The 67,153-nt window shown below is 41.0% G+C and overlaps 2 protein-coding genes across 2 annotated transcripts; one reads left to right on the forward strand and one right to left on the reverse strand.

The window, feature by feature from the left end:
* Positions 1 to 13,957: 13,957 nt before the first annotated feature.
* On the forward strand, positions 13,958 to 25,418 carry si:dkey-1k23.3 (heat shock protein beta-1). The gene is made up of 3 exons (XM_020529532.2): positions 13,958 to 14,499; positions 22,667 to 22,730; positions 24,746 to 25,418. Exons 1-3 carry the CDS (start codon positions 14,166 to 14,168, stop codon positions 25,083 to 25,085), a joined length of 738 nt encoding a protein of 245 aa, XP_020385121.2. The 5' UTR covers positions 13,958 to 14,165; the 3' UTR covers positions 25,086 to 25,418.
* Positions 25,419 to 44,844: 19,426 nt separating this feature from the next.
* On the reverse strand, positions 44,845 to 57,759 carry hspb8 (heat shock protein b8). The gene is made up of 3 exons (XM_020525166.2): positions 57,086 to 57,759; positions 55,855 to 55,918; positions 44,845 to 45,306 (listed from the first exon to the last, which is right to left on the reverse strand). Exons 1-3 carry the CDS (start codon positions 57,492 to 57,494, stop codon positions 45,135 to 45,137), a joined length of 645 nt encoding a protein of 214 aa, XP_020380755.1. The 5' UTR covers positions 57,495 to 57,759; the 3' UTR covers positions 44,845 to 45,134.
* Between the last annotated feature and the right edge of the window lie 9,394 nt (positions 57,760 to 67,153).

Consider the following 67,153-nt stretch of genomic DNA (forward strand, 5'->3'; position numbering starts at 1 on the left):
CCAAGGGTCTAGGCCCAAAACGTCAGCCTTCCTGCTCCTATGATGCTGCTTGGCCTGCTGTGTTCATCCAGCTCTACACCTTGTTATCACACAACACAGCCATCTGGATTCAAGCCCTTGCTGTAAGGAACAGTGTCAATACCCCTACTATATTGTTCCCTATAACCATTACATTCCCTTTACCTTCCCCCACCTGAATGGCTTTCTGTGCCACGATGTTGTAGTCAATAGCTCATTCATCTTGCAGCCATCGTTCTCATGCAAACAAGCTGAATAATCTTAGTTTTGTTGGAAAACTGCAAGGCTCAGGCTCCTGCACTCTGGCCCTCTGGGTTCTTATCTGCAATCACACCCTCTTGTCCATGACCACTGGCTAAATCAGATAAATCTTAGGGGTATTACAACCTCAGGGAATAAAGTGTCATGCACCTTCCCCCTAGCTGCTGATGTGCCACCACATCTGCAGAATAACCACCAATTTACTGACTCGAAACTGAAGTTCCTCCAGCTGCAGACACTTACAGCAGATATATTTTCCCTGTATCATACTGCCATCCAAAAGCTCCCACATCCTGGAGTCACAGCACATGACCTGCCCTGCCATCTTTATTGTGTACTTTTAAATTGGTAATTTTAATTAACTTATCATGAATAAACACCATACCCAGACTGGTTAATGCTGCCAGCAAGCATTATTAATAAAGAAATTGTAATTGTTAAATATTGTGGGCAGTTAAGGACTTAAAACAATATATAATATATCAATAATATGCACACACATATGACCTAACAACAGTTATTCATGAATTGATCAACCCATGGCTTTTCTATCACATTCCTGTTTGATTTTTTTTTCTCCAATCGAGTGTATCCAGACCTGCAGCTGGTAATCCTGGGGTCCCGACCCTGGACTTGAATTTATCTATTGCTTCCTGTCTTGAAGCCAAAGTGCTGGGCTCCCAAATCTGGACCTTAGTTTGAGGCGAATAGGACATTCTTGTTGTGAGTTCTGTGGACAAAAGGAACAAAATAACATGCAGATCGGTTTTGATGCAGGACAGGAGGAAGATTATGTGAAGCATAATCCAGAGCAAGAGGCCTGTTTCCGTTGCTGTAAGTGCAATGTAATTAGATATTACTAGGAGAATTCCAGAGTTGAATTGAGTCAATCAAGTGGAAGGATGCCACAAATGGCCTCAGGACCCCTGGACTTGAGTTAAAAAGTATTCTTTTCAGCTGTTGAGTAGATTGGCAGTATTTGAGAATTTTCAGTTGATGATAGCATCATCTAACAAAAGATGGAGGCTAGGAATAAATCCCAGGACTTGTAGACTTTCAGACACATAGTTTGTGTAGAGTTGCAGTAGGTCTAAGTATTCAGAATACACTATGAACTGCAACAGATAAAAATTATTGTTGAATCTTGCACCCATACTACATTTATCTGCAGGTTGTAGCAATCTCTAATATTTAGGGAAACTGTTTCCAGTGTTTGCTGTAATTATTATGTTATTAAAGTTGCAAACCAGCTTTTTAAAATCTCACATTGGCCACACATAATTATTGAGTAGCACAAAGGCACAATGAACTGGCAAATTAATTGTACCATGTTTCTTATCGGTTGTTTTTCAGATTCCACTACAATGTGCAAAATTCTCAACAGTGCATCCATTGCCTTATTACCATCATTTTCTACAATGCCAGCTCATTAGTAATGGAATTTGGAGCATATTGTTCTTTCACTGCACTACATTATTTTTGACCACTTAAGCCCTGAAATATGCATACAAATAATGATAGATTGGTACCTTTGTCCGATTTAGAGGGTCCCCATGTCTCAGAGCGATATATCAGAACAAACTGATAATGCACCAGGCATTATTTTTGCATATTTATAAGGCACAGTACAAGTCATGTGAATATTTAGCAGTGTGGGAGAAATAGAAATCATTGTCTGTTGGGAAACGAATGTGCAAAATGAGAGAAATGTGGATGCATTATTTGACTCCTTGTTTGTCCAGTTTTCTTTGCCTTTCTCCCTCATCTCTACAGCAATTGAATTTCAAGTTTATCAGCATACAGCAGCCTGATCAGCTTTTAGTAAGGACCAAGACAGCAAAAGCTGAAGGGGCAGCACAACTAAGTCTGATCCAGCCCTTGACCATCATCGGCATATCCAAAATAACAGCAGGATTCATGAATAAAGAGAAATCCTGACTTGTCTCAAAAGCCAACATTTCAAATGAAACCACAATCTGGACAATACACATGTGATGTTGTCAGGAGACAGTAAGAGCAGGAAGTCAGAGTCAATAGATGTGAAGCTGGAAAAGCCCAGCAGGTCACACAGTATCTGAGGAGCAGGAATGTCAACGTTTTGGGCTGAAACCCCTTTGTCAGGATGTTGTCCTGTAGTGTTGACAAATATATTTATTTAAATTTGTATGCAGTAAAACAGACTGAATTAACATATTGGGCTCTGACGTCTGGGTCGTTGGTTAAAATCCAACCAAAACTAATGGCATGACTGTCTTCTCTCTTTTGCTGATTATGAGACTATACATGACATAACTTTGGATCTCTCACCCTGAGGTCATCTCACTCCTTGTGATATGGGCTTGCAGCATAGAACTCCGCAAAGTTGGGTACTAGCAGCCCTATATTGTGATTGTTATTTGGATAGCTCAAATAAGTGCCTTGTGCAGATAAGGTCAAAGTGATGTGCTTGGTGAGGTTGCTTCTCTGAGGTTATGGCTGGGTTATAGCTGAAGCATTCCTGTACAACTGGAAACCAAAGCAAAATTGGCAGTGGTTGATTCAAATTGGAAAAGTGTTCCATTTCCCTAGCAGTGACAGATAAGAGAACAGAAAAGAAGAAGAGACTGTAAGTATCTGTTGTAAATTGCAATAGTGGATTCCTATTTGCAATTCTGAGAATGTAATTTAGGTTTGAAATTGTTGTGGGAAAGGTACAAGAATTCACACTGGTTTACAGATCCTATATGGAGAGTAGCCTTTGGTAACTTCAGAATAAACACATAACAGGCTTAACTGAATAAAATGATATTCATATAACCCAGAGGGAGATTACTTGTGATAATACCAAATATAATTTAGTATACTATGATGCTGTAACTTTCCAAATTCACTTCTCAACCTATGCATGAAATGTACATTAGATCTGAAACATAATAGTGAGAAATAACAAAAAATATGATCAGAATTTACATCAGAAAATATTATGAGGTAGTTAAACTGATGAAATGTGCTGCATGTCAAAATATTTTGCTGCTTCTAAATGGCATACACTGTCGGTGAACTCACTAGGGGGTTTTGGAAAAGAAAATAGGAAGAGGTTTAGAATAGGCTGCTTCGTTATCACCCATTTGTTTTCTGGCAGTGGAGCCAGGGTCTCTAAAAGTTAAACTTACTCCATTAGTGTAAAATTTCTCTCCACTCTGTCTATCTCTTGTATATTAAATGGTCAACATACCAAATATCACACTCTAGATGCTATAATCACACTGTGAAAGGAACATAACCTGAAACGTAGAATACTTGCAATTTATTAATTTACTTTCTCAGGAATAAAACCAAGGTTCTGACTCATAGCTAAAAATTCATAGCTGAATTAGGTAGGCATGTGACTTAAATATTTTAATTAAGGTCCCCTCAATCCCTGCCCCATTTCAGATGAGAATAATGACCAATCATTTAAAGGTCCTTTAGAAACCGAGTCAGGTGTAACTTGGAGAGTAAATAGGTACTGGGTTTTAAACATTATTTTGTCTGCCTGTATGATGTAATGGTCAGGCAATAATTACCTCCAGGAAATTACCATTTAAAAGATAGACATGAAAGTGTGACAACAAAAGTAATATTAGATAGACAGGAAAGCAGAACTGACTGGCATGTTATTCAAAGGAATTTGTATTAGTGTGAGGAATGTCACATGTAAGTATGGCAAGTTACAGATGCAAGTTGGAATGTGGGGTTGTGATAGAGCGACTCATGAAGAGATCACATTTCGGGCTACTGTGTAGACTACAAAAGGGATAGAGAAGGGAAAAATACAGTGTTGAGGGGAGTGGGTGATGTGGGGAGTAGTTGGGCATCAGTATTTACCAAGGATAACATTACAGTTTTACAGAACAGCAATATATTAGAAGGTTCAAAGGTTAAACCTATTTGATTAGAGTTAAAGAATAGCAAATGAGCTAATCAGTTAATATCTTACTAAATGTTCACTATGGATCCCCAAATAATGAAAGAGAGAGATAGAGGAAAAAATGTTCAGGCAAATTTCAGAGAAATATAAAAGTAATTGAACACTAGTGTTGTACTTTAATGTAGAATGGGCATTCATAAGGACAAAGAATTCCTAATATGTGAACCCTATTGGTTTGGCTTTCCAGAGTTCCTTTTCAACTGTCAAAAACAAAATACCTCTATTCACAGTCTGTCATTGCTGGTATAAACACCCAGTTCATTACTGTCTCCAAGTTAGCTTGTACATTGTCTTTAAGAGCTCTCGTGTCCTTGCTGTTAAATATTTCAAAAAACTTCTTTCTGAGAGAGATTTGTTTCTTGTCCGATTCTGAAGAAGAGTCATAGGATTCGAAATGTTAATGCTGTTTCTGTCTCCAGTCAGATCCGCTGAGTTTCTCCAGCACTTTCTTTTTGTATTTCAGATCTCTAACATCTACATCAATTTGCGTTTATTTCTTCTCTTTCTGTCTCTTCCTGTTTTCTTTTTGCATCTGTATATGTGTGCTGATGGCCTACTGCCTCCAATTCTCCTTTGGATGTGGCTAATGGCTTCCATGTTTTAATTTCCTTACTGTTGGTACTGCTTGCAAGTAAAGGACTGCCAGGCAACATGCAGCAGAATTTTGTATTATCCAAGAAAAGAATAATTCATCGCTTTACAACAGATGCAAAGTCTTAAAAGTTGTTTTCAAACATTTGTCAGAACAATTACAGATTCCAGTTTTTTCTTTAAGTACAGGTTTTCCTTACTGTGTTGTTTACAGATCAAAAGTTGCCACACTACATCATTAAGTTATAATAATTAGTCATTTGATTTCAAGCAGGAAGGAATAATACTTACAACTATATAAAAAGTAATTAACACAGAACAAACAATTATCTTGTCCAGTTGATCTCTTGAGTTGGAGGTGTAACCCGCTTGGCTGACCTTGTTCCTCCACAATGATGATCAGATCTTGCAGTGTATCTATACACATGTTTAACCATGACATAACATTATATAACATGAAACAGTGACAAATTAGCTTTTCTTATTTATTATGCATTTCGTCTATATGTTAATCTGAGCACAACCTGATAATGTGGATCATTCAAGCTTTTGGTAACCTATATCAATATACTCCTCGCTATAATTTTTGAATTTTTGAATGTCAAATGCCTTTTTCAAATTACCCTTTGCAACTATGTAAGCAATCCTGCCAAGCTGTGATTTATCTTGAGACATTTAGCCTGACTAGTTTGGCCTAGAATTTGTGATTTCTCAATACTTGTTTAATGCTGATGTGTTTACAGTTGCTAGGTCAGTGCACTGAGTATAGGAATTAGGAGGTCATGTTGCAGCTGTACAAGACATTGGTTAGGGCACTTTTAGCATCCCTGCCACAAGAAAGATGTTGTGAAACTTGGAAAGGTTCAGAAAAGATTTACATGGATGTTTTTGGGGTTGGAGGGGTTGAGCTACAGGGAGAGGCTGAATAGACTGGGGCTATTTTCCCTGGAGTGACCTTAGAGAGGTTTATAAAATCATGAAGGGCATGGATAAGTGAATAGTCAAGGTCGTTTCCCCAGGGTAGAAGAGTCCAAAACTCGAGGGCATAGGTTTAAGGTGAGAGGGGAAAGATTTAAAATGAACCTAAGGAGCAACTTTTTCATGCAGAGGGTGATGCGTGTATGGAATGAGCTGCCAGAGGAAGTGATGGAGGCTTGGACAGTTACAACATTAAAAGGCATCTGGATGGGTATATGAATAGGAAGGGTTTAGAGAGATATGGGCCAAATGCTGGCAAATGGGACAAGTTGGACCAAAGCATTTACTTCCATGCTGTGCTTCTCTATGACTCTAAGACGCTAAGTTATTGGTCTGAAATCTTGTTGAGCATCACAAAATTCAGTTTAATGTTCCTAGAATAGCTCAGGAAGCCTGACTGGTGGCATGCATGGGCTAGCTCTAATCTGGGACAGACAGATCTGCAGACTCATCCCTGGTTCTGTTTTTTGTTATATATTCCCAATCAGCTTGTTCAGAGATATTCTTATACTCTTCTGGAGCAGTGGCACTTGAACCTGGGTTTCTTGGTTCAGGGGTAGGATAGTACCTCTGCACCACAAGAGGGCCCTTGGCTCTGCTTTGTAAAGGGTTCAGGTGATGAGTTCCAACTGAGTACCTGTCACCAAAGGAATTTGTGTTCACTAAGCTTCACATGAAGATTAATTAGTAATTCTCCATGGGCCTTGTCAGGGTTATCACATCCGTCCCTCCAATCCGAGGGTTCCCCCTCATTCCTGTGACTATGGGGCCTCCTGTGTCGTTTTGCCTATGGCCCCATTCCTGTTGCTTTCCAGATCTGACGGGGGTGGGGTGGGGGGTTGGGGCTGTATAATAAGTAGATGAACATCTCAAAGAGCCAATGCAGGGGACACATCCTTGGTCGCATGTCCATTCAAACAATTACCTCTGTGGAGAGTTCCTGCCAGAGGTAGGCAACATGTTTTCTTTATTATTGTAATCTTCTCCCCAGTTTTGACCATGTACAATAGTGGTCCTTTTCTTTTCCAAATAGCTCCCAGGATCCCTGGGGAACCTTCACCGAAGTTTCTTCTGTGGACCGTATCTCCTCCTAGTAATTTTTGAGACCAAGGAAAAAATCAGATTCCATTGTATTCTGTTGCATTGGAGCCCCTTTTTATGGCTTTCATCTTCTCTTTGACAGGACCTAATCCGACCTTGCTGACCCTGTACCCGAGATACATTCCCAAATTTACCTGAAACACTCATTTTTTTCCTTTTTAGCTGGACACCAGCCTCAGAAAAAACACCAAAAGACCTCCTCCAAACTCTCCACATGTGCCTCTACAATAGTTCCAGAGATTAAAATGTCATCCAGACAGATTGCCAGTCTGGGCAGCCCTTGGAGGATGTTCTCCATTACCTTTTGAAAGGTGTCACAAGCCAAAGACACCCCAAAGGGCAAGTGAGTGAATTCACGCAGTTCTTTGTGAGTATTTATAGTAATGTACTTCCTGGATGACCCCTCCAAGCTCAGGTGGAGGTAGACATGGCTCGTTCAGTTCAGAAAATATATGAGCCCTAGCCAGCTTTTCATCCAAGTCTTTCATGCAGCATAGTGTGTCTGTCTGAGTGGGAAACCCTGTTGACTGCCAACTCATAATCCCCACAGAGACAGGCTGATTTGTTGGGTTTGACAACTGGGATTACTGGCACGGCCTATTCAGCCTGTTACCAAGGGAACTCATACTCAACAAACTCCACAGTGAGATTAATTAGTGATTCCCCCATGGGCCTTAAAGGTGTTGTCACAATTGCTTATTGTAGTATTTGACCTGGTTGCCACCACTTTGGGTTTGATATGTACATCTCTCAGACGTGAGGCCACTTTCTGTGTCCTACCTTTTTCTGGTCTCACCCTGTGAAGCTTGCTGCCAGAGCTCTACATTAAGGAGCTGTTGCTAGACACAGACCACAGCCAATATAGCAATATACGGCATCAAAAGTTACCCTCTGCCCCAGGCCAGCCAAAATCCAGCAGCTCTCCTCTGCTGTCCCACCATCCCCCATGAGTCACAACCTACTGCAGGAACCCCTGGACCCCTCCACAACCCCAGAGGGATGAGAGGGGTAGTGGAATAGACACTGAGCTCAGCCATGACTGACACCCTATCAGCCAGGAAGTGAAGGAAGAAGGCCAATGCCCCAGAGTCAGTAGAGCAGCCCCTTCAAGCAATGGCTTGAGTAAACCCTGGAGGAGACCCCTCAGCACCACAGCCTCCTGAAAAGATGCAACCAAGCAGCAGGCAAGACATGACCTAATCCTATTGCAAAAAGAACTCCCAGCATGAGCCCTGAGCTCAGGTCCCTCAGGCTCCACTCTCGGAAGGCCCACTAGAGGAAGTACTGTATATAGAGAATTATACTTTATGTTTTTAAATTTATTTTAATTCAACAATTAGTTTATTCACCAATGTCAGAATTGAGCCATTTTAAGCACAGTATTTCAGGTCACACAATGCATGTATTACGTTTTAATGATTAGTTTTCTGTGGAATTTAACTCCAGTTTTAACATTGCTCCTTTGCCTAATGCCAACATACTTAACCTTAGGCATATACCCATCAAACAGATAAACAGACCATGGTGAGAAAAAAAAATCTTGATTGGCTTCAATCTCTCACAAAAAAATGAATTAAAGATGGATTTCTCTGTTTTTAAAACATTTCTGTTTTCTCAAACCACTAAAGACCCTCCTGTTGTTGCACTCCCCCTGCTCCATAACAGCATAACATATGACCCACCTTTTCCAATTCAACCAGCCGCTTATTAAGAGCAAACAAAGAGTTCAAAGATGTAATAAGTTGCAGAAACAACTGCAAGATCAGAAAAAATAGACAACAATGTTCAATACACAACTAAGCAGAAGGCCTCAATTTTACCAGGACTGCCTGGGGTGCACTTTATGAGCAGGCTAGTTCTGAAGTCAGTTTGAAATTCACTCGCATGGGACAGGAAGAAGCCTGAGGTATTTTACCTCCATGAGGACTCATTTGATTGTTGTTTATGGTGCACAGGCTGGAGGCCAGCTCCAATATGGTAACACTGCAAGGTAGTATTCTCAAGTCAAGGCACTTTGGATTGAATGGAACTACTCTAGGCTAGAGATGGCTTTGAACCATAACTGATTAACTAACTTAGGTCAAATCAAAGATCATATCTGGGACTACTCAGGTTCCTGCAGAACATACCAATGTGATGCATGTACCCTCTAAGCCGTCAGAAGAGCTTCTTTTCTGTACAACTTAAAAAGTTGACACATCCCATCCTGGGACAACACAGTGTAGAGCTGGAGGAACACAGCAGGCCAGGCAGCATCACAGGAACAGGAAAATTGACTTTTTGGTTTGGGACGCTTCTTCAGAAATGGGGAGGGTAAAGGGAGCTGGGAAATAAATAGAGAGAGGAGGGATGGGCTTGGAGAAGGTAGGTGGGATGGTGGTAGGTGATTGCAGGTAGGGAATGGTGGGGATTGGTCAGTGGGAAGGGTCAGGCGGATAGTTGGGAGAGAAGATGGACGGGTTGTGTCAGGTCAAGGAGGCGGGGATGAGAGGGAGGGTTGGACTTGAGATGAGGCCGGGGATGGGTAGATTTTAATGTTGGTGAATTCCATGTTTAGGCCATCGGGCTGTAGGCTCCCAAGGCAGAATATGAGGTGCTGCTCCTCCAGTTTGCAGGTGGCGTCGTTGTGACACTGGAGGAGGCCCAGGATGGACATGTCACCTAGGAAGTGGGAGGGGGAGTTAAAATGGTTGGCAATCAGAAGGTGTTGTCGTTTGTCACGTACAGAGTGCAGATGCTCTACAAAACAATCTCTGAGACTATGCTTGATCTCACCGATGTAGAGGAGGCCACATTGGGAGCAGCAGATACAGTAGACCAAGTTGACGGATGTGCAGGTGAACCCCTGTCTGATGTGAAAGGTTTGTTTGGTGCCTTGAATGGAGGTGAGGGGGGAGGTGTAGGGGCAGCTGTAGCACTTCCTGCGTTTGCAGGGAAAGGTGCCAGGGGTGGTGGGGCTAGTGGGGGGTGTGGAGCGGGCGAGGGAGTCGTGGAGAGAGCGGTCCCTATGAAAGGCAGGTAGGGGTGGGGAGGGAAATATCTCTTTGGTGGTGGGGTCGGATTGTAGGTGGCAGAAGTGGCGGAGAATGATACATTGGATACGAAAGTTAGTGGGGTGATACGTGAGGACAAGGGGGACTCTGTCTTTGGTTTTGTTTGGGGGAGGGGGTGTGAGGGCAGAGGTGCGGGAAACACAAGAGATGCGGTTGAGGGCATTTTCGATTACCGGAGAGGGGAGGTTACGGTCCTTGAAATAGGAGGATATCTGGGATGTTTCGGAGTAGAACGCTCCATCTTAGGAGCAGACATGACAGAGGTGGAGGAATTGGGAATAGGGGACGCATTCTTGCAAGAAGGTGGGTGAGAGGAGGTGTAGTCTAGGTAGCTGTGGGAGTCGGTGGGCTTGAAATAGATGTCACTTTCAAGGCAGTTACCAGAAATGGAGACAGAGAGGTCCAGGAAGGACAGGGAGGTATCAGAGATGGTCCAGGTGAATTTGAGATTGGGGTGAAATGTGTTAGTAAAGTTGAACTGTTCCAGCTCCTCGTGGGAGCACAAGGCAGCACCGATACAGTCATCGATGTAGCGGAGGAAGAGGTGGGGGCCCAATGGCTCATGATCCCAGCTGGGGAACACCAGATACAACTCATGCTGTGCCTTGGAGGTCGAGACATAGCAAGCAAGTGGGCAAATTCCTTCAATTACACGCATAATTAACCTCAGTACCACAGTTGCCATAGGAACACCCAACCGAAGACTCATATGATGAGGTTGATTTTCTGAAAAGCACCGAAGGCTTATTGGGGAAGCTGCTGCACATAGATGACTTTGCAAGAATTATCTCTAATTCACTTATGGTGGAAGGCTAAAGTTAACTTTAATCATGCATCCATAATTATTATTTCCAGCCACAGTGAGCTCATGTTGGCTGTTAATCAGTTTAGATCAGCAAGCACTCACATTCGTATTCATTATTCTACATCATCCAGCAATTCATGTTCAATATAACCAACTTCAACAGCACTTTCATGGAAGGTAACTCACATTGACAGTAAGTTTTGGCCCTATGATTTGCCATTAAAAAAAAACTAAGGCAATCTGCCTCTCACCTAATTGTGAGAAACAAGGCTTTATTCCAGATATCATTAGCATTTCACTTTACGGAGACTCCTCAGTATAGGTGAAGCCACGAAGTCTCAACATTATCTCCCCATTCTGTGTGGAAATGATTATGAGTGCAGGGGAAGAAAAATGCTACAGTCATTCTCATGTCTCTGCGTGAGTGAAAAGGTATATCAGTCCTGCGTTTCCGCCACACATGCTGGGTTTCCTGAGTGGCCCAGTTGTCGTGGGATGCAGGATGAGCAATGCAGAGGTCATCAGGTCACGTTCATAGTGCAGCAAGCTGCAATAATTCCTTCAGAGTAGCTATATTTCAAAAGTATTTTGTGTCTGTAAATTGCTTTCAGATAACCCGAGTTAGTGACAGGTAGTAAAAAGTGCAAGGCTTTCTCTAAGTAATTTATGGTACCAGGAAAGATTGGCCATAAAACCTGCCAGGTTGTTGGAGAAGTCCAAGTTAGTTCAGAAATATCCTTTGGGGAAGGGATGGATCATGTCTATAAGTGATTCCAGTACACCAATAAGTGACTGATTGGTATTGCTGAAGGAACAATTGGGATGGGCAATAAATACTGCTTTAGAAGTGTACCCTGATCCACAGAGCAAATGTATTTTCAAAATGTGTGGATGCCAGGTGAGGTGAGAAAGAGGCATGACATGCCGAGGGTAATTTATCTCTACCCTACCATATCTGACGGCTGAAAAAAGAGTGCACAAACAAATATTGTTTCAAGAATATCTTCCCTTACTAGCTGCAAACTACCCGTATCCACCTTGAGTTTCAAGCAGGACTCAAACTGAAAAGCCAACATCCGTTCTTTAAAGGGACAGGAGTTGTATTGTGATATCTGAAATTGGATCCAATGCTTCTATGCCCATTGTAAGGTGTTCATACAATTGCCAGGTACCAATAAGTAGAGTGTGTGCTGCACAGGACCTGACCATTAGCAGTGATGTTGACCACCCTATCTTTACAGGGACCTCTGGACGCTGTTCCAAAAACAGCAGCGAGATATTTTCCTACTGGTTTTTATTGGATTAGGGCAAGAATGAATTCTTCTCTTGGCTTCACAAGACTCACCCATCCTGCTCCCTCAGGCATGTCTCTCCTCCCCCATTTAAGCATTCACTTTTAACTCAGCACCAGGGAGAAGCCAATGTATGTCTCACCCTCTTGATGGTGAGTTGCATTGAATTCTCCAACATTACATAGATAAGGCCCATTCATAAAAATATTGGGAAATTGCAGCTGATGTACTGAAAGTTCTTCATTTGTTCATTCACAAAATGTAGGCACCTCTGGCAAGGTCAGAATTTATTGTCCATCTCCAACTCCCCATGAGAACGTGATGATGAACCATTGGACTAATGATGTGCAAATGCTGAAAGTATTTTTTGTTTTATTGCATGATCAGGTAATCATGTATATTTCATGTGATGGCACCTGTGTGACAACATGCCACGTAACATTCTTGCAGAAAGGTACTAGACCTATCCTTGAATAGCTGCTGCTGTACCTTTAGAACCCAGTAATAAGTCATTAGTTGACCAGCCTGAAAAATGGTAGAACTCAGACAGTACCAAGGTCTATGGTAAAGTTCTAATTAGCTGCTTCATGAATAAATCTCCTGATACATGGTCTCCATAAGTTCCCTGTTTCAGTGTTCATGTTACCAGTGTTAACATAACAGTCAGGGAAATTAGGGATGAATATTAAGGACCGAGTTCGAAAATTTTGAAACAGCAATGATGAAGGAATGGTGACATATTTCTGCCTCAGAATGGTGTGTGCCTTAAAGCAGGACTTGGGGGTGATTTTGTTCTCATGTTTCTGCTGTCCTTGCCCTTTCACTTGGTGGAGGTGCATCTTGTAGGTGTCACACACCCCAGCTATAAAGAACAATGTGAATGTTTAAGGTGGAAGAAGAGGTGACAATTAAACCACTTTGTCATGGATGGTACCAAGCCTTTTGCATGCTGTTGCTGCTGCACACATTCAGACAAATGGACAGTATTCCTTCACACTCCTGACTTGTGCCTTGCAGATGGTGGGAAGTCTATGGTGAGTGGAGGAGGTTGAGTCATGCAATGCAGAATTCCCAGAATCCGACTTGCATTTGCAGCCCAAGTGTAGCTGACAGGAAAGATTTAACAGGCGAAGGAATTTTTTTTCCCTAGAAGTAAAAGCTGAGCAGTGACCTGATAGAACTCTTTAACAGTGTGAAGATATTGATTGGACAGCCATTGAAAAGGTGTTTCAACTTGTGAATCTGAAAGAACAGGCCATAAGTCCAAAATAGTCATTAATGAATCCAAAATAAAATTCAGAAGTCTCATTTGCCCAGAGAGTATTTAGAATTTGTAAATTCTACTCTACCTTGTTGCCAGATATAGTTGAGTTGAATGTGTTAAGAGGATATTAGTTAAGTGCATTTGGGAGAAAGGATGAAAGAATTTGGAGATAGTGTTTGATTAAGCAATGTCGAAGGAGGTTTATGTAGAGCATAAACCCTGACACAGACCAGATGAGCTGAATGGCCTGTTTCTGAACTGTACATAGCTTTTATGTTCACGTAGAAGATAAATCAGAAATTAAGTTCTGAGGTGCTTCGCTGCATTAGCCCCCATTAACAAAGCCGCTCGCAACTTCATTTGGGTTTGGGGGAAAATTTCTCAGAAACACCTCAACAAATAAAATGTAAAACATACCCACAACATCGATGATAGTCACGAGCAAACAGTAAACTGGAGCAAATGAGGAGCCTGCAACAGCATGTTGCAGTTGAGGTTAGAAAAAACTATTCACAGTAAAAGAGTAACATCAACATGGCAGATCTTTGTAATCCTTGCTGTGGAATGCACACTATAAATAAAATCATTAGTGTCTATTTGTCAAGTCTCTATATATAACTCCTGATGTGGTCGCATTGAGCTGATTGCTGGAAAGTTCTGAGCTCCCTGTGCCAGATCAGAGGCACATTTATTTGTGATGAAGTTATGTATGGGGTGCAAGGCGGCTGTATAAATACAGTCAGATACAGGAACATCCCGGTACAAGCTGCTTGCTTTACCTTCAGCTCACTCATTTTGAAGGACACATTTCCTCAGTTTGAAGTGCACATTTTCTCTTCCCGTCCCTTGGGAAATGGCATTCTCCCATCCCTTTTTCCGGAGTCGGTGGGATGCCTTGCGGAGCTGCTATTCTCCCCGGCGGTTATTTGATCAGGACTTTGGGCTCCCTCCTCTCTCTGAAGAGCCGCTGAAGGACTGGATGCAATGGGTAGAGAATCGGCTCAGCCCGAGCCCTTCTGACAGCACAATACCCAGTTACTGCCCATCACCCCTGCAGCGGCAGCTGCCTGGGGGAATGTCCCTGATCCAGCAGACCTTGGGAAACTGGAAAATCAGCCTTGATGTGAGGCATTTCACCCCTGAGGAGCTCCAGGTGAAGATCCAGGAGGGTTACTTAGAGATTTCAGGTATGTAAACTTCTTTTCTTGAAGAGTACCTTCATGCACACACCTTGGGGGAATAATGGGTAAATGGTAGAATGATTCTCATGCTGTTGAATTGCATCCTGAATGTTCCTTCCACGGTCAGCTGGTTGTGGTGTGGAACTTGAAACTGGAGCTTCTGGAACATACATATAGTCACTAGCTCTGAGTCACAAGACCTCCTTAGATATATCAATGACCAGTAATAACTCAACAACCTCTTTCACATCTCGCATTTTAAGCACTCTACTCTTAATAGCCATGCTTTGAGTTACATAAACTTTAAACATTGGAATTCCTTCCCTAAGCATCCTTAGGTCTCTTTGATGAAGCATTTAGTTACATCGTATGTCTTTCTGCAACTTGGTGTCAAGTTTTGTTTGATGATGCACCAGTTTTTTTACTCTAATAGCACTATGTAAATGCAGGTTGTTGTTGTAACCGCAATTATTTGAGAATATTTTGAAACATTTAACATAATCGCATTTTCTCCACTTTAGTTTTCATTGCCTCTTGAAAGCACTGACCTGTGATGGTCTTCTGGTGCCTACCTCAGGATCCAATTGACCATTTTACATAGATGGGCCTGGACAGGGTGACCCGAAATTAGCATTGTACCAGTGAAAGATATGCCACATTGGAATTCACTGCAGAACCAAATTACTCTTGCTCCTTCAGTATAAAGCCATTCATATCGCAGCACACCCTCACATTAATTTGTGTCCACAAAGTGTGGTGTGTTTAAGATTTAAACACGTCTAATCCAACGTTGGAGAATATCAATGCCACGTTATTTCGATAACATTACCAAAATATTAAGATTTAATTAAAAATCAGTTGACAAAGGATAATTGCTCCAAATTATGAAACTATAGAAATGTTGAAATTCCCTGTCCTTCACTGTTTCAAAATTAAGAATCCTTTTAAGTTGTATTCCTGTCTCCAAATTCGTCTCAGATGTACGTCCGGATAAGCATTCATTTACAGATGAAGCATCATATTTCAGATGCTCCTTTGCTTCCGTATTGAACTGAAATGGTCAGATTGCACTATTGTGTTTGAGTGCTCATCACTGAGACACCAGGGAGATAGTGGCACAGTGCAGGATTATGCCAGGATCCATGCGGGGCAGGGGGTGGGGGAGCTATGTTTGGTGAAGATTTGGTGAACATAGCTCCTTTCACTGCTTTCCTTGGTGCACCATTTTCACAGAAACGCTGTGCTTGCCTAACACCGCTACAAAAACAGTACCCAGATGCATGTGAGGAGCAGAAAGGTTTGACTGTGAATTTCACTGCTCAGAATCTCTGTTCGCTGGTGTAAGAGGGCTGGGTTCAGAGGGAAAACTTTGAGCTATTCAGTCTTGGATCACTGCAACTAAAGGGTTACAGGACAAATCATAGAGGCATATACAACAATGACTGCACTTCAAAAGTACATAATGTGCCTTGAGGCACCCAGCTCTCGTAAAAGCATTATATAAATACAAGTCTTTCTTTTTTTTTATAAGATATTAAATGTTACAGAATAGGTAAATCTAGAACATCATTAGGAGATCCATATCAAATTGTAAAAGGCATCAGTGTTCTATAGATATGAGCTGAGATATGAACTGAGAGTTCAGTTTTCATATGATTGAAGAACTAAATTAATATTGTGAAATCAAACATATTGGTAGGTTGCCATTTACCTTTAAGCCTAAGTTTGACAAATTTTTAAATTCTTTGAGGCGATCTGGTGAGAAAGTAGAGTTGGGTCAAGGATAAGTCATGATCTTATCGAAAGGCAGACCAGTTTTGAGGGGTTGTATGGCCTACATCTGCCTTTGTTTCTTATGTACTTCTTTTTTTGTTTACGTGCATTCATGGGATGTGGGCATTGTTGGCTAATTACCCAAATGGCAGTTTCCTTCCCTAAAAGGCAACAGTGAGCCCAATGGGTCTTTCTAACCAGTGACAATGGTCATCATTCAACTCCAGACTTTTTAAACATTGAATTCAAATTTCGCCATCGGTCTTGGCAGGATTTGGATGCACGTGCCAAGAACATTACCTGGATTAATAGTGATAATACCCCTTGGCCACCACTTTCCCCATTTGAATTAACAATAGGATTCGGGGTCACATTCAAACAGACAAAAAGGATAGACATATTAATACTGCATTCTTCACAACCACAGGACTTTCCAAATCATTTTAGAGTCAATTAAGTAATTCTGAGTACAATAAAAGTAAAAATCAAAGTATCAATAAGAATGAATTGAATGATAATATAGAGAGATTCTAGATCTATGAACCAGGATGGTTTTCCTCATCACTGTGTTTTTTGTAATCTCATAGAACCTTTGCTGTTCATGACACAGGGCTATGTGCATTGAAACAATTCAGCTACAAATTGGAACTGTCACATGCAATAATGAATCAAATAAATGGATAAGAACATTTAAATGCTTTCAGGTTTGGTCCACAGTAGGATTTACTAGCATAACATTCAGAATAATTCTTCCCTGCAATTCAAAAGACTTTTACAAGTTCCCATCACCCACGGTGCATGCTCGATCCATTTTTTTCCCTGAAGATTGCAGTCAAAGTCCCACAGCAGAGTAGGAACCCAGTTTGCATGTTTAAGTAATCCCCATCCGTTTTTAGATGAAGCTGTTAAATGGATGTGTAACCCTTGTGTTGTGTTCATGAAGAGATACCCATCCTGATTTTCAATTGCTGGCTGCCATTATTTAAGTTTGAAAACAGGCACCACAAGCTTAAATATTACCCATTCACCTTACTGTCTCAATTCCTGAATTGTGTCCACATGGGTTAGAATGTTATCACTTGCCTTTGGAAACTTATTGCAGTATGTGCCAATCCCATATGGAGAAAAAACATTAAATTATGTGTGTCCCAAAAGATGTAGCCCTTGAAAATACCTTTATATTCACCTATTGCAAGAGACTTATCTCATTGGCACTGTGTTGATCTGCGTTACAAGATACAATAAGCCAAGAACTGATTTTTACGAAATTTTTTGAACAAGGGCAAAATGGTTGCAATCCTCCAGCACCACACCCGAATTTCCACTCTCACTGAATTCAATATCTTTGGAGGCGTCTCATTTGGTCCTTGTTGTCTGATCAACTTGAATTACAGACAGCTTCTTCAGTACTTCCTCCTTATCAATTTTAAATCCTTCAAGTGACTGAGTTTCCTCCTCTGTCACCATTGCCTGGGCAATATCTGGCCCATAGGTAAAAACAGATGAAAACTATTCATTTCATACCTCATTTACTCCTTTTGCTTCTAAGTTTAGATTCCCTTTTTGATCTGTAATAGACTCTACTCCTTTTACCACACTTTTGCTAATGATAGAAGACAGATGATGGATTGATACCTTATAGTAGACTTGGGGATTTCCTTTTATATTAGCTCCCATTTTATTTTTGTAATCCCTCTTTCCTTCTTGTCTCTGCTTTTTCACCTCATTTCTGAACCTTCTGTATCCAGCTTGGTTCTCGATTGTATTTTCTACCTGATATATATACACCACTTTTTTTTTCTTCTTCTTTAACTTAATTTCAATCTCCTTTTCATTCTGGGAGCACTGGATTTAGTTGTCCTACCTTTCCCTTTTGAGGCAATAATTACTGAATAATTTATTTTAAACATCCACATACTAGCATACAGCAGCAAATACACCACTGTAAATATCATAAAAGTAGTTGTATATGTGACCAAACTTTTATCAAATGTCATAGCATGTTATCATTACCTGTAACATATTATCCCTAAGTAAAGGCAAAGATTGTTGGACAGAACACTCTCGGTGTACTAGAATTAGAAATATGTATTTGATTTTTAAAATGCCATTTAAGATCTATTCGGTGACAGCACTCAAAACAAAGATACGTCCCCTTATCATTGACAAGAATGATTGCCGCACCAAATGTATAAAATGCAACACAGCTTAAACCAGTCAATCTTTGAATAATAAAAATTGCCCTTAAACCAGTCAATCTTTGAATAATAAAAATTGCCATGCTCATGCTTCATGGTCTTCAGGTAAACAAGATGCAAGGTTCTGTACTAGAAGTCACCCCCTTCACCTTCCTCAGACATGTTTAGCTGGAGCTGACGTTATGCATATGGTATAATCCAAAAGAAATTTACGACTATGCACTTTGTTTCAACGTCTGTGGCATATTCTCGCCGTCTCACTGAGGGACAAAATCATGAATGCTGTCGTCTTCTCAGGCAAATCTCCCAGGTATGTTTGCATTTGTGAGGCAGAGATGATTTTACAGACAGGGTCATATTAGCAGGATGGAATACACACACCTTTCCAAGGATGATCAGTCTGAGCAGGGAGTCAGATGATCAGAGGAATGTCCAAAACTCCACTTTAAGAATGCTTAAAAGTACAACATAAAGGCCCTAAACATTGATTTTTGCAGCTGCGAGATGCTAGCAATCAATGGAGGGAGAAAGAAATGTTACTTGTATGGGTCAGTGTGCATAGCAACAGATGCCAACATTGAAAACAGCGGCTCACACCAATTACTTAATAAACTCCTGACATATAGCACTTGTGAAAGAAATTGTGTCTCATGGATTGGTCTCTTCAGTCATCAGCAATCGTGTATCATATAAAATTAATTCATTGCCAATGAATTCACTGCAAGCCATCACCTTAAGCAGATGGAAGGATGTTTATTATGACAATGGATTTTATGTCACCTGCACGTTAACAAATCTCTGTGTTCCTGTAATTTAGCTGTAGGTGATGCTGTAAAACACAAAAGGCTGTACTTTCAGGGTGATTAACTGCAAAGACAATGAGATTTAAAATAAAACTTTTAAAAATGTGATGTTCTTCCATCAGTGCAGAGGCACTGGCCATTGTAATCAGCTCCCTGAGTCTGTTGCACCTAATCTGAGCTTCCCTTCCACATAGATTGTCTGGTCAGGGTCAAGTGAACATCTCTCTGGCAGAAGAAACTAACTGAGCCTGTGCTAGGATTGTTAAAAAAAATCAAAATTATGACCAAGCAGAAAGTGCTAAAAAATCTCAGCAACTTGCAACATCTGGTGGCGACTTGCACTTGTAGACCACTAGATGGTGCTATTATCAGGATAATAGAAAGTTTTGCTTGTATTATTTAATCAAATGAAAGGCTGTTGCCAATAACAGTGCATGAACATCAATGTCAATATAGCATTCTGCTAATTGCTATTATTAGCAGAAAAAAATTAGCAAGTTAATATTTCCTTATGTGTTTCAGTGTGCAGGTTTGTTTGCTTATCGCTTCTGTGAAATAGCTTGGGATGCTTTACTACATTATAGGTTCCACTTAAACGCAAGTATTCGCAATTACTTTAGAGGACCGAGGAACATCACACTAATCATACCATCAGTTATTACAACTCTACAAATATTTTGTCTTTCTTAGCATTCTGTTCTGAAATTTGCACGACAGTTGCATCCAGATGCACCTGCAATCTGAACTCAAACTAACTACATAGTTTAAAAATCTGTGCCTTTGTAAGTTGTTTGCATAATCACAATCCGTGCAAGTCTCTTCGATGTTTTATGTCTGTCTATCAAACTATCCATCTGCATGAATTTCTGCCTGTAAAACTGACCTCATCCATGATCTCAAACATGAGTTTCTTCCAGCTGCATTTTATCAGGGTGCATTGAGGCAGGTATTTTACAACATTGTGACCAAATTTCCAAGCAGAGCTGGAACCATACTCTGTTCGTCAGTCTGTTTGCATCTTTTCAGAAAGTTTTAAAAATGTTTCCTCATTAAGACCTACTCAGTTTTTAATTCCTCTTTAACCCACTTTTTTTAACTAGGCAAGTTAAAATCAGTCTGAAGAGCTTCTCTGTTTTACAGATTTTTTTGGTGAAATGAGTTGAAACTTAATCATTCATGCTCTGTGTGTTTGGTTTCTCCTTGTGATCTAATTGATTGATTTGATTCGTTATTGTCACATGTACCTAGGTACAATGAAAAGTTTTGTTTTGCATGCAATACAGGCAGATCATACCATACACAGTGCATTGGGGTAATAGAACAGAGCGAAGAATACAATGTCACATCTCCAGAGAAGGTGCACAAAGAGTGAGACCAACATTAAATTTAAAAATTGAGAAGGTCATTCAGACGTCTAATTACAGCGGGGGAGAAGCTGTTGTTGAATTTGTTGGTACATGTGTTTAAGCTTTTGTATCTTCTGCTCAATGGAAGAGATTGGAAGAGGCTATAACAGAGTGGGAGGGTTTAAGATTAAAAAATTTTAAGGACTTCCAATTTCTGGTATTGATACTTTGAGACTGAACTTCTTATTGGTGACTATTATTTAAGGGAGATTTTTTTTTAAAGAAAGTGAATATAAATTAGTTCATCAACGCTCTTTCTACACATCCAATTATACCTACAGAATTTATTGCTTTTATACAGTGTATAGTCGGTGAAAAGGAATGAAAGTGCCACAGCTTGGCATGGAAATATAAGGAACAGTGTGGGTAGAGGGCATAGCCTGGCATGGGCAGCTTGAGGGACTAAAGGACAGATGGCTGGAGGGGTATGAAGGGGCAGGGATGAGATATGGGAAGTGTGTGGTGGGACAAGCGGGCTAGCTGACCCCAAAATTTCCCTGACTCTCGCTACCTGCTTTGAGAATGAAACTAAAGCAAAGTTACGACTGGTTTGTGAAGGAATTCAATGTGCCAATGTAGAGGGGCAAGTAGTATAAAAGTCCCATATCGCAATGCTCCAGTCTTAGTCTTGTTATAGGAGGGGTATGTGGGCTTGAGGTAAGGCGTTGAAATTAAGAATTTATTTATATAAGGGGAGGCAAGCATTTTGAGTGAATCACTGAGTCAATCTTAATCCTCCTAATAAAGGTTACAAGCCCATAGTGTTGGCAGCCTGAGATTCTTATGCATCCTCTTCCCCATTTTGAATGTTGTATTCTGCTGTAGTAAAGGGAGATGGAGAGAGTCAGGGAAAATGTAAATATCTGAAAACGACGGAAACCATTTTGTGCCGTTCAATGTTTCGCTTGCTTGATGGAATGTAAGATGATTAAAATCAAGACATATCATGCTCTCTCCTCCTTTAGCTCTTTCTTTTCCAGGACTTCATGTCAATATAGATCAACCTCTTCGTCTTCCCAACTTCATACAACATACAGGCATTTTAAATTCAGGACAGATGCCACTGTTTCCTTGCTCCCATTCTTTCTGTAGGGCTTGGCCCTTCATCCATAAGCTTCAGTTGAACAATATCGAATAATTTGAGTATTTGCTAATTTGTAGAGTGTCTAAAGAAAAAGTTAAGACCATAACAATGGCAAAGGAAGTCATAAGTTTTACTTCCACATAATGGTACGCTTCTCCATCAACAGGCCATGGTATTATTGGAATACTGGAAGATTCATCTGAAACCATATTGCTTTGATTTTTTTTGTGTGAAAATGTTGCTCAATTTTGCCATCAACCCTGAAAATTCAGGATTTCATTAATATATCTGATTGGAAATGGGATGGGAAGTGACAAGGACAGACAGATAAGTTCTAAAAAGCTAAGGTAAGCATTGCCCCATTAAAAACAAAGCTTGGGCATATATGCCCATTTTACAATGTTTTGAAGTTACAGAATCTCAATTTTGTTTCGTTTTCAATTTTCTTCCCTGATATTTTGAAGGAATTTACTGATGTTGAATTACTGCTCCATGATACTGGCTGCCTTCCAGCACCTCACCTCACCCATAGCAGCTAAACTGTGGGCAATAGCCCAGACACTAAGCACAGTCAAGTTATTTTACATTGGGTGACAAAATAGGTGGGATTTTTCTATCCTTGTCCTATGTACATTTTCCACCAGGCGGTATATTTTTATATTGTCTTTGTATACAAAGGGTTGTTGTTAAGTAGCTCCTTAAGCAGGATATTTCTAAGCTGATTTAGCTTAATTGCTAATTAATAAATATTATTCCATTGAACTTATATAGGAAGATAAGAAAGTGCATAAGATCATTGTGATGATACACATGACTGATTATGGTCACATAATTACTTTGAACATCGTGCCTTCATAGTATGACTACAAATTATGACAAATAGATAGACGAAAATGCTTTTGTTTTCAGGAAATCACAAGGAAAAACAAGATCAACATGGGTTTATTTCAAGAAGTTTTACCAGAAAGTACAAGTGAGTACATTGTCCTTTGTTAATCAAGCCGCTACATTGGTAGTTGACTTGAATGTTGTGTTTAATAAGATGATTTGTACTTGCAAATATAATAGAAACAGATAGGAGAAGAGAAACGATAAGTATGACTGCCAATAGAGAGTTTAGCCAGTCTTTTGTTAAAGTAGCAATTTATATTTCACACAATCTGGTAACAAAAAGAAAATGATATAGGTACATGTGAGAATGGAAGCCAGTTAGTTCAGTTCATGAAATGACATGTGGTTCAGATTAACAGCAATAGCATATAGTAAGATAAGTCTGCATTTTGTGAGAGAACATTAACAGGCTTTATTTAACGTAATTCTACACTAGGGGTGACAAGAGAATGTCTCTGGGACCTGCAAACCTGAATCCCAGTTCCATGTGATCTGCTATGTCACTATGTCAGATCTCCCTATACGCAAGTCTGGTAGTTTTTATTACAGTAATTGTAAAGTAAAACCTTTACTCCCCAAGATACAGGTTTGTTTCCCATTCTGTTTGAGGCAGACTTGGGAATTAACTCCCTACCTTGACCCGAGAATGGAAATTATCAGTGACAAAATCAAAACTCTCCGGAAAACAAGCAGGTAATAACTGTTGTATGTGCTGTGATGCCAACCACTACCAGCTTGTGGTCAGGGTATTTTGCTGCCATCAACAGCTTTCCTTGGCTTGGTCTAACGCTACTTGGTTTGCAGTGGTGGAGGCAAACCATTAGAGAGTCTTAATGGAAACTGGCTCTTGTTTTTAACAAGATGTAGCTTATTGCAATAACGTACAAGTTACATGAGTAAGTCAAATATTCTTACAAAGACTATGAGGAAATCTAAATGGTAAGTAGGGCTTCCTCTTTGAGATCCAAAACTGTTCCGCCTTTGTGCCTCCTGCAAGTTTTTATGACATCATCACGTTGGGTGGAACTTAATGCAGTTTCTGTTAATGCATTAACCGTTTCAGAACCATTTCCTGAAACAACACTCATGCTATACCATATGTGGGAGAGAAACAGAAAGGAGGTGTCAGTGAGTGTGTAATTGTACGTGTATAATTATTTCAAGATTCATTGAATAAGTTGCAACAAAAAAACAGGCTGCTCTTTTGTGGTGTCACACACAGGGGAAGGCTAAGGGCACTTTTCAATTCAAGCAGGTCAAGAGAATGGCAACATAGTTACAAAATAAAGGCAGGGAAAGTGAGATAGGCAGGAGAGGGCTTGAAAGAAGGGATTGAAGTGAAGGAAGGAGGAAAAATTGGAAGGCATGGGCGAGAGGAAGGGAGGTGAAAGAAGGAGGATGGGGAGTGCAGCAGAGAAATGGGTCAGTGTAAAGATGGGAAATTAATGACATTGTATATGCTTGGACAGTGCAATCTAAATTCAGAATTATAACTTTTGTTTAAAAATTAGTCCAAATGTAAACTGGGTGCTATAGCGGCATTTAAAGATGAAAAGACAATTCAATAAATAAATGTAACCATTTTATTGTGATAAATACAGTATGCTGATTTTTCAAAACAATGTGTTTCATCTCTTCATTCATACAATGAAAATGCTGTTACTGAGATGATCAAAGCAGAAAAAGAGTAGGAATCATTGTGAACATTCTGTTGAATTCCAATGTCCAGGTTAATTGCACAATTACAGGTTAATGCACTGTCGTTACATTGTGTGTCATGAATGTTGAAAAGTTAGCCTAATGCTCTTCACATTGAAAATACGAAGTACCATCGATAGAAGTAATACCAGTGGACTGAGTACCTCATGTACCTATTATGGATATCTCAGATACCAACTGTAGATAGTATAGATATTAGAAAGAAACAGAATCCTGCAATATAAATGGAAGATGTTGTATATGGAGTAAACACCAATCTTGAGGAAGCATCATGTTACAGAATTCACACTGTGTTTTTAGCTTGCATAGCACATTTGTTGGGTTTCCCATAAATAAAACTAATCCTTGTTTCTGTTCTATTTTAAAATGTTATGGTAGGCTTCCTTCAGATGTGGACACCCTGTCTGTGACCTCATCCTTGACTTCTGATGGGATCCTAATTGTGGAAGCTCCACTGCCCAATCCTGCTGTCCAGGTCCCTGTGGAAATAACAGCTCCTGTTCAAACAGAAGAGAAATCTGAAGCTGAGAGGGAAGTGGAGGCTGACAAAGAGAGAGAGGAGAAGATAGATCAAGGGAAGGAGCTAGAGGAAGACTCAGGGCTTCCAAAGGAACAGGGCAAGGATGCACCACAAGAGCTGGAGCCAGACAAAGAAGAGGCAGAGCAAGAGAAAGTGGAACTGCAAGAACAAGACCAGGAAGCGACCGAAATGAAATAAGAATTGGTGGAGAAAAGACAGCAGGCAAACTTGATAAGGAATGTTTCAATTAAAAGACTGCTAATTAGCTTAAAGCAAGCTATTATTTTAATAACTTTAGTGAAAAAGAATCTGCACTAATGTAAACAGTTGAACAAGAATGTTTGACAAAATCTGGAATCATTCACATTTTGATATCAGTAAAGCAATGAGAATATTGAGAAATCCCAAGAGATATTCGCACTAACCAAATGTATTATTTGGAAGTGTCTTAAATATTTGATTTACATAATAAACAGCCAACGTTTGGAACATTATGTTTTGTACTGAAACTATTAACAAGTGCCTCTACTTTCAATATGTTGCAGAAAATAACAGATATCTAAATGTGGTTACAAGGCAATAATGTACTCTTGAAATTCAGAGATGCTGAAAGTGCAAAGCTTTTTATGATTTGTAATTGTAGTTTAAAGCCTAAGGTTAGGTTGCCTCTAATTTAGTTGTATAATTATATGCTGTTCATTTTATGGATGACCAGATTCCATTTTGTTGGTTCTTTGTTTAGAGATTGCAGAGGCAATGTGTGGGCAGTGATTGCCCACGTGTACTGTGCCCCGATGCACAATGACCCTTGTGCTGAAAATTTTACCTGAGTTTTGTGATAAATCATTTACTCTTAACTGCAACACACTTGTAACCAGAACATAATATAATCATTTGTAAAAGTGGAAAGAAGTACAAAATTACTGCCATCTTTTCTAGTCTACGTAATGGTTGAGGGAAAATGTGACCCATGCTTACTTTAAGGTTTCAAATAGTGCCCCCTTTGAATCACCATGAATACTATAGCAGAATATTATGCTAATATACGTGTAGGAACTCAAGTGCCTCACGGTCATGATTTATGGGCAGCATGGTGGCTCAGTGGTTAGCACTGCTGCACAATTCCATTAGCTTCCCTTTGAACGGGTAATATTTGCATGTCATTGCACAACGATGTATATATGCACTTTTTTGACATTCCAAAATTGCATGGTACACTGACATAAAGGACACAAGGACGTATGAAGCCAGTTGTGACCTGTAAGATGGTGAACTGGTCCAGTAAGTTATGAAGGGAGTGCACAATAATGTGGACATCTGAATTATCGAGTGTCTTGGGCCCCGGTATTATACCATAGATATTTGCCATGGAATAACTCAGTGAAAATAAGGCACCTTTGGCTGACCTTCAAGGAGAGGGAGAGGCTGAGTAGGTTGGGGCTATTTTCCCTGGAGCATTGGAGGCTGAGGGGCTATGTTATAGAGGTTTATAAAATCACGAGGGGCATGGAGAGGGTGAATAGGCAAGGTCTTTTTCCAAGGGTAGGGAATTGAATTAGTTTTATTGTCACGTGCACTCAAATGAGTGCAGTGAAAAGTTTGCTATGTTGCCCTTATGGCGCCATCTTACGTACAAGGTACACAAATACAGAGACTTAAGTATTTGGTACAGAGTTGAAAAAATAATAAATAAAAGTCTACCATAAGAACAGAAAGTTTTTAGAAGGTACTTGAATTACAGTGCTTTTCACCAAGTCCATGCCAGTACCAAGCCTCCAGACTGCACCAGGCCACGTTTCCAGGTCACACTGGGCTTTAACACTTGATGCCTCGTCTCCCCGCGGCAGCCTCCGGTCCGGGACTCCCCTCCCCGTGACAGCCTCCAGCCTGGCACTCCCATCCCTGCACTGGCCTTGGTCTGGGACTCACCTTCCCGCTCACTGGCCTCCGGTCTGGGACTAACCTCACCGCTCACTGGCCTCCGGTCTGGGACTCACCTCCCTGTGCACTGGCCTCCGGTCTGGGACTCACCTCCCCGCTCACTGGCCTCCGGTCTGGGACTCACCTCCCTGCGCACTGGCCTCTGGCCTGGGACTCACCTCCCCGCTCAATGGCCTCTGGTCTGGGACTCACCTCCCCGCGCACTGGCCTCCGGTGTGGGACTCATCCCCCTGCGCACTGGCGTCCAGTCTGGGGCTCACACTCCTGCGCTGGCCTCCGGTCTGGGACTCACCTCCCCGTGCACTGGCCTCCTGTCTGGGACTCCCCTCCCCGCACTGGCCTCCTGTCTGGGACTCACCTCCCTACGCACTGACCTCCAGTCTGGGACTCACCTCCCTACGCACTGGCCTCCAGTCTGGGACTTGCTTCCACCCCGCACTGCCCTCCAGTCTGGGACTCCTCTCCCCCAGCCGCACTGGCCTCTGGTCTGGGATTCCCCTCCCCCCGCACTGGCCTCCGGTCTGGGACTCACCTCCCTGTGCCAGCCTCCAGTCTGGGACTCACCTCTGGGACTTGCCTCCCTGCGCGGCCTAGTCTGGGACTCGGCTCCAGGACTCGCCAGTGATGGCCTCCAATCTGGGATTTGCCTCCTTCAATCCCCTGTGGGTGAGTTTAAAAAATAAAACGTTTGATAAAAGATCTGCAGAAAAGACAAAAAAGGGAAAAAGCAAAAGAATGGGCGGCGCAGAGGAGCTCTGGCTGGAGGATCCTACTCTGACACCATCTTGAGTCCAAAACTAGAGGTCATGGGTTTAAGGTGAGAGGGAAAAGATACAAAAGGGACCTAAGGGGCAACTTTTTCACACAGAGGGTGGTGTGTGTATGGAATGAACTGCCAGAGAAAGCTGTGGAGGCTGGTACAATTACAATATTTAAAAGGCATCTGGATGGGCACAAGATTAGGGAGGGTTTAGAGTGCGCAGGTCAAATGCTGGTAAATGGGACAAGATTATTTCAGGATATCTGGTTGGCATGGACGAGTTGGACCGAAGGGTCTGTTTCTGTGCTTATGACTCTGACTCTATGAGATCTGGACTCAATTATGAAGATCCAGGACAAGGTCACCTTCCTATCTTCCCAACCTAACTGAGGAGATAATGAACAGTAGAACAGAATTAATATTCACAATCTGTTGATGTGTAAGTAGTCTTAATCTAGTTCCTGGTGGATATGGACCAAAATACAAAGCCACTGCTAATTTGACAAGAATTGGCATCCTTTATAGCAACCACAGAATTACTTTAATGAAAATAGACAAAGGTCATGTACAGTCAGGGCAATCTTTTGTGATTGGACAAAGGTATTTTATTTGTCTGAGCAGTGGGAAATTTCTTTCTTTATCTGACAGTGCCATTGTCCGTCCATAAATACCTCATGTTGCAACTAGGTATAATCCTGGGAGTCCTCAATATTGACTTCAGACTTCTGGAAGTCTCATGGTTTCAAGCCAAGCAAAGGGGATGTCTGCTGCTCAGCCTCTTCATTTCTCATATTCCTCTTTGGACCTTAATTGCCAATGATTTAAAATGGGCCCGTATTGGTGACAGTGATTTACTTTTGAGTACAAAGATACAGTACTTTATGGTTTTGGAGCAGTAGTTTATGGTGTACAAATTTCCCAAGACTTCTGCCCTGGGCCAAAGTTGTAATTGTATGGTTTGCACCCCTAACCCCTTGTTTCTGGTCCAGATCCAAGGTGACCCCTCCATTCTTCCCAAAGTTTTCTAAGCATCCCTCATCTCAGGTTTCTGATAATTCCTATGTGCCTCTTGATGTCCTCCCTCAGTCTTCGCCATTGAGAATGAACCAAACCCACGAGGATATACCCCTTAAACCAGAACCACAGAAATATTTATACATCATGTAACTTCCATACCTAATATTATAGATCATTATGAGCCTAGACAGTTTCACCTCCAGATCTTGAGCTTCCTCTATCAACTATAGCATAAACATTTTATGCCCATTGTTTCTGATTTCATGGTGATGTTGCAAAAGATATTTTGACAATAATGAGCATTCGATTAAATGTGTTCTAACCATGTCAAAGTTTCAGTGCATGAAAATCAGTAAAAGTATTATGATTACATTTCAACAGTTACGTACATTGTGCATATTAACATTCAAAGAAAAGATAATAGATTAAACCAAGACAACTCTTGAGTTCCCTTGTTTTAACCTGGTGACACTAAGTGTATTTTTGCAACACCAATGCAACTACAGACACACCCAGACCCTTGAGTCAGCCGGAAACATAAATTTATTTTTGCTCAAAATTTGGAGGAATACATAGCATTATTTAAATCTTGCAATGCCTAATCCCTCAAAATACCTTCAAAAGCTCATAGTCCTCCAGCACTTTAGGTGCAAAATCTAGGTTCCTTCACTTTGAATGTCTCTTGGAGCAAGCACTGAGGGAAAAAGTATTCAGGTCTTCAAAGTTTATCACAGTGTATCTCATTGGTAGCATCATTGGTCAAGTTGGCCAAATCCTGAAGGTAGGTAATACTTGTAACATGTAAGTGTCATGAAATAATCATGTGAAGCAAGATAAAACCCAAACAGCTTCCCAATCTTTAGCAGTGTTTACATGTGTGTACTTTGCCTTCAAGGAGGTTTAACTTTAAGGTCGCCATGTATTATGCATATACAATGTTGTGCCTGTCTGTCAATGCATCTGCTGTGGGGGTTTGCAAGTAGCACAAACAATAATCAGCAGTTTGCCGCAATGTCTGCTTAATCATTTAAAATGTGTTTTACTACTTCAAATAAATGTAGTCGTAGAGTTAGTCAATCCTTGATGAGTTATTTACTATTTGATCACCATTATCACTGAATCTCCCAGCATTAATCATGCTTCTTAAAGTGCCTGACTGCTTGCAATTTTTATAAATGCACCAATTCATTAGAATATAACAGCAAAGACTTCAGTTGCATGCCCATGCTGTGAGGATAAAAACAGTTTCTTAGACATTTTCATTCATAGTCTTACACCAGCAAGGAGAAGCAGATGCTATGTCAGAGAACTAAAGAAGGTGGGTGATTTCTTTTTTGATGTTTAACCATTGTTCCAATGATTCATAACTCTGCTGACAATTTAATAATTAAAGAAATGCTTTTTTTTACCAACATTTTCATGTAAGTTAAAATGCCTTATGTAGTACGGTACATTTAAGTTTTAAAAGTTCCTTTAAGGTAATATTGATCTTTAGAGGTTTTTACAAAAGTGCTAAATGTGACAAGGGGCACCAACATTTTATAATTCACTGTTACAAGTCTATTTATGTAATTGGACTTTAGCACGCTTTATAAAAGTGCAATATGTTAAATATAGCATATGCAAACCACTCGTAAGCTGATGTGAGCTAATGCTTGAACAGGTATTCCAGAATCTATTGTGAAATCTTCAACAAACCTTAAGTGGGATATATATTCACCCATGGCACCTTACTTATTGTGGTTTGCGTATGGTAACTGTACTCCATATATTATAATTGAATGACACAGGCACAGAGGAGAGTGTGGCAATATTTCTGCTTGCTGAGGAAGAAGATCACTACCCACCCTAGAGAGTATACAGACACATGATGTCCTATGAATAATGTCAGTGGAATTGTGTATCAGGTGACTTTGAGTCAGTGAGGAATGGAAGGAATACTTCAGTGAAACCTAAAATTCTGCACTGCCTTATCAGTGCCAATGAAAATCACCACAGCACTGATTTTTTTTCTGTGTCTGGGGAAAATGCAACATTTCCCAGAACATTGCAGGTCCTGCATTCAGTGGGGAACTGAGGTAATTTATCGTTGTGCTTTAGACGTCGTTAATCTCAACATGTCCCCTGTGAAGGTGGAGTGATCCTTCACATTCCATAATATTGCTGCATGCCACTGACAACATTAGCAGGTGAACTGGTTATTCCATCAACAAATACAGCTCCATTCTTTGAAAACGATAAGAGTATGTGACACCCAAATGAAGATGCTAAATGGAAATGTGACCTGTCCTGGATTTCCCACGTAAATGCGAAAGTTAAGAAGGAACAACACGCCTCTTCTTCCTCAGGCGGCTCGGGAAATTTGCCATGTCCATAAGGTCCCTCACCAACTTTTACAGATGCACCATTGAAAGCGTACTGTCTGGGTGCATAATGGCCTGGTATGGCAACTGCTCTGCCCAGGACCGTAAGAAACTACAGAAGGTGGTATGCACAGCCCAGATGATCACGGAAGCCAACCTTCCATGCATGGATTCTATTTACATGGCTCACTGCTGTGGAAAGGCAGCCAACATCATTAAAGACCCATCGCACCCTGGTAATGACCTCCTACAACCTCTTCTATCAGGCAGAAGATACGGAAGCCTGAACACATGCACAAGCAGGTTCAGGAACAGCTTCTTTCCAGCTGTTATCTGACTGTTGAATGGACTCTAACCTCAAATAATGTAACCTGCAATGTAACCTGTATGCCTCTAAGTCTTTTTGATCTGTACATCCTTTGTTTGCAGTGATCTGCCTGTACTGTTCATAAACAAAGATTTTCACTGTATTTCGGTACATATGACAATAAAATCAAAATCAAATCAAATCAAATGAAAAGAATCAGGAACCTCTGCTTAATTCATTCACCCTGGTGATCTCAAGATAGAACCAGACCACAAGTGCATCACCAAGAGATTTCAGGATGGTTCCTGGGTGGTAAGAGTGACCTGTGAAAAACGTGTCTGGCCAGAGGAGCAGTCATAAAGCACAAGAATGTCATCTTCTTTCTATGGCAGTCCCTCAGAGTTGAGGATGTCTTGTTTCCGCTCTGGGAGATGGGGAGGGGGAGTGATTCTGCAGTCGCTGAATAGTCCAATCCTGGATCCGTAGACCCTGCCACAGGGAGGGGTTGGTGGTGTGTGAGGTGGGAGGGTAGGACACTCCGGATTCTGCACACACTTTCTGCTGCTTGTACTTGTCCTCCACTGGCAATAAACTGCCAAAGTGGAAAAAAAGTATGCAGTGCATCCAATCAGCTGATTATCATCCAATGACCCACTCTATATCATCTTTAGGCAAGGTGATAATGGCATAGTGATAATGTCGTTGGATGGGCAATCCAGAGACCTTGGCTAATGTATCTGGAGACATAGATAAATCCCATCATGTCAGATGTGAAATTTGAATCTAATAAAATCTAGAATTAAAAGGTTGCCCAATGATGGCTATGAAACCATTGTTTGATGTAAAATATCCTTCAGGGAAAGAAACAAGTCATCCTGACCCAGTCTGGCCTATATCTGACTCCAAACCCACAGTGACGTGGTTTAACTTTAATTGCCTTTTGGGAAATTAGGGATGGGCAATAAATATTGGCTTAGAAAGTGACACCCAGATGCCATGAACAAGTGACAAAAAGGGAAAGGTTAGAGGTCTCATCCACCGTGCTATCCAGTGGTCTTTATTCACCAATATTCTGCTCTCTGAAGTTCTGGTTATGTTTCACAAAGACCATTTGGCTCCAGACTTCATTATAGCATTGGTGAAACTAAAGATAAAATAAGCTGAAATCCTAAAGTGAAGTTAGAGTGATGACCTTTAACATCAAGCAACATTTGATCAAGTGTGGAGGGAAGGACCGTTGGTAAAGCTGAAATCAGTGGAAATCAGGGAGAAACTCTTCACTGTTTGGAGAGATAGCTAACATATAGGAAAATGATTAAGGCTCTTGCAGCCCCAGGATATTGCTCCAGGAGTTCCTCAGGATAATGTCTAGGCCTTACCATTTTCAGCTGCTTCATCAAAGACCTTCCCTGTATCATAATATTTGAAGTGAGTATTTCCATTCATGATGCCATTCTTCACTTCCACGTGCAGCTCCTCAGATACTATAGTATCCTGTGTCTGTGTACAGCAAGACTTGGACAACAGATTGGGTTTCACCCAATAAGGGGCTAGTAAAGTTCATACCTCACAAATAGCAGCCAATCATCAACAGCAAATGTACCACTTCCCTTGGACATTCTATGGCATTGTCACCATCAAGTTGCCCAACATCAACATTGTGGGGGTCATCATTGACCTGAAGCTTAACTGGGTAAGTCATGTAAACACTGGGTTGAATCTTTCCATACTTTGGCAAAGTGTCAGTTTCAGCAAATATCATGGATGGTTTCTTTATCTTTCTGAAACCCATCTCATTAACTTTCTAATATTCCCCAATGCACCCCTTTCATCCAATGCCAACTGCATTCTACCACTTGCCATACCCAGGAGACCCCACCACTGCCAGGGCATCCCTGGCACATGTACCATCTTTAAAAGGTTACAATGCACTTGGACAAGCGCTGTCAGTCTGGAGCTGCCCTGCATAGTTCATGACATTTTCCCCAAAAATGGCAGATAAGAGAACATTTCTGCTACAGACAGACACCCATTGGTCCTGACCGACAGAATGGCACAGACAAGGGATGTCTTCTTCCCCCATGTCATGCCATAGATCATGCCTGCCTGGTGTGAGGCCCCTGATGGGGCTGTGAGAATCCAGGTAGGCTTAAAGAGTGATAAGGGGGTGAGTGAACAGCCCTGGGATGCAATTTGTGAAATGGCTGCTTGTCCTTGTACGTAAAGTGTCCTTTCAGAGCAATGCAGTGATGGTTGTTGGTGTACCCCGAGATGCAGCATTAAAGGGCAGAAACATACTGTATGTCAGTTGGAAATGTGGTTTTATGATGTATGAAGGCTGGTACAGATCAGTTGCTAATTTCAGTGCCGAAGCCGTGGAGTGTGCCCAGAGATGTTGGTGCCAGGTCTTCAAGATGGAGAACTGCAGGGGAAGGAGCGACACGACATTGTCAGGTAGCTGCTCTGACATTCATGTCAGGGATTATCACTATGTAATTTCCTCAAGGTGATGGCACGATAGGAATCTTGCACATTAATGAGGCAAGATTTGCAATTAATGAGGCTATTAGCAAACAATAATGCCTGCTAATAGGTATTTCACCACTCCCTAGAGGGAATCCCGTCTCCACTTCCAAAACTCCGTTGGAAAATGCAATGAGTTGCTCTGGACATCGAGAAAAGCCTCATCTCACACAATTTCCCAGATTTCACATCATAGCCTATGTCTTTCAGAGTTTTATAAAATTCAGCCCACATTGTGTTCAAACGCAGGTCAGAGGCTGGGAATTCTGTAGAGAGTGACTCATCTACAGACTTGCCAAAACATGTCCACCATCTATAAAGCACGAGTCAGGAGTGTGATGGAATACTCACCACTTGCCTGGGTAAGTATGGTCTCAACATCATGCAAGAAGCTCCACACCATTCAGCGCAAAGTAGCCCACAGAACTGGCACCGAACTCACCATTGGCATGTCATGGCAAGCAATCTTACCTGCGGTAGCTTGTCATGGCTTTTTTACCAGCATCTCCCAAACATGCAACCTCTACTTTTTATTTATTCATTCACAGGATGAGGACATTGGCTCGGCCAGCATTTATTGCCCAGAGGGCAGGTAAGAGTCAACCACGATCCTGTGGGTCTGGAGTCACACGTAGGCCATACCAGGTAAGGATGGCAGTTTCCTTCCCTAGAGGACATTAGTGAACCAGAGGGGTTTTTCCCGACAATTAACAATGGATTCACGGTCATCATTAGATCCTTAATTCTAGATATTTATTGAATTCAAATTCCACCAGATGCTGTGGCAGGATTCGAACCCGGGTCCCCAGAACATTACCTGGGTCTCTGGATTAACAGTCTGTTGATAATACCACTGGGCCATTGCCCTCCACTTGACTAACTAGAATGAAAAGGGCACCACGTTTATGGAAATAGTACCACTGCAAGTTTCTCTTCATGTCATTCTGACTTGAAAATATATTGCAGTTCCTTCAAGATTCCAAGGTCAAAATCCTGAGACATCCACCTAACACAACAGCAGAACGACCTATGGTGAGATTTAATAAAGATATGTTAAATTATGAGGGCCTAGACAGAGGGGATAGAAAGGAGCAAAGAGGCCAATGACTAGGGAGCACAGGTTTAAAGTAATTGGTAGAAGGAATAGAGAGAAAGATAAGGAGTAATGGGTTCATCCAGAAAGTCATAGCTGTTCAAACTCACAGCCCGAATGGAGGTAAAGGCAGGAACACTGACTGGAATTTGAAAATATTTATATTTGTACTTGAGGTGCTATAACCTTCAGAGCTCTGCAGCAAGTGCAAAATAGTGGAAATGGACCAGAAAGCATTATCAGGTTATCATGGACACAATGAGCTGATGGGTTTCATTCTGTGTTGTAAACATTTTCCGCATGACACCAGGTTATAGTCCAACAGACTTATTTGAAGACACAAGCTTTCAGAGTATTGCGCCTTCTTTAGGTGTCAGCAAAATAAACGTGATGGGCTATAACCTGGTATTGTGTGAATTTTTGACCTTGTCCACCCCAGTCCAACACCGGCACCTCCACATCATGGTAAACATTTCTGTTAGAAGATGTACCATCTTTTATTATATGATAAATATATTCTTAACTGCTTCACCCAGACTCCCCTCCCCCAAAAAGTGTTGCACTTCCCTTTCCTTGAACAGAACTTAATTAACTTTGCTCAATTTTTACCTTGATATTTCCAGACATCCTAAGCCATTGAGATAGTCATTAACAAATTTGCGAAATATTTGTGATCCTGTGTTTGTGGTACCTTTATAGGAGAAACAAATAACTGATTTGATGGGATATCTTGAATGATATTTAGTAACTATTATTTTGTATCTTTCACCTTTGGCTGCTTTATAAACATTGCAACCTGCGTTCAGTGAGCCTCATAAAAGCTTATAGTGAATGCAAATTGAGGCTTACTCCTTTATCTATTGGTAGCTATCTAGTGCATTGTCTAGCCTTTCACTTTGGAAAAGTAAAGTACCAGATGAAGTATTTTCCATCTGAATGAATGTCTTAAAATGTCAATCTAAAGCAACTGAATACTGTCATTATGCTGTCCCTCTGAGATATAAAAGTAGCTCAGAGGCTTTTTTACATGTAAATTGCAATGCACTTTGGTGCAGAATGTGATCTTTCACAGCTCAAAATCAACAGCTCAATTTATTTTCCTCAGAGCCTGGCAAAACAAATCTTGTGATGTCGTTCATGGCAGAAAGCCTGGCGTCCTTACCCAATTCAGACTACGTGTGACTCCAGTTCCAAACCAGGTGGTTGGCTATTGACTGTCTCCTGAAATGACCTAGAAAATCTTAGTTACAAGCGGCGGTGGGTGCTGAATAGGCTGGGACTTTTTAACCCTGGAGCTTCGGAGGCTGACGGGTAACCATATGGAGGTTTGTAAAATCATAAGGGGCATAGATGAGGTGAATAGCCAAGGTCTTTTTTACCCAGTGTAGGGGATTCCAAAACTAGACAGTATAGGCTTAAGGTGAGAGGGGAAAGATTTAAAAGGGATCTGAGGGGGAAACCTTTCACACAGAAGGGCGGTGTATGAATGAAATAAGCTGCCAAAAGAGGTGGTATAGACATTTACAATTGCAACATTTAAAAGACTTTTGTACATGTACACGAATAGGAAAGGTTTAGAGGGGATATGGACAAAATGCAAGCAAATGGGATTAGTTAAGTTTGGAATACCTGTTCAGCATGGATGAGTTGGGCCAAAGGGTCTGTTTCTGTGCTGTATGACTCTATATACCACTGCAAACATGCACTGAAATAATGCCAGAACACCATTGCCTTTTCAAAGGAATTTGGACAATTACTGCTAACTTTGCAGGAGACACCCAACATGCCAAGAATGGACAGGAAAAGGTGAAGGGGGTCTTGTGGCACACTGGTAGTGTCCCTACCCCTGGACCAGAATGTCTAGGTTCAAGATCCACCTACTCCAGGCTACAACTTGTCTAACCAGGTTGTTTAAAACAATCCAGGGAAAAGCTGAATTGATGAGTAGCATTGAAGGGTTTTATGCCATGTTCTTATCAACTGGTTTTTGAGTTCAACACGCATAAGGGTGAAAGGAAGTGAGTTTATATTGGAATGAGACAGAGACAGGTTTTGTGGGAGATGGAAGTGGGTGGCACAGCTATTACTGTCAGTGTATGTGAGGAGTTGACTAGAGAAAGTGAGCACTGGGCCTTCAGGTTTAATGGTGTCGAGGTGGGTAAAGGTAAGTGAAGAAGGTGTTACAGGTGATAGTGTGAATGGTAGAGTCTTGGCTGGATGTCGGTACAGTAGCAGTGATACAGCGTGAGCTATCAGAGAGAAGTTGGTGGCACTTAGGCTAACAGAGTGGAGAAGGTTATTAACCTTCTTCGTATAGTTTTTTTTTATTCATTCATGGGGTAATGGTATTGCTGGCTAGGTCAGCAGTAATTGTACATCCCCAAAGGCCCAGAGGGCAGTTAAGCATCAACCACACTGTTGTGTGCCTGGAGTCACATGTAGGCCAGAACAGGTGAGTTGGGCGGTTTCCATTAGTGAAACAGATGGGATTTTTCTGACAATCGACAATGTATTCATTAGCGTCTAAATTCCAGATTCTTTTTATAAAGTTCAAACTTCCACCATCTGCCCTGGCAGGATTTGAACCTGGTCCTTAGGACATTAAATAAAAACCGAAAGAACTGCGGCTGCTGTAAATCAGGAACATAAACAGAATTTGCCGGAAGCTCAGCAGATCTGGCAGCGTCTGTGAAGAAAAAGTCAGAGTTAATGTTTCGGGTCCGGTCACCCTTCCTCTGAGCTCCCAGCAACTTCTGTTTTTCATAGAATCCCTGCAGTGTGGAAACAGGTCCTTTGGCCCAACAAGTCCCAATAGACACTCAGAGCATCCCACCCAGACCCACCCCCCAAATCTACACATCCCTGAACACTATGGGACAATTTAGCATGACCATCCACCTAACCTTCACATCTTTGGACTGTGGGAGGAAACTGGAGCACCAGAGGAAACCCACGCAGACAGAGGGAGAAGGTGCAAACTCCACACAGACAGTTGCCCGAGGGTGGAATCAAACCCAGGTCCCTGGCACTGTGAGGCAGCAGTGTTAACCACTGAGCCACCATGCCGCCCTTTTGTTCCTCAGAACATTACCTGGGTCTCTGGATTAACAGTCCAGGGATAATACCACTAGGCCATCATCTCCCCATGTGCTAGGCTATAGTATGAGGCATTCCTGCAGACAGCTGAGACTGGTTTAACCTGGGTGGCAACTTCATCCCGGGCTGGTGTGGTCCGGTCTCATGGTCTGCTCTGCTAGTCCTGGAGAAAGAGGAATATCCCGCCTGTGTACCAGCCTGCCAAGCACAACTTAGTAAACAAGGTGTCAAATTCCCCATGTCTGCCATGTTCTGGGGCAAATATCCTCAACTGAGCAGGGTAGCTCCGGCCTGACAGTAGTTGTCCATGCGCGCAATGGTCTTTTAAAAATGGCGTGTGTTACCATGGGGTAATCAAGATGCCATATGGGTATAGTAGGTCGTTAATGAGGTGAGTTTGGTAAGATGCAGTGAGAGAACTCGCTAGGCCTCAAGGTGAGAAACCTTCCAAAAAACCCAATACAAATAAAAGTTTTCCAAAGAAACGTAAAACTGAGTCTATTCCAGTCCTGAAGAAGGGCCACTGGGTTCAATAATTTGACTCTGCTTTCTCTCCACACATGCTGCCAGACTTGCTGAGTTTCTTCTGGTTTTATTTCAGATCTTCAGAATCTGCACTCCTTTGCCTTTATATTTGATTGAGCCAATAGTTTCTCTTTGTGTAGTTTAAAGTGCCAGATTGTCTTTCTTGCTCCATGTGTTCAGAGGTTCATTGTAGGCCACAGAGATCAAATTGCTTAGTCACGGTTAACATGCTAAATTTACTTGCGTTGCCATTAAACACTGAAGTTATTTTTAGCAGATGTTTCAGCCCTGGATGCTTTACATGGTTAAAAAATAGCCTGTACTACATGGATGACGGGACTAGAATTAGTTATGGCAACATCACAATTGAGTTTCGGTGCCTGGTTTTCTAAGTTCCAGTTTTCTCAACATTCCATGAAGAGATATATTTTGACTTTACATAATTGTGTGAAATAGGTGATAGTAATCAATGGAATTGATCTGTATTTGATTGTATTGACCTGCTCACTGATCTTTGCACTGGTGCTTGTTGGCTCAAGCCTCTGGGGTGGAGCTTGAGAGTCCATGGGCTGGCTCCACAGACATACAGAAGATTCTAGAAAGCCCCAGAGCTCCCTACAGAGACTACATTGCATACTGCAAGTTCTAAGACATTTAAAGGTCTGTCAATAAACTGTTTGAATTTAGAACTAGACTAATCTCTGCATTGATCTGGAATAGATTAAGATATAAAGCACCTCAATACAAACACCACAAAGCTCTCCTGATCTTTAATAGATAACAAGGTGTAGAGCTGGATGAACACAGCAGGCCAAGCAGCATCAGAGGAGCAGGAAAGCTGACATTTCGGGTCTAGACCCTTCTTGTCCATTTCTGAAGAAGGGTCTAGACCCGAAACGTCAGCCTTCCTGCTCGTCTGATGCTGCTTGGCCTGCTGTGTTCATCCAGCTCTACACCTTGTTATCTCAGATTCTCCAGCATCGGCAGTTGCCACTATCTCTCTCCTGGTCTTTATTTATCTTGACTTCACAGAATCACAGAATTGTTAAAGCACAGAAGGGGGACATTTGGCCTGTTGTATCTTCACTGATTCTTCAGAGGAGCGAATCACTGAGTCCAACTCTCCCACCTTCTCCCTGAGCCCTACACTCTTCCTTTTAAGATAATTATCCAATTCCCTCTTGAATGCCTTAATTGAAGGTGCCTTGACCCCATTCTCAGGCAGTACATTCCAGATGCCATCCACTCACATGGGAGCTGCTGACAACTTTACACAAAGCTCCTCATCCATTGGATTGTACTGTACTAAAATTGAGACTTAGATGCAATACATTGAATTGCAAAGAACAAAATCATAAGAATTCCCACAAGCTTTCATTTTCCACTGGTCATTTCTCCATCTCTCTTGACTTTGAAATCCATAGTCTCAACTTCAGGCTGGAATACAAAACCTCACATCAGCTTCAACTAGAGTCTGAAATGCTGCAAGGTATTATCACTTGAATCCTTAAAGTGTATTCCTAGTGAATGCTTTCCCATTTACATTTAGCAGAGGCGTTTTTTGGGTGTTCTTCGTCAAACAGGTTAAGTTACTGATAGAAAAACATTAAGCACTGGAACACCCCTACACATCAGTGTAATTATAGTTATTGTTCTATTTATATTGTATGTAAATACAGTTAAAGTATTGTGATGATGCTAAAGATATGTGCAATGGTGGATAGACCCAGAGATCAAAGAGATTATTTAGTATCCAACTCAAAGCTCATAAATTATCTGTTCAGAGGTGCCTTACTCTGGACTGCTTGCTTGTTATCATTATTTTGAGTTGCCTTATGAAATGGTGCTGTAATTTTTTTTTAAATTTAAGCTATTTTTCGAATCAACCTGTTCAGAGACGTTATTACATACCTCTGGAGCAGGTGGGACTTGAAGCTGGGCCTTTCAGGGCTAGGGGCACCGGTACTGCACCACAAGAGGGCCTAAGATATGAGCAAGGGGGAGAAAATAGTGAAAGAGGAGGGTAGTTATTAGCTAAGGGGTGATTGACTGAATGGACACTATGAGAATGGTGGCCAAGTCTGGCTCCATTGATCCTAGGACAGCCTGTTGACTCAGAGCCACCACAGTACTCAGCAACCTGCCTGGTCTGCAGGTTGGAAGACAGTAGATCTATAGGAAAACTGGCAGGGTTCCAACACTGAGGGATGAGAATACCAGGAAAGACAGTTCCCAAGTTGACGTGGAATCTACTGAGAAATAAAAACAAGAGCCAATCATACAGGAGTCCATCAAGTCTACTTCACCACTTACAATGATCATGGACGAACTGTTGTAGCCATTTTCCTAACCTATCCCCACATTCCTTGATTCTCTTAAAGACAAAAATCTATTGATCTCAGTCCTGCACATGCTTAAAGACTGGGTATTCAGGATTCTCTGAGATAGAAAATTCCAAAGGTTCACAACCATCTGAGTAAAGACATTTCTCCTCACCTCTGTTCTAAATGGCTGGGCTCTTAACCTAAGGTTACAATTCCTAGTTTTAGACTCTCTAGCCAAAATGAAACAGCCTGTCCACATCTCTCCTGTGAAACCACTGAATAATGTTATTCATTTCAATAAGATTATATTCCATTGTTCTAAACTCCAGAGAATATAATACTTCATTTTCCCTTGTAGATCAACCCTTTCATACCAGGAACCAATCTGGGTGAATCTGGCAGGTAGATTTTTCCTTTAGAAAGGATCAAAAATGGACACTGTGTGGTTTTACCAATGCTCTGCACAATTATAAGCCCCCACAAACATATGGTATAATTTGCTTGTGGTCCCCTTTGACTGCATTGCTAGATGACACTGAATTGAGAAGGAGGTGCAAAATTCAATCCAGGGTTCTGTTGCCCTTCTTCTAACTACCAGATCCAGCACTCAACCAGGGAATGGTATTCATGCCAACTTTGCAGGATTCAGTAAGACGGACTTTTTTGATTGGAGTAACAAAGCTAAACTAAAAAAAAATACAGGGTGGACCACTATTCATTAAATAAAACCAGATTTCTAATGCCAAAAATGTTGCTGTGTTTTGAATTATGTCATTGGGTGTTGATGAATATTATGTACATTCGTTTCAGTTTTTTATACCATTGCCATCTGTAATTATTGGCAGAAAGTACACTGGATTCAGTGCCTGGATGGAAACCTCACATAAAATCCCTCAGAAATCTACTCAAGAACCTTAGATATATTAAACGGATTCCAAGCAGTAATCTGAGTCAGCCATTTGGATAAGTTGTAAATTGTCTGAGTCTCACTCTGCCAATTCAAAACACAAGGACACAGACCTTCTATTTGCTCCATTAAGACTTGTCCCTCCATTCCTCCAGACCTTTCATTTTAACATTGACCCTGTTTTTAATGGCCTTTTTATTTTTGTGCCTCCTGCAATTTATTCAAAGCATTCTTTGAATAAAGACGGTCTTCCAGCTGTCAATTTAAAATCCCTTTCCATTATTTAAACGTATCTCTCTTTTCCTTACTGTACAGGCCTATTTTGAAGAAATATTCTGGAGTTACCTGCTGCCACTTAAAATTTCAGGTGCTTTAACATGGTGACTCTTTTGACTGCCCTCTCTTTTAGACTTCAGAGTTTAAACCCCTTCAGTTATGTCACTGCTTTGTATTCCTGTCAGCAATCCATTCCCCCTGCACTGGTCATGATTTTGCGAAGGATTCAGCAATATGTAGATGTACCGTTACACTGACTGTCACTCATCTCTGTTTACTCCCAGTGCCAAGTCCCCAGCTGTCAGTTTGACCTTTTATACCGCACATTTAAAAACAAATCTTTCACTGGTGTTCTCTCTGAAGAGAAAACCTGTGACCGGATCCAAGCTGTTTTGTATGTCCAGGCCTTGAAATGCAGCAGAGATAGTAGGAACTGCAGATGCTGGAGAATCTGAGATAACAAGGTGAAGAAGGGTCTAGGCCCGAAACGTCAGCTTTCCTGCTCCTATGATGCTGCTTGGCCTGCTGTGTTCATCCAGCTCTACACCTTGTTATCTTGAAATGCAGCATTTACTTTTTGAGTCATCATCTCATGTGTTTTCAAGGACATCCGTAAACATCCACCACGCCAAAGTTGCCTCTTTCTTTTCATAAAGTTCATGGTGACTGTAGACAGACTTTCCAATCGCAGATGCTGTATAGTCAAATTCAATCCAGTCCTCAGCCAGTGTCAGTAAACCTGTGCTTTCCCCAGCTTTCACTAGATCATAAATGTGTAGAATTCTGTGGCTTTTTTTTTTACCCAGTTTAGTGATATTTTTCTAGCTTCCAATACAGGATTTTACAAAGTTACAAAGCAGTTAATTACAGCATAGAAACAGATCCAAAAGGACTAGTGCCAATATTTCAAATTTTGCATGAATGCTTTCTGACCATTTTTCATCCAACCCTAAATGACATATGCTTCTGTTCCTTTCTCTCTCATGTGCTTATGTGATTTCTCCTTAAATACATCTCCGCTATTGATTTCAACTATGATACGGAGTTCCATACCCTGGGTTGAACTTCATATAGAATCATACAGCATGGAAACAGACCCTTCGGTCCAACTTGTCAATGCCAACCAGGTATCCTAAACTGAACTAGTTCCATTTGCCTGCATTTGGCCCATATCCCTCTAAATCTTTCCTATTCATGTACCCATCCAAATATCTTTTAAATGTTGTAACTGTACCCACACCTGTCACTTCTTCTGGCAGCTCATTCCATACATGCATCACTCTCTGCATGAAAAGAATTGCCCACTGGATCCCTTTTAAATCTTTCCTCTCTCACCTTAAACCTATACCCTCTAGCTTTGGACTCCTGTACCCTTGGCTATTCACCTTATCTATGTCCCTCATAATTTTATAAACCTTTATAAGGTCATTCCTCAACCCCTCATACTGAAGCGTAGAAGTCCCAGCCTATCTAGCCTTTCCTTATAAAACAAACTCTTCAGTCCCAGCAACATGCTTGTATTTTTTTTTCTTGTTCTCTTTCTAGATAACAACAACATTCCTATAGCAGGGTGACCAGGATTGTACATTGTATTCTAAAATGTCTTAAATAAAGAATCAGAGTACTGCTGAGAGACATTAGAAATGAAAGTGTCTACATGTTCACTGCAAATACTTTTGTCCATTTTATGCCAGATTTGAACCAAAATAGGATCATTAAATTGTGATCTCATACCAGTCTGACCATCTTTTCACCATCTCCTTCAAACCTATTATCTATCATCTGTGTTATCCAATAAATGAATCTCAAGGAATGTTGTTCCTGTGTTATTCTACCTCATAAACAATGAGCAGATTTTCTCTCTCTGTCTCGATCTTCCACTTCCTCTTTGTTTTATATACGTAGCATCAGGAATACAAGACTTTTGCTCTACAGCATCAGTATACTGATGTGGAGTTTGTCTCCCCATGTCTGCGTGAGGCTCCTCTGTGTGCTCCGGTTTCCTATCACAGTCTAAAGTGTGCAGGTTAGGTGGATTGGCTATGCTAATTTGCCCATAGTGTCCAGGGATGTGCAGGCTGGGTATGTTAGCCATGGGAAACGCAGTGACAGGGTAGAGGAGTAGGCCTGGGTGGGTGCTCTTTGGAGGGTTGGTCTGGACTCAATGGGCCACATGGCCTGCTTCCACACTTTAGGGATTTTATGATTCTACACTAAGTCACCAAAAAATGTTTTCTAGTTGTGTGTGCAGATGGTGTGAGGAAGCATCAGTGTTCTGACCACAAAATCACTTGTAGTAATACTTTAAAATTAAAGTGCCCAGATTGAGCCTTCAGACATCGAGGCCGCACACTCTGGGAATCCCACCTTAAACTTTTTTTACTTTCCTCTCCTTAAAATCTACCTTTTTGGCTAAAACTTTTATCGGTTTTATGCAGGGTCCATTTGTGTATGATTATGCCTTTGTGAAAACAGTTGCCTTGGGATGGTTAATGGCTCTTTTTAGATGTCCCCAGTCCCAGGGCAATCCCTTTTGCACCAGTGTGATTTATTGCAAGAAAGTCCACCCTTATCGAAATTAGGACCAATTAATGCTATCTTTAAGGATGGTTCTGATCTCTAGATTTATGCTCACTAGAACCTTTATTCAAACAGTCCAAACTGCACTTGTAAAATATTTACAAGCATAAGCAGTGGAGGCTTTCATTCGATCAGTTGGGATTAGAGCCCAAACATCCATCTATAATCTGACCCAGATCACTACCCGTTCCCTTGCTTCATGTCAATAAATTTAAATGAATGACAGAAGTTATCAAGAGGAAAAATATTTTTCAACCTAACTTTTATTCAAAAATCAACAATTAAAGGAGAATCAATATTGAACCACTCTACTATATCTAGCATATAAAATATATGCTATTGTGCAAAACAAATCCAACAATCAATGTACAGCCTTCTTCTCATATACAAAATAGACCAAAACAGATCAATATCTTCTGTAAGACTATCTAGAAGTATCAAAGTAAACAAACAATGATTTATATACAGTTCTTGTTGATTCTTCTGAAACCCTTTTTTGGCAAATTTTGACAGGAGATCTCCTGGTTGGCTAGGATTAAGAAACAATCTGTTCTTGGCCTCTCAATCCATTTTCTTCTGCATCAATGCTCATGCTGTCATCACCATAGAAATAGCAAGGTGGTCTTACAGGGGGAGCTTCAATAATTAAGACTCCTTCAGGAGACAAGGATGCAAAAACTGTCACGGGGTCAACTTCGATGGGTAACCTAGAGAGGCAGAGAATGACATAATATTGAGCAAAAAGCTTTCACACCAAATTCTGCAATCCTGACCTAGTTCGGCACTTCAGTTTTACGTCCAACACATATGAATAGAAAGGTTAAGTTGCCTTCATCTCACTCTTTCATTGGAGAGAGAGATGATTGATGGTGGTTTATCACACCTCAGGTGAGGGGAGAAGTTGAGAAGGAGAGTACTCCTAGGTAACCTCAGCTGGTGCAGTTGGCATTACCACGCATTACAAACCAGCCAACTGAGCTAACTAACCTCCATAACAACATAATTTTGTTGTGTTTCACTTGTGTTTTATGCAATGCCATTTATAATAGTGGAGGCATGTTAGAAATGTAGCAGATTCAACTTAAAAAATACATTTGTCATGCAAAAATATCTTCAGCAAAGTTAAAATAATGAGATGGAAAGACCAAGTCTGTGTCTGGTCTTGTAACAGCACCCAGCAGTGAGCAAGTTGATTGATCAACTGCTATTAGAAATAAAGAGCAAAACAGTACAGATGCTGAAAATCTGGAAGAAAAATAGGAGATGCTGGAAACACTTATCAAGTCAGGCAGCAGCTGTGGAGAAATAAGCAGCGAACATTTTATGTAAATTCTTCACAAGAACTAGAATTGTTTCCGCACTTGAATTTTTTTTTATTCATTCATGGATGAGGGTGTCCCTGCCGAGGCCAACATTTATTGTCCATCCCTAATTTAAGGGTCAACCACATTGCTACGAGTCTAAAGTCACATGTAGGCCAGATGGCAGTTTCCTTCCCTGAAGGGCATTAATGAACCAGATGGGCTTTTAACAACAATCAACATTGGATTCATAGTCATCATTAGACTCTTCATTCCAGACGACTTTTTATTGAATTCAAATTCCGCCATCTGCTGTGGTGGGATTTGAACCCGGGTTCCCAGAATATTCTGGATCCCTGGATTAATTGTCTAGTGATAATAACACTAGGCCATCACCTTCCCTATGAATTAGAATTGTAAGTCATTGACCTGAAATGCAGAAATAGTGATACAGTAATGGTCATGCTATCTTGGTGATACCAGTCAATCAACATGTCAGTTATCCCATTGCAGCTTGTGATGATAGTAGAAATTAAACAAAAGCACTTTTTGATATACGCTGCAACTACAGAACCTCTCCACCTGTAACACTTTACTGTAAGCATTAAGAGAAAAATATTTTAATCTTCAGTCACTTCCTTTACCATGGCTTCCTACTGACAACATTAATATTATACATAGTAACAGTGATGCCTAGCAGGAAAATCAGAAATTCCGGTTGTGGAGTCATAGAGATGTAGAGGATGAAACAGACCCTTTGGTCCAACTCGTCCACACCGACCAGATATCTTGCATTAATTACGTCCCATTTGCCAGCATTTCACCCATATCCCTCCAAACTCTTCCTATTCATTTACCCATCCAGATGCCTTCCCCAAAACAATGCAACAGCTTATAAAACAGTAATTACAGCTCCAAAAAAAAGAAATCAGTTCCAATACTGAAAAAACCCCAAAAAAGGAGCAGATCTTACAGCCACAATTTTCTCCCATCCTCCATCTTGGATTATCCAGAATCCTACTTGGGGGAATATTCTGGTTGGCAGGGTGCTAAATAACAATAAATTTTACTGTGTAATACTTGCTTTTAATGTCATAAACTCATTAAAGTGACAAATGTAACAAGACTTCATTGTTTCACTCCAAGTTAAAAGTAAGCTGATAATATTGCTGCTGAAAATATGACAAGCACGTTGGATTTGAAATCTTGTGGTTCTTTTGTTTCCTGCCAGTTTGTTGGGGGTTGGGGCAAACAATCTCATCAGATAATTGCTGTGGGATACAAGGAGAATCCTATGGAATTTCCAGGCTATTCTTTGCAAACAACTGCTGCATATGTACTTATTGAGAAATGAAAATGAATCAGTGATTTAATGCAAGAAAGTTTTTGATACCCATGGCAACCCAAAAAGAACACACTACCAGTGTGTTAACCTTCTGACTGCTGGCAGTTCCAGAAGAAAATAAAACAAATCCACTTTCCTGAGGCAGAAAGTTTTAAAAGTTTATTTTTAAGCATGGAGGTCTTCAGAATGAAGTTATTCACATACACAGTAACAAACGTAGTCATTACAGATGGAGCTGAGAATTGTGGGCTTTTGGGAGGAATTTGCTGCCCAGTGTGAAAAAGAAAGGTGCTAAAAGTGTCAGCCGTGGCTCACTTGGTTGTAAACTCACCTCTGAATGAGAAATCCAGGCTGACAGTCCAGTACAGAACTGTGGGAATGCTGCACTGTCAGGAGGTACTATCTTTTAGATGAGATATTAAGTCAAGGCTCTAATTGCTTTCTCAGAGAGCTGTAAAAGTTTTTATGACAGTATTTCAAAAAAGAGCAGGGGAGCTCTCCATCAGAGATAGTAAGAACTGCGGATGCTGGAGTCAGAGATAACACAGTGTGGAGCTGGATGAACACAGCAGGCCAGGCAGCTTCACAGGAGCAGGAAAGCTGACGTTTCGGGTCTGGACCCTTCTTCAGAAATTATAGCGGAGCTTTCCATGGTGTCCTTGCCAGTATTTATCACTCCATCAATGTCACAAAAACAGGTTATTATCTGTTCATTGTAACATTGCTATTTGTGAAATTCTTGGTGGAGCATTTCTGACAACAGAGTGAGTGCACTTTGAAAAAGACTGCATTTGCTGTATAGTACACGTTGTGTTCCTGAAAGGGCCTCTACAAGTTAATGTCTTTCCTTTAAATGTGGCCAGGAGAATAATTACCATTTATATTGGAATGCTGTCCGGTATCTCATTAACTTCAGGGCTAGCAGCTTCATGATCACTGGATGCTTGGTGCATTGATTAGTGTCACATCCAAATCCATTCAACTTTTGCCAGAACAAACCCTTTCACATTGCACATGTTTCAAAACAACTTATACTCATATCTAAATTAACATCCATCTGCTCTTCCTTAGACAATGCAATTGATTGATCTAAATCCCTTTGTGAGCCATTAATCTACATTATCCAACTCAACTGGGCATCATAATCAAATTTTATAACACTGGCTGAAAACAGGGGGAGACAAGTGATCCAGAATAAAATGCTGAGGAACTTTCTCCTTCCAAATGATGAATCAGCTAAATTCCTATTTATTTCATAAACTTCAATCTTGTTTAACAGCCTCACATCAGTCAAAGTAATACACAGAGCAGAGTTTGCCATTGCTGATTCTATGCAAACCTGTATTATTGGCACCTGTACAAGCCTTTATGGGAAGTTTGTTTGCCAACTATTTTAGTAGCCAATGACATTGCTGTGGGTCTGGAGTCACATGTAGGCCAGACCGGGTAAGGATGGCAGTTTCCTTCCCTAAAGAACATTAGTGCCCCAGATGGGCTCTTCTGACAATTGGCAATGGATTCATGGTCAGCATTAGACTCTTAATTCAGTTTTTTTTTTAATTGAATTCAAATTCCACCATCTGCCATGCTGGGATTCAAACTCAGGTGCACAGATCATTATCTGTGTCTCTGGATCAACAGTCCAGCAATAATATCACTAGGCCATCACATTCTCAAATATCTCTATGTTTAATTCACTCTCATCTTAAAACCAGTCCCACTAAGTTCAATTAATTCCATTTTGATTGATCGCTGATTGCATTTGGAAGTTGACACGTCCAAACGGATATACTTTTTTAGATTAAATTGTATTGTCACATGTAATCAAGTACAGAAGTACAAGAGTGCAGCAAAAAGTATTGTATGACACCACACATGGCACACACATAGGTACAAATTAACTAGGTACAAAACACTTAGGGAATGCTTACCTTTGTTTCTTTTACTATTTTGTACCTAAGTTAAAAGGTTAAGCATTACCTTCATAGAATTAGTAGAAAAATAAAGAAATAAGACAACAGTTAACATTAAATTTCTTCTTAATATAAACTAGAAAAACAAAAGAATAAAGTTAAGAGTTCAACAGTCTTTGTTGAGTCCTCCACTTAGCTCACTCTCTGGGGGCCTCAGCTGCCTGTTCTTGACACCACTGCCACAGACACCATACGTGTACAGTATGCTCCAAATAAGTAATCCCAAGATTCACATGGAGAATATCAGGGATGAGAAACTTTGGAGATGAGGACAGACTTGTGACGCAGCTACAATTTAAACTGTAGCAGAGATTGCCAAGAGGGAACTGAACTGAGGCTTTCAAGAAGATGCAGAAATATAATAAGCTGAGTAGGTAAGTACTATTTCCTGTACTTGGAGGTAGAACTGAATGGTGTTAAGTTCAAAAACATCACAGATAAATTTAGGAGAAACGTCTTTGAACAATAATAGCAGAACAGAATGCATGGCTATAGGGAGTTTTTTTTTAAGGGATTGCTAAGTACCCAAAGTAAATGGTGATACAGGTGTACAGAGAGAAAGCAGGGAAACGAGATTCATTTTGAATGGTTCTAGTTGAGAGCTGGCAAAGATATGAGGACTTCTCTCTTGTTAGATCCTAGAGAGGTGTGAGTTAGCTCAGTGGATTAGATAGCTGGTATGTGGATTTTGTTAATGCCAGCAGAATGGAGTTTAATCCCTGTTCTGACTGAGGTAGACTCAGACAGGATTCCTCACCCCATCTGTAATAAAATTAAATCAGCAGTTTGCTTTAGCTTGAGAAATGATTGCCAAGGATGTGGCTTCAGTCAGAGAACTGAAGAAGAAACTCCTAGAACCAAATGGAATCAGAGATATCTGGAAAGTGAAATGGAGGAGGAGACCAGGAAGAGCAGAACGGAAATGGCAGAGTGGTACCAGGTAAATAGAGGACAAAGGAAGAAGCAAAACATAGAAAGGAGACAAAACAAGAGCCTGTAAAGGGTTAAGTAAATAATCATCATGAATGTTAACAGTAATATTAATAATTCCTGTGTATTTTTGAGGCTGAGATGGATAGATTCTTGGTGAGTTCAGGTCTCCATTATAGAAAGGATATTATTAAGCTGCAGAGGGTTCAGAAGAGATTTACCAGGATGTTGCCAGGAATGGAAGGTTTGAGTTATAAGGAGAAGCTGAATAGACTGAGACTTTTTCTGCTGGAATGTAGAAGGTTAATAGGTGACCTTATTGAGGTTTATGAAATAACGAGGGGTATAGATAGAGTGAATAGCAGGTGTCTTTATCTATTCTAACCGATTTTTTACTCTGTGACAGAACTTCTTTAATAAGGTTTGTTGACTTGATGCTTAATGTCCTTGACCTACTGCTTGAGGTAAAGTCAATAATCGAACAGTTGTTTGAATCCACTGACTGAGCTGATGACCTGGCTGCTAATAGAAGGTTTTCATGTTTTTACTGTGTTAAGTGTCAGTTGGTTATAGATGGCTACAATTCACAAACAACAGCATGGGATCGACATTTGGTGTTAACAGCTTTTGTGGAGCTTTCAAAGTTAAAACTGCAGTGCCCACATTGTTAATGTAGGCAAACAGGGAATTAGAAAGATCCATTCAGTCCACAAAAGTTCATTCCTTCCACACAACATGCTATAAGATCAGGAGACCATAAAGGCCAGAAGAAATAGGAACAGGAGTAAGTCACTCGGACCCTTGAACCTGCTTCGCCATTCAGTAGGATCATAGGTGATCGATCATTCCTCATGTCCACTTTCCTGTACTTTCCCTGTAACTTTTGATTTCCCTTACTCATGCCATAGAGTTATACAGCATGAAAACAGACCCTTCAGTCCAACCAGTTCATGCGACCATAATCCCAAAATAAAACTAGTCCCACCTGCCTGTGCTTAGCCCATATCCCTCCAAACATGTACTTATCTAAATGTCTTTTAAATGCTGTAACTGTACCCACGTGCACCACTTCCTCTGGAAGTTCATTCCACACTCAAACCACTCTGTGTAAAGAAAAACTGCCCTTCATCTTTTAAAAAATCTTTCTCCTCTCACCTTAAAAATATGCCTGCTAGTCTTGATAAAAAAAAATCAGAAAGAAGCAGGTTAAGAAAGGCCTGCAAGAATTACAGAGACAACATTTGAATGTACGTACGCAAACACACAAAGTGTGGCGATTAAAGTTGGTGAGCTACAAGGACAAATAGGCTTATAGGAATATAGTGTAGCAGCATCAATGGAAATGGGGCTTAAAAATAGTGAGGACCAGACCCTTAATACTCATAGGTAGAAACTGTTCCAAACAGAACAAAGGCACATGGGGACACAGTAATGGATTAGGGAAGACACTGTGAAAAGACAGAGAGTCTTTGATGAAGCATGGATAAAATCCATTTGATTAGATCTGAGCAGAAAAGAAGATATGATCACACTATTGGGGGTATGCTGAACACCATCAGGCAATGAGCAAGAGATACAGAAGCAAGTCTGCAAGTGAAATCACAGAGATGAACAAGAACCAGAGTGGTGATATTTAGTTTGGAATAAAGAGAAACAGAAAGAGAGTTTCTGAAATTCGTTTCAGAGTACTTTCTTCTTCAGGAAGATTTGATTTTGGGGAATGAGATAGACCAAGTGGCTGTGGGCAAGCACTTGAGAAAGACTGATCATAACATCATAAAGTTAGATTAGCAACCGAGGAGACCAAGTAACAATATAAAGCAAAATTTCCAAATTAGAGGGCTAAATTCAACGAGATGAGAATGGATCTAGCCAGGATGAATTGGAACCAAAGTTTAACAGTAAAAGCTTTGAAAAAACAATAAGCGATCTCTAGAGAAAAACTGTTGCATGTATAGTCTAGGTATATTCTAACAAGGGTGAGAGATGGGAGATCCAAAGCCAGGAGTCCTCAAATGACAAGGGAGATGGGTCATATGATAAAATATAGAAAGAAAGTAGTGGATGCATATCAGGTGAATTCTTCAATTAGGACCAGGCAAAATATAATTTGAGAGCAGAAGTGAAGAGGAAAATAAGACTGGCAAAGACAGAATGTGAGAAAAGACTGGTAGTCAACAGGAAAAGCAGCCCGAAAATTTTCCACTGATAGTAATTAGGTAGTAAAAGGTGAGTTGAGACATCTTGGGGACAAAGAGATGGTATGTTCTTAGAGACACAGAGAAAATATAGAATACTTAATGAATGCTACCTAAAGGTTTTACTAATGAAGAGAATGCTGACTGAATATCAGTAAAAGTGTATATGCTAGACATTAAGATTGTTAGGCAGGATATACTGAAAAGGCTGACCATACTTCGAGTGGATAATACACTGAGCACAGATGTCTGGCATCCTAGGTTGCTGAAGGAAAATGGGAAGTAGAGATAGTGGAGATATTGTAATATTATTTCAATCATCCATAGATTCGGGAAAGTGACAAATGTAACAAAAGAAAGAGTATAAGGACATTCCTGATAACCACAGGCAATTCAGTTTAACATCAGTGGTGGGCAAGGTTTTAGAAATGGGGAAAAATTAAAAAGGGTTTGGAGAGTTTTAAGTTAATTACAAATAGCCAGGGGGGAATTCAATCATATTTGACTAATTGAACATTTTGAAGTAACAGAGAAGATTGATGAAAGTAATACAATAGAGATTACCAATGTTGGATTTTTAGAAAGCACTGACAAGGTCTGACATTCAGTGCTGGTGTACAACATTGAGGCTAATGGAATTGGTGGCTCGGTGTCAATTGGGTAAAAGATTTGCTTAAGGATGGAAATAGTGAGCTGTACTGAATAGTTGTTTTTCATCCTTCAGTATATGATCAATATACATGACTTGGATATTTCAATACAGAGCAAATGTTCAAAATTTGCTGATGATACCAAAATCGGATATATGGCAAACAGAGAGAATGATACCATTGACCGTAACAGGGTGTAGATAGGCCGACAGAATGTGCCTACAAGTGGCAGATGGAATTTAATGAAAAAAGTATGAGATGATGCATTTTAACAGAAGGAAAAGGAAGAGGCAATGGCACACTCTGAAAGGTGTACAAGAACAGAAATATCTGCACAGGTCTTTGAAGGTGGAAGGATATATTGAGTAGTTAGCAAAACATATGGGATTTTGAGCTTCATAAGTAGAGACACTGACATAAAAGCAGAGGTTTTGCTGAATGCTATGTAAAGTATTAGTTAGGTCACAACTGGAGTATTCTGTCCAGTTGTGGTCACCATAGTTTAAGATGTTAAAATCTTTGAGATGATGCAGAGGAGTATTTCCAGATGGTTCCAACAAGGAGGGAATTTAGTTAGAAGGTTTTTTTCTTTGGGTAAAGGAGGCTGAGGGGAGATTTAATAGAGATGTACATAATTAAGACAAATTAAGATAAAGTAGACAAAGAAAAGCTGTACCCATGAGATGATGATACAAGAATTAGAGGACATAGACTTGAGGACAAGACAGATACAAGGGTTCTGAGGAAGAATATCTTTATGCAGCGAAGGTAAATGTTTTGGAACTCCCAGGCTATGAAGGTAGTGAAAATGGAGACGATGAATGGTTTTTTAAAGCAATTTGAATAGGTATGTGAGAGAAACAAACATGCTGAGCTATGGTTATATAATGCCAAAATGGGACTGAGTAGATTGTTTTATTGAGAGCCAGCATCGACCTGTTTGTTCGAATGACTTCCTTCTGTGATATAATGACTCTATAACTCTTTCATAGACAATTTCCCGATAATAAATGTTATTCATTAAGAAACAAACCTTTAAGTGAAAGCATTTATTATAAAGATTCCTGGTGGCAGCCAATTAATTGTACAAAGTCTGCCTAATGCCTTATAAATTGAATCTGTTCTCATATAATATAATGGTAGTTCATTATTTATCCATGAAAACTGTGAAGAATAATATATTTTGTTAAAGGAACATTGTGTTAGTGAGAAAAAATTTGACAACTTTGTGTTATTTAGAAAAAATATGAAGATGTAAATTGCAATTAAAAGCAAAACTGTACTTCATGTGCATGGCATCATTCAGGATAGATATACTGACTTATTGCTTAAAGTTAAAATTAATTGTTTTAATTTCTCTGACATGTCTCAGACGAGAATAAGTGAGAATCACTTATTTTGATTGTTTAAATATGCAATTGTCTGATTGAATATTTGCTTTGTTCATCATTTGCAGGAAAGTCATAAACATGTGTATCAAATATAAATTTGAAAGGAAAAGTCTCTATGTGTTTAAATGGATTCGTAATTGCCTACTATTTTTGTTTCTAATCTTCAAAGTTTGATTCAGTTGATGTATCCCTTATGTCTGAAGGATTTCAATTGTGACAAAAAGTATTTGTTTCAAGGATATAAAAATAAAATATTCATAATGTTTGTTTGTATGTTACAATTACAAATATTTTTAACTTGCATTAAACATAGATCATTCTCCAAAGAGAAAAACAAAATATGCAGATACTGGAAATGTGAAATAAAAATAAGAACAGAAAATGTTGGAACTATTTTGCAGGTTTTGTAGAATTTGAGAGAGAAACAAGGGTTAACATGTGAGGTTTTAACTCAATGAAAACCCATACACTGGCACAGTCTTAAAATTGTGCCCAACATTTCAGTTGTCTCCAGCAATTCTCGTTTTTATTTCGTTACCTCATTACCTTAAACTTTAGCGATTGATCAGCTGGATTGTCTGGCCAGCTAGTTTGCAATGCAGAGTGACGGAATCAGCACCATTTCCGAACCAGCTGATCTTACCATGAAGATTCTCCTTCTCAATTTGTCCCCTCGCTTAGGGCGTAGTGACCCTCAGGTTAAACTACCACCACTTGTCTTTCTTTCTCTCTAAGGACATAGATCCATCCTACGGTCTAGTAGCACAATGGCCACTGTACTTTTACCTTTGACTCCAAAGCTTTACCATGCATAAGTAACTGCATTTTTTGTGTTCACATTAGCTCTGTTGCCATTTTACCAAAGGCATCAGTATCTTTAAAATAAACTGGATAACGTTTTCATTTGAAGTAGTGAATAGTTGAATTACGTACCATCAAATAAACTTCAGCCCAGCCTCAAGTGCCAAGATGGATGCGGGAATCATTAGCATTGTCAACGAGAAGAGGAACTGGGGACTAGACAGCGATCTTTAAGCCCTCTGGCTAGCACCCTAGGTCCCCCAGACTGTCACCCAGCAGCATTTTGACAATAGCAGTCAAACAGACGGGGGAGGGGCGAGTGCAAAAAAATGCATGATCGCCCAGTTTTGACACAAACTTGAGAATCTGGTTTCCGTTCTGCTGTGGGGCACCGCGAAAACCTATTGTTAAAGTCAGCGCGATTCTATCACCAAATAAGGCGTTCGCCTTTCCTCCAGCAAGCAAGGAATCCCCCACAAGTTTATGAACGCTGTTTCTTGGCATCGCCTGCTCAGTTTTATACCATAAGACCCACGAGTGAACATTAAAGTTGCGCACTTTAAAAAATATGAAAACTACGAACGCTTCCCCGAGCTGATTAAACAGCTTCTTTTAAAATTCACACACTTTCCCCCTTCTGGTTAGTCTATCCCTTCTACTACTTACTGGATTTTTTTGGTGAAGTTTTTCGAAACGATTCCTCCTTCTTCTTGTTTTTCTTCGTGTTTTCCTAGAACGATGCAAAGGGGAAAGGTCAGGAAAGAAAATCAAACGGCACAATATCTTACATTTAATTTGCCTCAGACAGGAACCTGTTCAAGATCGAGAATTTCAGATTTGCCAGGGTCTTGTTCATTCGCGGTGGATTTTACCGTCAGTTAGCGAACTGTGTCTCTCCTACATGGTCTCTGTAATGTCTCTCGAGGTCTAAGACTGTTGCTTATCTGTAGTCCCTGAATCCTGGAACAGGATCCATACCTCAATCCAAATAGCTCAGCTTCGAAAACATCAGCCACTTTTTAAGTGTAGAATTCTATTGGCAATACACACATCTCTTAAAAGCAATTACATTAGTATTTCCCCTTATATCACCATACCCCTTGTGTTTTCCGCAAAACAACTATAGAACAGTCCGCATCAGCATCAAAAACGGCTATTTTAACATTGTCTAGTCTCCTGGTTTAAATTTATTCAAAACCCAAAATAACCCAGTGAGAAAAACAAAATCCTTTTGCGCAATTTCGTACATGTTGAGACCATGGAATTAACTTCAGTAAAACATGCTGTCCTGTTACATAAAACATGGGAGTGGGTCACACACACACACACACCAAACGCTGGATAAACTCAGAGAATCACAGAAGCTATGATTTGAATTTGAGTCATTGATACTATGAAGTTGTCCAACATTTCCCCCCCACCCCCCACCCCCTTCCTCCCCGCACCATGTTTTATAATAACAGGGCTCAGCAAGTCTTGGTGGAGAGGTGGGGGACTAAGTAATTTGAACGGATTTATTCCGATCTATTTCAGCGCCCCGTACGCTCGACAAACTCATAGAAATCTACGATTGGAATTGGAATCTGTAATTCGACGAGTTTGTCCAGCATTCTACCCCATGATTTATATAACAAGACTCGGCAAGTTTTTGCAGAGAGGTGAGGAATGAAGGAATGATAGCTGACTTATTTTTATTTATCTAGCCCCCCCCTCCCCCTCACTCTGTTGTGCTCTGATGCACCCTCGCCTCCTTGAGTGGAGTGGTTTGAGGGGTGAGAGGGCCCCCACACAAGACAGACGTGTCCCTCTGACTGACCTTCACTCAGCCTCTGTGTGACCTCTGCTTCGGTACAACATTCCCTCACCACCCCCTACTTTACACCCCACCCCGGCCTACCCGATATCTCCACGAACCCATCCTTGGTTTTGATGGTCAGCTCCTCGGGGGCGAAGCTCTTCACGTTAACGCACACCTTCCAGGGTTCCCCCGGGTTGATGCTGGGCGGGTTCTTGGCCTCGGGGTAGCCGGTGTAACGAGCCGTGTAATGAGGAGGCGCCGGGCCGTAGATACCCGCAGAGTCCCGAGCCGCCCCGTTAAAGGATGATCTCAGGGGCCCCGGCCAAGTGGAGGTGAGCCTGGGTCTCGCCCAGTCCGGCCAGTCGGCCGTGAAGTGCTCGGAAAAAGTTGGCATGCCGAACTCATCGTCCAGGAAGCGAGAAGATAAGGCCGGCTCTCGGAAAGGGTCCCTGCTACTCCTGTGCCTCCCAGGCATCTGGCAGGAAAATGGGACCTGACTCTCAGCCATCGCTGCTTCTACCTAGACCCTCCAGAAAGTCTCCTCTGACCCTCTCCCTGTCGTGTGCCCCGGGCTTTATACTTCTTCTAGTTTGCTGGAGTTGAGGCAATCGCCAGTTGTCATCTGTTTAATCTGATCTATGAGCAATTGAAAGGAATCTGACGTGCCCCTAGAGAGGATCAGGCCCCTCTTACGTGAGCTGACCAAGTTTAGCCATAGCCCGAGTAGCAGAGGAGTTCAGTCCTGCCTCCTCACAGCCTATTTAAAGCAACTCCGAGTCATCCTTGTTTACTAGCCCCGAGTGCTAGCTGGCTGGCTATGCAATTGATTTATAAACATTACACCCCTCTCCATTTCCTTCAACATTTCTCGAGGTGCCTGGAAACCTTAAGGAGTGAGTTCATTTAAAGTTGTGCAACAACGTATCTCCCGCCCCACTCCAAAAGTTAGGGAGCTGCACCCTTTCTGTTCAAACTCCCAGAAAAGTACAAGGCGACAGTCGCGCAAGAGATGACAGCAAACATTCCCAACCTTGCTCAATGCTCACAGGTCGACGATGAGATCACAAGGAAAGCCCCTCTCTAGGGTCATCAATTATCTCAATCCAGAACTGGTCCTCCTTTTCTGTGGACAAAAAAAATGTGAGCAAGGGCCGGAGACTCGCATTCACTCATGTTTCGTCAATTGCTCAGAAATGTCTCACAGCACTTCACGTACAGGGGGGATGACTTTCAAACGCATGCATTGTTCTGTGGCTCCACAGATTTTCTTTGTCTCTAGGAAGGAGTGATTTCATGTGTTCTGAATGATGGTCCATGGAGGAATGTTAATAAAACGAAACTGTAACAACTTATTCAGGTGTTGACCATCCAAATGATTAACCCTGACGCATTATAGAACATAGAACAGTACAGCACAGTACAGGCCCTTCAGTCCACGATGTTGTGCCGACCTATTATCCTACTCTAAGATCAAACTACTCTGCATACCCTACATTTTACTATCATCCATGTGCCTATCGTTTGAATATCCCTAACATATCTAACTCCACTACCACCCCCGGCAGCGCATTCCACACACCCACCACTCTCTGTATAAAGAACCGACTTCTGACTTCTCCCCTATATCTTCCTTCAATCACCTTAAAATACGCCCTCTCGAGATGGCCATTTCCAACCTGGGAAAAAGTCTCTGGCTATCCACTCTATCTATGCGTCTCATCACCTTGTACACCTCTATCAAGTCACCTCTCATCCATCTTCGCTCCAATGAGAAAAGCCCTGGCTCCCTCAACCTTTTCTCATAAGACCTGCCCTCCATTCCAGGCAGCATCCTGGTAAATCTCCTCTGCACCCTCTCTAAACCTTCCACATTCTTCTTATAATGAGGTGACCAGAACTGAACACAATATTCCAAGTGTGGTCTAACCAGAGTTTTATAAAGCTGCAGTGTAACCTTACGGTTCTTAAACTCAATTCCCCTGCCAATGAAAGCCTTTACACCATACACCTTCTTAACAACCCCATCAACTTGGGAGGCAACTTTGAGGAATCTATGGACGTGGACTCCAAGATCCCTCTGCGAAGAATCCTGCCATTAACCCTGTATTCTGCATTCAAATTCAACCTTCCAAAATGAATCACTTCACACTTTTCTGGGTTGAATTCCATCTGCTGCATCTTTGCCCAGCTCTGCATCCTGTCAATGTCCCGGTGCAACTACAACAGCCCTTCACACTATCCACAATTCCACCAACCTTTGTGTCATCGGCAAACTTACTAACCCATCCTTCCACTTCCTCATCCAAGTCATTTATAAAGAACACAAAGAGCAGAGGTCCCAGAACAGATCCCTGTGGAACACCACTGGTCACCGAGCTCCAAGCTGAATACTTTCCATCTACTACCACCCTCTGTCTTCTATTGGACAGCCAATCCTGTATCCAGACAGCCAAATTTCCCTGAATCCCATGCCTCCTTATGTTCTGAATGACCCTACCATGGGAAACCTTATGAAATGCCTTGCTAAAATCCATACACACCACGTCCACTGCTCTACCTTCATCAATGTGTTTTGTCACATCCTCAAAGAATTCAACAAGGCTTGTGAGGCATGACCTGCCCCTCACAAAGCCATGCTGACTATTTCTAATCAAACTGTGCTTTTCCAAATAAACATAAATACTATCTCTCAGAATCCTCTCCAATAATTTGCCCACATGGAAGTAGAATGACTGGTCTGTAATTCCTAGGATTATCCCTATTCCCTTTCTTGAACAAAGGAATAACATTTGCCACCCTCCACTCATCAGGTACTACTCCAGTGGACAGTAGGGACGCAAAGATCATTGCTAAAGTTGCAGCAATCTCTTCCCTCGCTTCCTGTAGCAACCTTGGGTATATCCCATCTGGCCCAGGGGACTTATCTATCCTCATGTTTTTCAAAATTCCTAGCATGTCCTCCTTCCTAACATCAACCTGTTCGAGCATATCAGCCTGTTTCACGCTGTCCAAATGTCAAGGTCCCTCTCACTGGTGAATACTGAAGCAAAGTATTCATTAAGGACATTCTCTACCTCCTCCAACTCAGCGCACAAGTTCCCTCCACTATCCCTGATTGGCCCTATCCTCACTCTGGCCTCCTGACAAACATGTCAAACATTGATAAACATTGTCTGACAAACCTTCCTCGATGACCTCCCTTTCTGAAGCTGTGATACCATCCCCTGATTAGCAATGCCAGTCCCCCACCTCTTTTACCTCCCTCTTGTTCTTCACATAAGTATAGAATGCCTTGGGGTTTTCCTTAATCCTACCCACCAAGGCTTTTTCATACTCCCTTCTAGCTCTCCTAAGTCCATTCTTCAGTTCCTTCCTGGCTACCTTGTAGCCCTCTAGAGCCCTGTCTGATCCTTTCTTCCTCAACCTTAAGTAAGCTTCTTTCTTCCTGTTGACTATATGTTCCACATGTCTTGTCATCCAAGGTTCCTTCACCTTACCATCCCTTCCTTGCCTCAGTGAGACAAACCTATCCAGAACTTGTAGCAAGTGCTCCCAAAACAATTTACACATTTCTGTCGTGCATTTCTCTGAGAACATCTGTTCCCAATTTATGCTCCGCAGTTCTTGCCTAATAGCATTGTAATTCCCCTTCCCCCAATTAAATACTTTCACATACCGTCTGCTCCTGTCCTTCTCCACGACTATAGTAAAGGTCAGGGAGTTGTGATCACTGTCACCAAAATGCTCTCCCACCGAGAGAACTGACACCTGGCCTGGTTCATTGCCTAGCACTAAATCCAATATGGCCTCCCTTGTAGTCGGCCTATCTGCATATTGAGTCAGAAATCCTTCCTGGACACACCTGACAAAATCTGCTCCATCCAAACTATTTGCACTTAAGAGGTTCCAGTTGATGTTAGGGAAGTTGAAGTCATCCATGACAACAATCCCATTACTTCTGCACCTTTCCAAAATCTGCGTCCCAATCTGTTCCTCAGTGTCTCTGTTGCTACTGGGGAGTCTATGGAAAGCTCCCAATAAAGTGACTGCTCCTTTCCAGTTTCTGACTTCCACCCGTACTGACTCAGTAGACAACCCCTCCTCAACGACCTCTCTTTCTGCAGCTGTGATACCATCCCTGATTAGCAATGCAGCCCCCCACGTCCGTATTTCTTTTGAAATGGCTAATGCTGATATATTTCTTTAATCCTCTTTGACACACCTACTTAACCCATTCTTAAATGTTTACATTGGCTTGGGTTCCATCATTAACACTGATCATGAATCTTACAGCCTTACAACATGATGACAACAGGACAGCCACCTGTCCGTCTTCGTAATTGTCATAGGACTGCATCGGTGGAGTTGTAGCAATATAGAAAATAGGAGCAGCAGTAGACCATTTGGCCCCTCAAGCCTGCTCCATCATGGCTGATCTACCTCAATGCTACTTTCCTGCATTTCCCCTATATCCCTTGATATTGTAAATATCTAGGAATCTATTGACCTCCATTTTGCATATACTCAATAATGAGCCTCCTACCAATCTGAAAATACCCATTTATTCCTACAATCTGTTTTCCCCCCATAATCATGGACAAAATCCATGCCTGTATATGGTTCCTCAATCTTTTGTGCTCTAATTTTGCTTATTACTTTCATGTATAGGACCTCATCAAAAGCCTTCTGAGGCTTCTTTTAATCTTAGTGTTGAAGAAGAGATTACGTTAATAATTAAGACCAAGGTAAACATGTGGTTGGAGGTAAAGAGATAAAGGAATTTGACATGAGCTGAATAAAACTGCAGGGAAAGAATGTATCATCTCTGCCACCAAATATTGCACATGGTTTTGTGTGAGGGAAATTGTGTCTCACAAACTTGATTGAATTTTTTGAGGAAGTAGCCACTAGATTGATGAGGGCAGGACAATAGACATTGTTTACTTGGGCTTTAGTAAAACTTTTGTCAAGGTTCCATGTGGTAGACTAATTAGTGAAGTTAGATGACATGGGTTTTAGGGTGAGCTTGCCAATTGAATGCAAAATTGGCTTTACAACAGGAGGCAGAAAGTGATGGTGGAGGGTTGTTTTTCAGACTGGAGGCCTGTGACCAGCAGTGTTCCACAGGGATCGGTGCTGGGTCCACTTTTGTTTGTCATTTATATAAATGATTTAGATGAGAATATGCAAAGCATCGTTAGTAAGTTTGCAGATGACACCAAAATTGGTGGTATAGTGGACGGTGAAGAATGTTATCTAAGATTGCAAAGGGATCTTGATCAATTGGACCAACGGGTGAAGAGAAACAGATGGAGTTTACTTTGGATATATGCAAGGTGTTGCATTTTGGCAAGACAAACAAAGGCAAGACTTATACATTTAAAGGTAGTGCCTTAGGTAGTGTTGTAGAGCAGAAAGATCTAGGGGTTCAGGAACATAATTCTTTGAAGTTTGCATCATATATAAACAGGGTGGTGAAGAAGGTGTTTAACATGCTTGCTGTCATTGCTCAGACCTTGGAATATAGCGGTTTGGACATTATGTTGCAGTTGTACAGAAGAGATTTACCAGGATATTGCCTGGATATTGGAGCGTTTGAATTACATCGAGAGGCTGTATAGGCTGGGACTTTTTTCACTGGAGCATAGGAGGTTAAGAAGTGACCTTATAGAGATTTATAAAATAATGAGGAGTATAGATAAGGTGAATGACAGGTATCTTTTCTGAAGGACGGGGGGATTTCAAGACTAGGGGGCATATTTTTAAGGTAAGAGGAGAAAGATTTAAAAAAGACATGAGAGGCAATTTATTTACATGGAGAATGGTTCCTGTATGGAATGAACTTCCAGAAGAAGTGGTGGATGCAGTGCTAGTTACGACATTTAAAAGACATTTAGGTAAGTACATGAATAAGAAATGTTTGGAGGGATATGAGCCAAGTGCAGGCAGGCGGGACTAGTTTAGTTTGGGATTATGGTTGGCATGGACTCCTTGGACTGAAGGGTCCATTTCCATGCTGTATGACTCTATGACTCTATGCCAAGAGCATGCTGAACACCACATTTACACCAGATTGCAGATAGGATGTGAAACATCAAAACACAGTTCTGTTAACTGATAGATTTATAATAGGCTATAATATGCTGGGAAAATTGTGACCAGAGTTTTACTTCCGGTGTAACTTTGGTATGAACATAAAACTTGTTTTGAAAAAACAGGCTGGGATTTTGAAATCTGTTTGGCATTCTGAAGGTTGCGATTCAACTTTATGGAAATGAGGAAATGTTTAACTTAAGTATTGCAAGCACACTGTGAACCCAGCTGAGAACCTACATTTTGTTGTCAGCTTTATGCAATGTAGCTCACCTGTGTGTACTGGAACTACATATGTGAATGCACAGGGTTTATGATCCTTGCAGACAGAACGCACATGTACACTCATTGATAACAAGGTGTAGAGCTGGATGAACACAGCAGGCCCAGCAGCATCAGAGGAGCAGGAAAGCTGATGTTTCAGGTCTGGACCCTTCTCATTGCGTCTTTTCCAGTTCAACAAAGTAGCTGATTGTGGTTCAGTGGTTCATTTGTCAGGCCAATGCTTTGGCAAATCAGAGTCAGCCCACCTGGTTTGAAATTTAAATAAAGCTTGGCTTAACTGTCAAACATTGCTACATTTTCCATGGCAATGTTTCTGCTAGTCAGAATCCACTTGCCAATGTCCCCATGTGGTGTAAATGTTGGTTTTCCTCTTGAAAGGGTATTCTTGAGAAATGTCCTGATGAATGCAAGGAAGAAAACATCTTCAAAATGTACCTATTTTCCAGGAATACTCAAATTCTGTACTGCCAGATAACTAAATGTTTGTCTTCTGTATGCACTGGCATCTATTTCTTTGTCTTGTCAAACTAAAGGTATCTTTTGTTATTTTGGTCCCACAAACCTGGCTGGTTTGGTTTCACTACTATGTGTTTCGGAAGCATTCTGCACAGTTCTCATATTTGCCTCTCCCAATACCACAGCATCTTAATTCAGTTTGCCATCTTGATTGCCTATATTTACATTTATATAATTCTATTCAAAAAATCATTATACCAACACAATCAAGTAGAAATTATTTTACAAAAACAGTTTATGGCCACTTCATTTCACTCCTGGGAGCCCGGCTGTCTAACTACACCACAGAAAAAAAACAGCAGGGAAGCCTTTTACATTTTTAAATTCAAATCACTTGGTTGACTGAGAATCAAACCTAGCTTTTCATTGCTGATGCTTCAATTCTTCAGCTGATTTCTAAGGGCCAATTGACCTTGGAAACAGTAAATGCCTCACAGTAGTAAATACAAATTGTAAATTGCATTTGGTGGGAAGGCACAAGGACACCGTGAATTTGAATGTCAACATGAAACCTTAGGGAGAAACACAGTCACAGGCTCTGGCCTATGATTTGACTCAGATTCACTCAGGAGGAAAAGCTATTTAACACCCTCAAGTGCTTTTTTGCAAAATTGTACTCAAGCTCTTGAGTACAAAATTGCCCTTCATACTCTGTGTTTATTAAGTTGCAAAATTGATAGGACCACATCACATCACATGTCATTTCTAATGAAAGTCTATTATGCAATTTACCAATCTCAATCATTGCATTGAGTGTGAAGCAGAGCTGGGGTACACTTTGACAGGGAAGAAAGAAAATCACAGAGAATTGACATTGAGCTGCACTTCAGGTTGGCAATACTGAGGCCTGTTTGCAGGTACCACTCACCTTTTCAAGGAGGGAAAGTGTGTCATAGACAGAAGCCCAAGAATAGGGAATGTAAAAATCTTGGGAAATCCCTCTATTGGGTTTTCTTGCTAATTAGCAAAAAACTAATTTACATGCTACGTTTGACTGCACACTTCTTTAATTTCTTTCTGAGGAAGGGTCACAGGACCTGAAACGTTAACTCTGATTTTTTTTTCACAGATGCTGCCAGGCCTGCTAAGCTTTTCCAGCAACTTCTGTTTTTGTTCCTGATTTACAGCATCTGCAGTTCTTTCTTTAATTTCTTTGTTGCGCTGAATCTTATTCTGAACTATTTTATTCCTATTTGTGATGTCGGCTGGGCTAAAAGCAGTTGAAAGGTGGCTTGCTGAACAATAATGGTTTGGATGTTCATTAAACAAGTCATAAAAAGGCAACTTGTAGAAAAAAATCCAGTATATTGCACAATCAGCCTGCTCACTGAGAACAGGAAATAAACACTTCAGCAGAATTCCAGCCAGCCAGCTGGAGGGCAGAAAAAACAATGATAGTTTGGATCCTAGACAAGTTAACTGGGTGCCAACATCACAGTGTTTTTCTAGCTTAGCATTGAAATGTTTGCAGGCTGCTAAGCGCATGAGCAAGGGAAGACCAAAATCTAGACTGGCTTAGGTGAACAAAGGTGGTTCAAATCCATCTTTTGTAATTGAATCATTCAAAGAGATCGAGGTAATGATTGGACTAATTCAGTCTCATTGGCTTTGCTGTGTAAATAAATTATAAGTGGAGATTCCATGAACACAGAAAGTAGAAATTTTAGTTATTTCATTGACTGGTGGAATAGAACCTGGTACACAACCAGGAAGATCTTATTTCTATTCAGATGCTGTCACGATTTGAGACTGCTGATTGGACATCAGCATGTGTCAAGGCTTGCGTGTACAGATTAAATATAACCATTATCTCCACTAAGGGCTATCATTTTGAAATATTTTGTAATTTCAAAATAAGCGCTTAAAGAGTTGATTGACTCTTTATACCTTAATCCCAACAGGGAAAGAAAAAATAATTTAGGCTCTCACTCAACTGTAACATGCAAAATATAAATTAATATTTCCTCTGTTCAATCTTGCAATGGAATAATTTCTTCCAAATCATGTCTGAACAAATGTCTACCTAAGCTGCATGCAGTTGCCTATTTCAGAGAAGACGAGCAAAGCTGGACAGGTAAGACAACAGCTGAAAGGGAAAAGAAAGCAACATTTCAATTATGATGATTTATACTGTGTCTAATTAGAATGTCACACTGTCAGACCTAACCTCTTATACTACAGCACAGCAACCCTGCAGCACCTTACCAAGGTAGCCAGTGCTGAGCACCAACTGCGAGTATTCTCAAAGCATGGAACTGGAGGAATACTGCAGGCCAGGCAGCATCAGAGGAGCAGGAAAGCTGACATTTTGGGTCAGGAGCCTTCTTCAGAAATGGCCCCATTTCTGAAGAAGGATCCTGAACCAAAACGTCAGCTTTCCTGCTCCTCTGATGTTGCCTGGCCTGCTGTGTTCCTCCAGCTCCACACTGTGTTCTCTCTGACTCCAGCATCTGCAGTTCTTGCTATCTCAGCGAGTATTCTCAGCCTGTTTGAAAAATAGGAAGGAAAAGAAGACTTACCTTATCTGTGGATGTATGAACCAAATGAAGATTACTCTCACATCTGCTTCTATAACTTGCATTTCCTGGAACAGGTTGCTAGTCTGAAGCCAGAGGCCTGTCTCCCTTGAGGCTCACCATTCTGCATCAAGGAAGCTGTCCTAATTTTACCACCTGCTTTAGGCATATTGCAAGAATTTTTAAGTGGACGAGTAACCCTATAGGCCACATTTTGAACACAGCTTCCATAATGTGGAGGTGCCGGTGTTAGACTGGGATGGACAAGGTCAAAAATCACATGACACCAGGTTATAGTCCAACAAGTTTATTTGAAAACACTGGCTTTTGAAGCTCTGCTCCTTCCTCAGGTGTAATGTGGAAAAGGAGGGTATGCCGACACAGAATTTATAAGCAGAAAGGTAACCCTAAAAATGGCTCGCTGACCATCTTCTGTTGAATCTTTAATCAGTTAGAAAGGAGACACAGGTTTCTATCGATTAAAATGCAAATCCCAGAATTTCTTTCAAGTCATTGTCCTGAGATAACTATAGGTTTAATAGTGTATACAAGAGGTGACATCTCAGGTCAGACAATGCATTTTAAGTATGAGGCCTTGTTTAGGAACTGTCTGTGTTTTAACCTGGTGTTAGGCTTGAACAAAATAGAATGTATCTGCAAATACGCAAACATCTTGGATGAAATAATTCATCCCATAGATTTATATGTATGTGCGTGTGTGTATCTATTTGAGAGAGAGAGTGTGTGTGTTTGAGAG

The sequence above is a fragment of the Rhincodon typus genome, chromosome 24, assembly GCF_021869965.1.
Source record: "Rhincodon typus isolate 14 chromosome 24, sRhiTyp1.1, whole genome shotgun sequence".
Classification (NCBI taxonomy): Eukaryota; Metazoa; Chordata; class Chondrichthyes; order Orectolobiformes; family Rhincodontidae; genus Rhincodon; species Rhincodon typus.

What these genes read in the sequence shown, in the direction of transcription:
- si:dkey-1k23.3 (XM_020529532.2), top strand. Translation starts at nt 14,166, where the DNA reads ATGGCATTCTCCCATCCCTTTTTCCGGAGTCGGTGGGATGCCTTGCGG. An exon ending in GGGTTACTTAGAGATTTCAG is followed by an intron (nt 14,500 to 22,666) that starts GTATGTAAACTT and finishes TTTTGTTTTCAG; the next exon opens with GAAATCACAAGGAAAAACAA. An exon ending in AGTTTTACCAGAAAGTACAA is followed by an intron (nt 22,731 to 24,745) that starts GTGAGTACATTG and finishes ATGTTATGGTAG; the next exon opens with GCTTCCTTCAGATGTGGACA.
- hspb8 (XM_020525166.2), bottom strand. Translation starts at nt 57,494, where the DNA reads ATGGCTGAGAGTCAGGTCCCATTTTCCTGCCAGATGCCTGGGAGGCAC. An exon ending in TGGGTTCGTGGAGATATCGG is followed by an intron (nt 55,919 to 57,085) that starts GTAGGCCGGGGT and finishes GCATCGTTCTAG; the next exon opens with GAAAACACGAAGAAAAACAA. An exon ending in AACTTCACCAAAAAAATCCA is followed by an intron (nt 45,307 to 55,854) that starts GTAAGTAGTAGA and finishes CTGCCTCTCTAG; the next exon opens with GTTACCCATCGAAGTTGACC.